General features: G+C 36.7%; 5 protein-coding genes across 8 annotated transcripts in view; 2 read left to right on the forward strand and 3 right to left on the reverse strand.

Moving 5' to 3' along the window:
• The first annotated feature begins 1,211 nt into the window (after window positions 1-1,211).
• Window positions 1,212-16,840, forward strand: LOC132095099 (target of Nesh-SH3). Of its 2 annotated transcripts, XM_059499862.1 has the most exons (21): window positions 1,212-1,476; window positions 3,982-4,161; window positions 4,233-4,301; window positions 4,493-4,625; window positions 5,495-5,676; window positions 5,843-5,889; window positions 5,974-6,019; window positions 7,247-8,398; window positions 8,632-8,700; window positions 9,169-9,324; window positions 10,283-10,351; window positions 11,681-11,722; window positions 11,816-11,941; window positions 12,145-12,234; window positions 12,341-12,550; window positions 13,412-13,517; window positions 13,775-13,854; window positions 15,138-15,167; window positions 15,274-15,432; window positions 15,506-15,628; window positions 15,717-16,840. In XM_059499862.1, exons 1-21 carry the CDS (start codon window positions 1,365-1,367, stop codon window positions 15,830-15,832), a joined length of 3,297 nt encoding a protein of 1,098 aa, XP_059355845.1. In that variant the 5' UTR covers window positions 1,212-1,364; the 3' UTR covers window positions 15,833-16,840. The 2 variants fall into 2 exon arrangements, with proteins under 2 accessions (XP_059355845.1, XP_059355846.1); XM_059499863.1 differs by lacking the exon at window positions 8,632-8,700 and having other exon boundaries at window positions 1,213-1,476; window positions 7,247-7,787; window positions 9,173-9,324.
• A 323-nt stretch (window positions 16,841-17,163) lies between these two features.
• On the reverse strand, window positions 17,164-27,095 carry tfg (trafficking from ER to golgi regulator). 3 transcript variants are annotated; one of them, XM_059499866.1, is made up of 8 exons: window positions 26,936-27,095; window positions 25,236-25,423; window positions 24,860-24,943; window positions 21,698-21,844; window positions 20,706-20,855; window positions 20,311-20,436; window positions 18,799-18,885; window positions 17,164-17,986 (listed from the first exon to the last, which is right to left on the reverse strand). In XM_059499866.1, the coding sequence occupies exons 2-8, from the start codon at window positions 25,417-25,419 to the stop codon at window positions 17,607-17,609; spliced, it is 1,158 nt and encodes a 385-aa protein (XP_059355849.1). In that variant the 5' UTR covers window positions 25,420-25,423; window positions 26,936-27,095; the 3' UTR covers window positions 17,164-17,606. The 3 variants fall into 3 exon arrangements, with proteins under 3 accessions (XP_059355849.1, XP_059355847.1, XP_059355848.1); XM_059499864.1 differs by having other exon boundaries at window positions 20,311-20,448; XM_059499865.1 differs by having other exon boundaries at window positions 20,311-20,448; window positions 25,236-25,420; window positions 26,936-27,089.
• Window positions 27,096-27,934: 839 nt separating this feature from the next.
• On the reverse strand, window positions 27,935-29,285 carry jagn1a (jagunal homolog 1a). The gene is made up of 3 exons (XM_059499354.1): window positions 29,174-29,285; window positions 28,639-28,744; window positions 27,935-28,536 (listed from the first exon to the last, which is right to left on the reverse strand). Exons 2-3 carry the CDS (start codon window positions 28,725-28,727, stop codon window positions 28,074-28,076), a joined length of 552 nt encoding a protein of 183 aa, XP_059355337.1. The 5' UTR covers window positions 28,728-28,744; window positions 29,174-29,285; the 3' UTR covers window positions 27,935-28,073.
• Window positions 29,286-29,843: 558 nt separating this feature from the next.
• Window positions 29,844-38,262, reverse strand: col8a1a (collagen, type VIII, alpha 1a). The gene is made up of 3 exons (XM_059499867.1): window positions 38,125-38,262; window positions 32,873-33,092; window positions 29,844-32,782 (listed from the first exon to the last, which is right to left on the reverse strand). The coding sequence occupies exons 2-3, from the start codon at window positions 33,087-33,089 to the stop codon at window positions 30,858-30,860; spliced, it is 2,142 nt and encodes a 713-aa protein (XP_059355850.1). The 5' UTR covers window positions 33,090-33,092; window positions 38,125-38,262; the 3' UTR covers window positions 29,844-30,857.
• Window positions 38,263-59,775: 21,513 nt separating this feature from the next.
• The window catches only part of LOC132095107 (discoidin, CUB and LCCL domain-containing protein 2-like), a 20,094-nt gene continuing 7,780 nt past the window's right edge, over window positions 59,776-72,089 (forward strand). Inside the window, exons 1-6 of the mRNA XM_059499873.1 lie at window positions 59,776-60,109; window positions 62,618-62,842; window positions 63,748-63,885; window positions 66,208-66,259; window positions 66,351-66,423; window positions 71,450-71,583. Coding sequence (XP_059355856.1) covers window positions 60,004-60,109; window positions 62,618-62,842; window positions 63,748-63,885; window positions 66,208-66,259; window positions 66,351-66,423; window positions 71,450-71,583 — 728 coding nt within the window. The 5' untranslated portion in view covers window positions 59,776-60,003. The remainder of the gene's footprint in view (window positions 60,110-62,617; window positions 62,843-63,747; window positions 63,886-66,207; window positions 66,260-66,350; window positions 66,424-71,449; window positions 71,584-72,089) is intronic.

Here is a 72,089-nt window from a genome sequence, read left to right on the forward strand (position 1 = left end):
CAGTTTCAAACTTAACAAACTCCAGCAGTTCATTTGTTTAGTCACAATGATTTGTCAACTGTAAAGATGATTTAAAGTTTGTCTGACCTATAATTTATTATTACAGGGCTAATAGGAGACAGGAGACTCCTGAGACACAATGGCATGTCTTAGGTCTTCTCTAGACAATTGACCGTTAAGTACAAACAAATATTAAATCAATTTCTGGTAATCAACTGGAAACAATTATGTTTAGTCAGAAACCTGGAACACAGATATAGATGCTATAAATATCATGCTTTTTTAGATTTTGAACATGTTCATTATTAATGAATGGATTCCAATCAGTCTTCAAACATTTCTTCATGTTTTTCTCCTTTAGCTGTGGTTAAATAGATTTAGTCTGAGAAATGGGTAACATGTGCTATTACATTATATTTTGAACAGCCACACTGTGCTGGGAAAGGATAAAAAAGGCAAGGCAATATGATGCATTCATTTTCTCTCAACAACAATTATCTTCAGTAACTAAACAGTACTTTGTTTAACCTGTCAAATCTGAAGATTGATTTTTTCAGTAAATTTTCATTGTATTCTTACATAGGGTTTCATATTTCTAATATGAATTGTACCATGTGCATATTTAGTCAAAGTAGTTCACATTTCTTAGGATTTGTGACTAATGAGACCAGTTGAGAAAACTGTTTTAAAAAGTATTGAAGTATATATTATATATGTGTGTAATTATGTATCGTTTGTTGATCTTGGTTAAATTCTTACATCCTGTATTCATTTATTATTTGGATTCATTAACAAAAACAACTGCATTTTATGTAGTTTTTTTGGAAACCTTGTTGTCCTATGATGTGAAATTCAAAATGATTTATTGAATTAAGTTGTAATACATTTGTTTATCATGGAGTTGCTTTGTGCTATGTTGTAATATAAACATAATACAAAAATATTTTGTAACACCACAAATGTATTTTTCCTTTATAGTGAGGGTCCCAAATACTGCTGTCCCAAAATTGATCCCAAACTCTGAAGTGAGGCAGAAGAAAAGATTCATCTTAAGAAGAAATAAAGTGTGCTGAAATGTTGTAGTGAGAGAGAGAGAGAGAGAGAGAGAGAGAGAGAGAGAGACAGAGAGAACGAGATAAACTAAAGGCTTAACAACTACAGTGTGACATCATAGGGTCCCTCCTTCTTGTTAATAATCCAGCGTAGATGGTCATACAATCACACACCCATTTCCAAACAGTTTCTCTCACACACAGTGCGCACTGACACCTGATCTGAGGTCACTTTAAAGGACAAGGAGAAAACATATGAATCAAGAAAGAACAACTGTAGACATTTAGATAGAAGAGGTTTGAGTGGAATATATGAGCTCTGTATTGTTTTCTCTGAGAAAAACGGACAACATGCGAGCCTTCCTCCTCCTCTTCCTCAGCGAGATCTTGCTGCTGAGACTGACCTCCGCAACCAACATGAAAGGTACCAACACAAAGCAATTCAATCTTAGATTCTAGACATGTTCTAGGATCATAAATATTCAATCGTGAATATTTATGTGCAAATCTGACTGCCGATATATATCACTTGACAGTTTTAGCTCTTTCTAGTTGTAGTTCCAACCCATATGCAAGTTATGAATATAATTCTATGCAAAAGCAAAATCCTGCATGCAGTATGCCTATTGTAATGCAATACTATTGAAGTCATTAGTCTGGTATGCTGTGGATGGTGCCGGTTAAAGGATGCTGTATATACAGATAAACATTTGGGGAAGGGCTAGTGAAAATATTTGCTGGAATTGTGACCATTTTGAAGAGTGCATTAAAGAATTAATTAATGATGTTTATGATTACGCAGTAAATAATTGGTATTATATCAACAACTATATTTCGAAAGCCTCATGGTCATTAAAATGGATTTTTATTGGATGTCAGTAATAGGTTCTGTTGAAATTGTAAAACAAATATTGTGTGTGTGTTGATGACTTCATTGGCAGCAAATACAAGGTCACATCAGGAGGCAGGTCTGTTTGTGTGGGTTTATTATCTGTTTCCTGTTAAAACTCGAATCTCTGAAGTGAGTATGTTGCACGGACGTTGGTTCAATGTGGATTAATTTAGTTTATTTTTATGTTGCGTTAGTGTGCAATATCAAAAATGACTTCACACACTGAGTCTGTATTTAATGTGCCTGTGCCTGGATTTGTTTTGGCCACACTTCTCCTGTGTCACGTGTAAGGTGCATGTAAGAGTAGACCAGTTGTGCAAACTGACATAAATCCTATACTGAAAGAAGTAAGCATCAACTGCACAACTGCCATTAAGAAATCTCCCAGAGGAAATTTGTTTTTCTCAGAGGTTGCTGCTTCATAGCTCAGGAGATTTAAGTCGTAAATTCAAATTTCACGCATTTTAATACACATTCCTGGTTACACAGTGCATGTTTCATTAAAGGAAAATGAGTTTGTATTTTGTAACTTTCAACAAAATGTAAAATATTTTGCCACTTAAAATATTTGCAAGTAGGCTTTTGTGTTATTTAGGCATTGTTTTAAGTTACTATTCCCTTTCTCAAACCAACTTGAACTTCAACTTTGTCTCAGTCTCAGTTAAAAAAAAATGTTCTTCTCAGATATGGGTGCAGGCAATGAATGCGGGATTGGCTGATGAGTCCTTGAGATGATAAGATCTTGCATTAAAATTTTTTCTCCATTCTAGTATGGAACACCTACTTTCCACGATCCGTTTATTTAGAAATACATCATATTATGGAAGTAAAATGAGTAGCAAATGCCATTCTATTTTGCTAACTTTGTCTCAGATGTTTCTTATGAAATTCCTTTAATGAACATTTTTAGTTTAAGAACTGAATCATTTTGTTTAGAAAGGATGCATTAAACTTCTCAAAAGTGACAGTAAAGACTTTCAATTTCTATTAGATCATTAAAAAATAAAAATAAAAACATCTTTTGAAATCCTGTTGATAACAATATCCTGAGAAATATTTCATGATTTCCACAAAAAATATTAAGCAGAACAACTGTCAAGAAATGTATCTTGAGCACCAAATCATCATATTAAAATGATTTCTGAAGGATCATGTGACAATGAAGATTGGAGCAATAGCAGTTTTAGCAGTAAAATATATTAAAACAGAAAACAGGTTATTTAAAATGACTTGTAATGTTTCACAGCATCAAATAAATGCAGTCTTAATGAACATATAGTCTTTTATGAGAGTCTTAACTGCATCTCCGATAATTTTAATTTAAGGTTTTAAAATGATTTAAGCTCATACTGAAATCTCAGACTTTTGACTGCAGATCTCTTCTGAAAATCTAAAGGAGAAAAATGCATGAAATGTCATTTTTTCTCAAAGTGTCAGATTCACTGGGTGACTATGTTTAACCGTAAACAAACACGCATGCAACAAGTGTTTTCTCACGTTACATCCACACATGATTTCTGACATATCTCTGTAACACAGCAGTTTATCTTCTGATTCCTCTGGGAGTCATACAGAAACCAGCTCTGATGTAATAAATGGGCTGTTTGTGTGATCTGGAGCTCAGTGCTCAATGCCAGGGGTTTCCCTCAAGCAGAAACAGCTTTCTCTGGCATAGGACACTGTTTCATCATTCACTCTTCAGAAATGGCAACTGCACACATTTATGAGAAACAAACCACAGGGGTCTCACAAAGGGATTCTTTTACGTGTTTGTGTTTTGTTGTCATAGTTTGCAAAACTAGGTAATTATAACGGCAGAACGTGATGTTTGTGAGGGAAGAATTGCTGCTGGCAAGTGCATGGGTGCATGACCAAATTACTTTCATTTAGACTGTAGAAGTGTAGCTTTCAGAAAGGAAAATATGACTCTGGACTGATTGTTATTCCAAATCTCTTGTAGATCAGTCACATGACTTCTAATATCCATAGCTGCAGTCATGATTCTGAGATCACGTTTCCTGTGTATTTGAATTCCAGTGCAAAGACAAAACATGCGAGTGCGTATCAGCGCTGTTGGAGACACCATTGTATTGAAGTTCATCCGGCCCCATGTGGACACCAGACTGGAGGGATATATCCTGGGCTATGGCAGCACCATGTTCTCCAAACAATTTATCGAGCTACCCGAGGATGGACAGCCCTATGAGACTGAGATAGGTACTGTCTTTATTTCTAGCCGTCTTTCATAGAGTTGTTGTTTATTTAACAGTTTCTTCTCTGTTTTCTAGATGCTGAGCCAAAATATCTGATTGCGGTACAGTTGAAGAATCCTGAGGAACCTAAGAAAAAGTGTGCAGGTAAGCAAATTAAATTAGATCTGTGTATATACACTGATCCTGAAAAGTATCTGCACACTTGAACCACATTAAAAAAAATTCACATTGAATTCAGTGTGTTACTTGCCATTTCTTTGTAATTAATTGTGAAATGTAATAGCAGTTAAAACTGTGTAATGAATTTTAGCTGATTTCTGACTTGTGACCTCCAGGAAAAGTGGATCTAGACAAACCGTTGAACATTGTGATTGGCTCGGTATCAGAGACCTCAGTGCTGCTGTCCTGGGGGACACTACTGACCAGCCCCTTCATGGATACCGTTCTGGAAGACTGTTTTGATGAAGGGTATGTGTCCTAGAACGTCTATGTGTCCAAATCCATGTACTGTGTGGGTGTTAATCTGGACTGAATCAGCGTGTTGTTGACATTCTCTCAAGATGTGCAATTATTACACTGACAGAAGACACAGAGCAGGTACAGGATCATGTGTGCAGATGCCCATGTGTTCCAGAAACTACCAGAAACTCTGATCACACACATTTATAGACAGAAAAACTGATTTTAATAAACTGAACAGTATTAGAAAAAGTGAAAAAGAAAAGAAAAAGGAAACAGTAAAACAGTAATAAAATGAACAGATGTTTGGGTGGAAAAAATAATTTGGGTGTGTATGTATGCACAGACGAATACACATCTATTTTTATATCGTTGTTGGGGTTTTCCATATATTGTTTCTTTTTTTCTGAACTAATGATATCCTGCATGTTTATATTTTTGTTTACCTTATGAAGTCATTTTTGCTCAGAGACTGTTGGATGATTGCTGCTATGCAGCTAATTTTAGTTTTTACTGTCCTTGTGGGGACATGTGGTCCCTGCAGTGTAGGCACAATGTGACCCACACACACTGTCCTTGGACACGTTAGTGGAAAGCTTGACCTCAGCCCTCTACAAAACAACTAATTTGATCCCTCTGACCCATAAAAACCTTATAAATGCCAGAAGGAGAGAGAGATGCTGGAAAAATGAAAAAAAGGGTAAGCGGGGGCATCTGTACACATAAATAATATCTGAGTTTAGCCAATTAGTGCCATATCATGCTTATATAATACCTACAGGTGTGAGTTATTCAAACCAGATATCTATTTTTCGTGATTTGACTGCCATTCTAAATCTAGTTTATAGATTCTGGTTTGCCGTTTTGTCTCCTCTCAGACAGTTCACAGTGCGCTACAGAGAGAAGGAACCCAGAAATACTTGGAACTACCAGACCTGTCCATCCACCAGCACAGTCATCGACAACCTCAAACCAGATGCTCGGTATGAGTTTGAGGTCCGGGCAGACACCGACACAAAGAGTGGGGTCTGGAGTCTGCCCGTCCACCATCACACAGCTGGTGTGTCCCACTACAAATCATTCATTTAGCAACGAGTCATAGTTAACAATTGTCTTGTTTGTTTTCTCCTATGGATGTTTAGAATGAATATCTGACACAAAACTGATATTCAAATAAAATATACTGTAACTAAGTTTACAAAACTTTATTTATATTTCCCTCACAGATCAAATAATAGAGCAATTTCCGGAACCAACCCAGGCAAAGCCTAAGGTGAGTAAATAACTGAGTAAAAGTTAAACACTTTTGTATTCCCGCTTGATCTTTTATTTAATTTCGATATTGCTTTCTAAACAGAAGCCAGTCTTAGCAAGCCAGCAAACATTCTTGCCAACAGTGCCAGGTAAAAGACATATTTTTCCTTCCTAAACACAGTCACTGGTAGTAATAATTAATATAAAATATTTAATGACTTTTCCAGCCACTTTCTAGTCTTAAACAACATTAACCCGACCAGAGAAGCCCCTCTATTCAAATCCCCTAGCCTTCCAAAGCCAAGCAAAACATCAGGTTAATGACATTCTCTCACCTTTGAAGCCAAGCAAAATATTACATTAGCAGAATGGAATGCAAGCATAATGCACACCACATACTGAACAGAGTTCACTGCATACTGCTTACTATTTTTTAAGTTACATGTAAAACAGTATGCAACATTTGAAAAACTTGTGCTGCTTTTATTGCAACATTAGCAACATACACACTTTAGTATATAGACCTCCAGTCATCTCTAAATTAAATGTGGTTATATTGCATTCTTATTGATTTGTTGTAAAAATGTCTACTTAATAATATTAATTAAAATGTAAACTTCAAAAATAGTATACGTTCGCTAGTAGTTTGCCATTCTGAACATACCCATTGTCTCTTACTAAACTTTGAACTATTTTCTCCCATATACTTTCAGAACACTTTTTTTTTTTTTACGACCACACACATCAAACACATCCGGTTTTCTTCATAAAATAGAGAGCCTGAATCGACATTATAACTAAAATGACAATTTTTTTTTGCTAAGTTTCCAGCTTTAAATGTTTAGACATCTTTAAACACTAAACAAAAACAAGGACACCTGCTTTTAATCAAATTAATTATCCATCTATGTAAAACAGACTAAACGATTCTTCTGTTTTATGTCTGTGACCTAAACTGTTTTAAATTGAACCGCTCATACTGCACATGTAGTAAGTCCCCTGTCACAGTCATTTTCAAAAGAAATTCCATATAAATGTCCTTCATGAGTATCATAATAATATTTGCCATATGTGAATTTTCTGAAAGGTGCACAAGCTGGAGGAACTGTTGGAGGGAAAAACATATGCTTATGAAACATTTGAAATTCATCTAATGATTATAATCACTTTTCTTCAATACAAATTAATTCCTGCTATGGGATTTTATTCAAACCTAAAAATGTCCCATTAACTTCTGTGAGACCAGAGCTACAGTACATGTCTCATTATCAACAAACTGAAATCAATGCCTTTTTATTTCTGTTCTTTTCCAGTGTGTGCCATTTTCATTGAATGTCTGTGATAGAAAATGTCTTTTTCTACAATTTCATCAACAGGGGAAGAAAATCCCACCACAGTTCCTGACAATCCACCTACCTCGACCGAGGCCCTTCCTTCCTCTCACACATCTATCATTCTGCCCACGCCAACGACCACAAGCACAGTTCGACCTCGAAACCCCACCAGTCATCCCAGTACAACCCAAGCAGATCTTCTTACAGAGCAACATACTAGCATAACCCCACAACAACCTACAACATCTCAGCCACAACCTTCCAGAACCCAACAACAAACCAGCACAACCCAACAACCAACCACTACAATCCAACAATATACCAGCGAAATGCAAATCTCAGTCAAAGCTCAATCAAATACAGCCAAACTGCTGCTGAATACATCCCCACAACATTTAGGTGAAACATCTTCCCCTAATCCACCTACAACCAAACCACCAATTCAACAAACCCAACAAAGCACCACAAGCACTGTCCAGGAACATCCTCACTCATCTAAGAAACAAGACAGTATCCATACAAGAAAATTTCAGCCCAGCACCAGGCTGCATCGACTGAGCACAACCAAGAATTCACGAGGCACGTCCAAACACCCAACCACTCACACTTATTTTCCAGAAACCATTTCTCACTCCAGCACAATCGCACATTCTGAACAGCCAAACACCAAACCACCACCAACAACACAGGATTGGTCCACAAATAGCCATTCACTGACAAACACAGCTTTGACTTCACCCACTACTTTAGCAAATAGTGTCTTAGTAACAGAACAACAAACAGATGTATTAGTATCGCAGCTGAAAACCGAAGTTAGCAAACATCCAGTATTTAGCACTAATGCATCCATCCTTGAGGAATATTCTACATCCCATGTCCCCACAACTAAAAATCCACCTCTTACTGAGAACATACACGTACTGACACCACATACTACATATCTACCCATAACCTTTTGGTACCAGCCCAGACCCAGCACCACTAAACAGCAAGCAAGCACTGATAAATACAACCCAAAAACAGACTCCCAAGTTGTAAATCGAAAATCTACCCCTGAAGAATGGTTGCCAGGTACCCCAAAAAACCTACTAAAGCTCACAACTGAAACAGCTTTCACCAAATCCGATGCCATTCAAAACTCACCGGTGGCGGAGAGGGTAACAGTGGGGACACGTCATCCAAGTCGACTAGCGGGTAACTTCTCCCCTAGACATACAGTATGATTTAGAAACAGGCTAGTTTCTAAACTAAAAAACCCTGGTTTAAGAAGTTCTTTCATGTTTTTCATTCATTGTTATGCCATTTTTTAAATAACTGGTGCCAGATATTCCTTTACAGTCATGGATAATCTAGACAGACTAAAAGGTATTGGGCAGGGATCTTCTGAGAACATTATCATTACAAAATCTTCTGCCTCTGTATGTCAGCTATTTCCCAGCCAAAGGAGCTACTGTCACAGCCAACACTTACAAATGAGGTGGCCAGTAGGAATGAGGGTAATGATATCAGCTCCATTTTATTTTTTCTCCTAAATGTGCTGTTTGTCCCCTGTCCGCATATTAACCACATAAATCTTCATTGCACACAGTAGCGTCGTGATTATTACCACCAAACATCACCACCACTTCCAAACGTCATCCTGCTGGGCAATGCCATAATCACTTGACTAGCACTGAAACAGCCCCCAATTGTCTTTAAACCATCACCAACAGCACCAGCTTCATTCACCTCAAGTGTCTGACTTCTTCATCCACTCTTAATGTTCAACACTTGCACTGTCATAATGCTACGCACACCATTTCCACCATCTTCTCTTCTAGATCTGTTGGCTCCTGTTTCTGGATAGCTGGTGCTCTTTTGAAAGCTTCCCAGACTCATCCCCATCCAGTCAGCCAACAGATCTGTTGCCATAATCTTTAATCATTGTCTCCTTCCCATTGCTGACTGTGTTTGTGTTTATCTAGGCAGGGGTATGTTCCGCAACTCTTCTTCTGTGTCCAACCTCTCAGCACGAAATGCTACACATAGATCAAGGTCTCACAGTCGTGTCCCTCCAGTTCACCATACAAAGTTTTCCAGGACACAATCTGTGTATCATAACTCAACTGGCAACAATAAGGGTAACATTTTTGAGGTCTTCACACTGACACAGACATCATTTTTCAGCTTTTTTCAGCCTACCTTTCATGCTTCCAGTAATGTATCCGACCACCCTTACTTTCATTTATTCATTCAATCTGTCTGTCTAACTGTTTTATTACACTTTTTAAATGTTATGTAGTGTGCAAATTCATAAATGTGTAGCACTGGGGCTGTTTCACACCACATGAATGAAGCTTGTAAGTTAGGCTGTAGTGTACACTGTAATGTTGCTAAAAAAAAAGATCTAATATATTTTTAGGTTACTGCACTGTGTATATATTTTAATTATGGGCATTTAAGTAATTTAAGCCATATTTATCCATTCAGTTGTTTCTATATTATTTTGAATCTGTTATTTTTGCTTTTTGTCCCTTCTTTCATTATGCTTATTTAACATTCTCATTATTTATCATTCCTGGCATTGTTAGACATGGCAAAAATGTAATTATGCTCCCTGTGTATAAACTTTACTGAGTATGTTTGGTTGAGTGCATAGGCTTATGTACAGTATATACTGTATATGGACATTCTTCTTTGCACATGGTTTCTCGGGTGGGTTTTAAATTCATTTATTTAAGGGACTCTTGGGACCTGTTGACAAGATTCATGTGTTATCTGCAGGGAAAAGGCAAGCACACAATCTACCTCTTTCTGCCAAAAGTCTGTTTCTCATCTTATCCTCTTCACGCTTTCATTTAATTCTGCACAACAGCTGATGACTCCTGTGACACCTGATATTAATGCTCAAACTATACAGTTCAACTTTTTTTTTGTCATATAAGTCCTCTTTTTCACATCTAATCTCTTACTCTAATATCTATCAAATATGGTCCAATACAAACATTCTTGTATTTATATTGTTGTTTATGATGTGCTTTTTTGTCATGTCCCTTCAGTGTTCACATTTAATGACAGAATTTTTTTCTATCATCACAGCGAGCGGTGGTAAGCAACATCACAGACTTTTGGGGTCCAAATTTCCAAAAGGAACCAGAGAGCAAATTGGTAAACCCCTTTATGGATTTTGAATGCATATACTCTATTACAGGTTATCTTAATTTTATCTCATATGGGAGTTGCAATATCATATTTCCATGTGATGTTACTGTACTTGTAAAGCCTGGTGTTGTGCTCTTTAGTTTATTGAGTGATTTTGTGGTCCCTGTCCCAGAAATCTGTGAATCCAATTGTGCATACTGTTAGTTTGGATTCAGTTTTAACATGAGGTCTGAGATAGAAATCTCTGTTTGGTAGCAAACATCTCCTGTCTAAAGAACGATTCCCTTGCAGCTGGATTTCATGATCATTCTGGGCCAAAGAAAAATATTTATGTGCTGTTCATGTCATAATGGATTTTCAGAGCTTAGGATTCTTTGGAAAAGCATGACAGATCAGCCATTGATGAGAACCCAGGACCCTCTCTCACTTTCTCCATCAGCTTCTCCCAACCAAAGTCAACATTGAAACTGAATAATAGAGAATCAAGCCACTCTGTCCTTACCCAATTTCTCATCCCATCCATCTAATCCGACTCATATTAGAAAGTCTGGTTGAACACATTTGGCAGACATATGATTGCTTGAGGGAAATGTGAAACTGTTCTTCATATAACTTTTCTTAAAAACCTTCAATTCATACTAACTTAGGTTCCTGAAAATGATCTGGAATTTTTTACGAATCGCATATTGGAATAATAGACCATTAGAAAGATGGCTGTTGGAAATAATTACGTTTGGAAATTGATTCATTGACAGGCTTTGGTCAATATTATCCCACACTTCTATTTTGAGTGAATATCCAGAATTATAGATGTTTAGTTCTGAACTCCATCATAGCATCGGTCCCTCAGAGCTGTTCTTGGAGAAGCCGCAGTCCTAAGAGTCTGGACAGCATTAAAAGATCCCATTTGGCTCCCACAATACTCTGACTGTGCGGAAATTAACCTGATGTCATGCATTATTTTTTTTTTAATTCCAACCATGTGAATGTTATGCAGAACAAACTTTACCTTCACTTCTAAATTATAGTCAGTGTGCAGTGTTTTTTTTTTTTATAATAATGTGAAATAGCTGTTTCTTTATGCTGATCAGATTTCTTAAAGTGAAAACAAAATTAAAAGAAAAAAAGTCTTACTTTGAACTTTTTAGCAGGCCATAGTAACTCCAGCTGTGTTTCTATTCAGATTAATCTTAGCTACAGCATAATTTAATTTGTTTTAATGTTTTTTATTATTATTTTTTTTTTAATTATTATTATGGTCAAACTTTTCAGTGACTTGATTAACCACAAACAATTAGCCTGTATCTCCTACTAATCTGCCGCCATCTTTTATAGAGAACAGAAAGACGAACCAGGCCTCAGAGACTCTAAAAAATGGTGAGGACACTGACAGTCCATGTGGCGACAGTCTTGTTGGACATGCATGAGTTTCTTGCCAATTAATAAAACATTTTCCATGTTAACTTTTAGGAAACATTATTGATCTTAAGCAAAAGGACCCAGTACCAGATTTAAAACCTCTAGCTCCACCCACTACTGAAAGACCAGCCAAACAACGGCCATTGTCGACAACAACACCACATTCTGTTTTTGAGGGTATGCTCTAATGCGAGTTATTTCATTTGCACAAGAACTATGATGAATACAACACAGTGTTTCTGTGCATATTTCTTCTAAAGTACTGGAAACATGCAAGGCAATCTGTTGAGAATGAGATAATTAGTGTCTCTAGCAATTGGAGTAGTTGAAGTCTTTAATTTCTGGTCTTGTGGCATTTCATCTTTGCCTTTGAATCATAGGGAGTCGTTTTGACACCGGTGACAACTCCTCTGTATTCAGATCGCATCCCCTCTCTGAGGTGGATGCCACGGGGAAGAAACGATTCATTGGTAAGAATATGTGCTAAAAGCATTCATATTTTGGACGTACAGCACTGTCAGACAGAACTGTGTCTGATTTGTGGTGGATCTCTGATTGGCTGTCCTCTATTTGCAGCGCCTCACGTGATCTACAGAACCGACAAACGTCCGGAGGAGCCATGCTCTGTCACTCGCTCTCTCAGCGCCTTTCCTGATGAGGAGATTGGATACTTGAATGTCACTGGCCCACCCAAGACCCCTCCAACCAACCTTACTGTGGTCACAGTGGAAGGATGCCCCTCCTTTATCATCCTTGACTGGGACAAATCAGACAATGAGACCACAGGTAGACAGAGCATTTGTTTACTGTCTTTGCTGCCTAAAACTAGTCACAGTATTGAAGGAGGTGATGGACAGCTTGAGAAATGAATGGGAAAATTAGCCATGCCCAATATGGCAGCTGTTGGAAAAAAAGAGCCAACTGCCTTTTTGATGGATGTGAAGTCTGTTTTTTACCTCTGGAATGTGCATTAGCTGGGCAAGCCTGAAAAATATTGGGCTTTAGCATTGGTTTGAGCTTAAGAAGCTAAATTTATGATATCATTGTTGTCAGACTTTATTGCTAATTTGAAATATGGATTTGAAAAGTTCTTCTGACAAATCTTAACAGATTTTTAGTCCTTCTCCATTCCAGCTGATAGAAGTTATGCTTTATGTCCATTACCTGCATAGAACATAGCTGCCAAGATGGCTGCCAAGTGATCTGGCTTGCCTTGAGAGGACTTTTGTTAAACTTACTTTAGTTGGGTTTAACAAGATATACAATATAAATGAATGAAAATGGCCATTATTTGCTCATTCCAAAATGAGGTCATTCCAAACCTGTATTACTTTCTTCCATGCAATAAAGGAGATAGACTACTGTTGAAAAGTTTGATATTTTAATTTTTTTGAAAGAAGCCTCTTAATTTTAAATAATTAGAAAAGTAAAAAATAAAAGTACCCAAAACTTTTGAACAGTAGTGTTTTTATTCATTTACTTACTTGCTGACAGTATTTACTTAATTATCCCCAAAATCGTATTGAACACACCAGTATTAGTCAATTGAATAGAATAAAGCAGCTCAGACATTCTGGGAATCTCCTTTGAGATTCTAAACAACAAGAAATTTTAAACAACAAATTCATGTTTCTGTTGTATCAATAGAATATGAGGTAGTTTCCTCCACCAAGGGTCCGGATGGAAAGGAAGTGTCTGTCCAGACAACAAATCAAACACATACAGCTGTGGAGAACCTGAAACCAGAGAGCAGGTACGAAGACACACCATGTCATTGACTTCAATAGTTATTAAATTAAGCTAATAGCTACACACTAACTCATGTCCCTGCCCTTGAAGGCAACTTATTAAATAGCATATTGTTTAGTGCTGTTATGAAGCTGTTTTCACTGTGAGGCTGTAAAGTTCCACTCTATGTTTGTTACAAGAAAATACATCTGATTAGTAATGTTTGGTTTTCTGATCAACATAACATTGTTTTAGAATTACCATCTCTATTTTGTCTTGTAGTTATGAGTTCAAAGTTACACCCAAGAATGAATTGGGTTCTGGCCCAGCCAGTGAACCGGTCATCTTCAGTACTGAGTCAGGTAAGCGGAGAAGAAATGCTAAATGAATTCATTATGAATACATTGTGATGTTCAGAATATGTGTAAGATTCACAGCTAAAAGTCCCAGATCTGAAACCACAATCTGGTATGAGCGAGGTCATTGTGAAATCATTTGGCTCATCCAGTGAATCTGAGCTCTGTTTGTTCCAGAAGTGTCTCTGGGCCAATTGTATCAACAAGAGAAGCTTTAATGGTTTTTACTTTTGGTTTTGCACTATGTCTAAATTTCCTCTTAAGCCATACAAGAGCCTTGTGTGAAAAACAAACCTAAACATAAATCAGTATCCACTTAAATCTCATTCATGCTTCAAAACATTCAAAAGCATTGTGATTAGTCACAAGCTGCGTGAAAACCAATTATGTTTGACATCTGGCACTCATATGATAGCAGAGTCCTGCAGGCCAAGGTAACTTAAGAATGAGACATCAAGCTCACAGGTGTGTGTAACTGGCAATGAACGTTTGCTGTAATGTATATGTATAATTAGCATATAAACATTACTGTCAGCAATGAGAGTAATGTGGCTAATGTTCAACTAATAGTTCCAATGTGTTCACTCTTCTGGGTCCATTGCACTTATTTACTGTAGGTAAAGGGGACCTGATAGACTGCCAGAAAATAATAATAACCATGAGGATATCTGACACAAGCTCTGGAAAATTGTACATCATGATAGTGAGGACAACTCAAGGGAATTTCTTGGGGCTTTGGATTTTTAATGACTTAAATCGAAAACCATGCTGTTTTATTATATTCAGGCATTGAGTGTTATAATAATTACCTGAATGGCACATTGTCTGGCTTGTGTTTACCTTTGACAGCTATGTTTGGATCAGCCTAATTTATGTATGTATAGTTTCATAGTAGGTTTCCATAGTAGCTATGATAAAATGGTTTATTTCATTAACGTTTAAACATTTGCATATACAGTATTTTCAAAAGTTTGGGGTGAGTAAGATTTTTGTTTTTGAAAGAGATCAATACTTTCATGTATCATTGATGCATTAAAGTTTTTTTTCCTATTTATCAAGGAATCCTGAAAAAATGCTTCACAGTTTCCACAAATATATTAAGGAGTAAACTATTTTCTTTTTCTTTTATTTTACTGTTGTTTTTACTGTTTTTGATGGAAGAATAATAATCCAGCCTTGGTGAGCGTAAGACACTTCTTTTAAAAACAGAAACAAAATCTTACTGGCCCCAAAATGTCACATCAACAGTGCATTAAGTTGCAGTGACATCATGTTCTTCTGCATTTCAGCTGATCCTCGTGTGAGTGAGATCCAAACCGGTAAGAGCGCCAGTCACCTCAAGCATACAATATATTAAACAGAAAGACACAATATGCCTATACCAACTGTACATGTGGGTATAATAATTTATATTGGCTCTCATAGGTAAAACTGCCATCTGGTCATCGTTTCCATTTAAGTCTGACTTGTACTCCGAGTGCAATGGGCAGCAGTTCATAAAGCGGACCTGGTACCGCAAGTTTGTGGGTATCCAGTTGTGCAACTCTCTTAGATACAAGATCTACCTGAGCGACTCTCTCAAAGGTCCGTATTAACCATTTACCAACTCAACTGACATTTAATATCTGAGTTACTTCTTAGACTTTTCTATCTCCAGGGAAGTTCTACAGCATAGGAGATCAGACTGGGTATGGAGAGGATCACTGCCAGTTTGTTGACTCATTCCTGGATGGACGAACTGGTGGTCCTCTTCCAGCAAATCAGTTACCACCCAGACAAGGTTTCTAATAAAAACAGGTTTTATTGAACAAAAACAAGTCTAACACTAGTATGCAAGATATGACAATTTCTTCTCTTGTCTGATCAAGGCTATTACCGGGCCATGCGTCAAGAGCCTGTCAAGTTTGGAGACATCGGAGGAAATTCCATGATCAACTACGTGGCCTGGTATGAGTGTGGGATACCCATTCCTGGGAAGTGGTAGGACCCTGAGGAGCAGATGGAAGACGTGACGGATAAGCGACATCCGCTGTCTTTTTATGGGATGTTTGTGTAGAGAGAATGATTTCTTGGAAGTATGTATCTGTATTTTCAGGTATCAGGCACATATAGAATTATTTATATATAAAGTAGTGCAGCAAACGTACAGAGAGCTGAATGAATGTTCTTGTTGCAATTAAGAAGATTAACTTTAGAGAATATTTAGGGAAGCAGGCTCCCTTAAAAGCAAATGAATGTGTATATTATTTATCAAAGTGTTAAATATGCCACTGAAACTAAAGTGTACACGGCCAACTTAAAGGAATGTTCCTGGTTCAAAACGAGGCAAGCCAGCATCTATAACATTGTCCTCACAGAAAAAAATATTTTTACTAACACAAATTATATTTGTATTATATAAATATAATTTATGTAATGTATATTTATAATTATAAAAATATAATTACATTTTTTATTGTTCTATACATTTTTTAACACACTTTTGGTGGGATGATGAACTTTTGATTATGCACTACCAATGTAATTCCTAAAGGTGGATTTTTCTGCCAACAGTCCTTTTTTGGACCTTGCAAGTATTGTGCAAAAGTTACCACGTTTACTGGCTTTATATGGTCATTGTGGTTGAGAAATTGGACAGTCTACAGTTAGTACACTAGTCTCATGTGAATATCCTAATTAAATCTTTTGGCTTCATGGAATACTATGTATTTTAACGTTTATTCAGGTGCACTGCTTTGCCCCATAGACTTTCATTGGAGGTGCTTTATTTTTTTCAAATAGAGTTGAAATTGTTTCTGTTATCGTCACTATGTCACAGATGCTGTTAACAACATGCTGAGTGCATCAAGCCTGAAACATTCCTTTAACAGCTCAAGAGCAATGCGAAACAAGGAATTTAAAGTCTAGGTCATATAAACTATTGTTCAAGACATGCAGCTTTTCAAATTAATTATTACATGTATGAATGTCAGAAATGTAACATCTCTTTAACTTAGAAAGTCTATTGTTTTGTACATAAGTTCAGTGACTCGTGATTTCCAATGAAAGCTTTTAAATGCCAGAATTTATGTAACATGTTTTTACATCGAAACTTTGTTATATTTTATAAGGTTTATAATGATTCTGCTTTACCAGTAAAAGCACAAGCAGTTTTTATGATCTCTTTTTTAGTTGGTGGCTACAGTTTAAAATTGTTTCTGAATCTGACACAAAGTTTTTGTGTTGTTTTTTTTTATGCAATCCTGATCCGTTAAAGAAAGATCTAAATCAGAGATAAATGTTAATTCCATGAACAAATGAAAAACGATCCCATCATTCAGTCGCAAAGTCTTTATTCACCTCCTGAAAACAATGTTACAGTTTATGCAGAAATGACAGGCTTCACTGCAGAAGGCCAGTCAGGGGTTAGTAAAAACCAGGACACTGGAAAAAGTAAAGAAAACTAAACAAATATCACTTACTTTGATTATAATTTTCTAGTGTTTAAACAGACTCGTGGTTTATGACAAAATAACACCAATGAGGAGACCGTGATAAAATAAAATGCGCACACACCACACACATAAACAGAGCTATCCACTCCCACACCATTTGGTCTCCCATGTGTGCAAACACACACATACAAGCTCACAGACTCATTCTCAGATGCATTCATTCAATCACACAAAGCACAACAAACACAAACACAGATTTTGGGGGCTTATGTGTTGGGAGACAGAAAACTTGTAGCGAGGTGCTATGGGGACACTAAAGGCCTTTTACCGATAGCCAGGGCCCGGCTGGGTGTAGCCCTGGCCAAAAGGGGGGCGGTTTCGGGCATAGGGGTTGGCACCCCCAGGGGGAGGGGTGGCGCCAGGTGGCGGGGTGTATCCAGGACGGGGCTGATAACCCCCTGTGGCCTGGGAGGTTGGAGGCAGGCTGTAGTTAGCTGGCTGCTGAGAGGCCTGGGATGTGTAGTTTTGAGGCGGAAATGCTCCAGGCGGGTACTGGGTGGGTCCTTGGGGAGCAGGAGGCTGTGATTGGCCGGAAAACCCTGGGGCGGAGCCAGGAGCACCAGCAGCTTGAGAAGTAGGGGCAGGGTAATTCTGGAACTGCTGCTGAGGCTGAGCCTGAGGAACACCGGACTGAGTATAACCAGCTGAAAAAGAGGATTAAATTAATACATTATATATATATATATATATATATTTTTTTTTTTTTTTTTTGGGAAACATACTTTTTTTTTTAAGAGGATTTTTTTGATGAATAAAAATGTAAAAAAAAATTCTGAATGGTTTCTTAAGGATCATGTGATGCTGAAGACTTGGGTAATGGATGAAAATTCTATAGCTATATTTTACAGTACATTAAAACAGAATATAGTTATTTTAAATTGATAAATAATATTTTCCAGAGCTTGTGTCAGATATCCTCATGGTTATTATTATTTTCTGGCAGTCTATCAGGTCCCCTTTACCTACAGTAAATAAGTGCAATGGACCCAGAAGAGTGAACACATTGGAACTATTAGTTGAACATTAGCCACATTACTCTCACTGCTGACAGTAATGTTTATATGCTAATTATACATATACATTACAGCAAACGTTCATTGCCAGTTACACACACCTGTGAGCTTGATGTCTCATTCTTAAGTTACCTTGGCCTGCAGGACTCTGCTATCATATGAGTGCCAGTTTCTTTCAGTTGTTCAGTGATGTCAAACATAATTGGTTTTCACGCAGCTTGTGACTAATCACAATGCTTTTGAATGTTTTGAAATATATATGAAATATTTTAACAAATAAATGCATCCTTGATGTTATTTATTTATTATATATATATATATATATATATATATATATATATATATATTTTACTGAGCCCAAACTTTTGAGTACTAGTAGTATATTTTTATTTAATGCCTTGCCAGCATCTTAGGCTATTTTCATAGCAAAAGTAAAGTATTACCAGGGTACTGCATCCCATACTGCTGCTGGGCCGGTCCAGCTGATGGAGGGTATCCACCTGGAGCCTGATACTGCTGATACATCTGACCTGTGATTAAGACAACATCAATTCATGCTTTAGTCCAGGATTGAGATTCACACTGTTAAGGGAGGGAACTCCCATAAAAATCCAGGACATCAGCAAGCAGCTTGTGGATCCTAGCAAGGATATCCCACTGTTACTGGGTTTCATCATCAAACATTGGAGAAATATCTGGGACCCCAGAGGGCCATAAATATTAAGAACTGATCTCTCTCACTCTGTGTCAGAATATAATTTAATGTGGGATATCTGGCATGTTACTCTGGAATATCAACAAATAAAGAGCCAATACACAGAGGCTGATTGAAAACATACAAATAGGATAGCCACATGAAATTGAGCAGATGATAGATCGTTCAAACGCTGGCAGCCAGTGACAGCCTGACCATCTGCTTAGAGCACAGCTCCTGACTGAAGATGAGGAGAGACGTCTGACCAACAATTTAAATGCTTTATTTGGAATAGTAGATTTAAAAGATCATTTAAGACCACAAAGCCCTAGTTGTGCAAATCACAATGGGTAAAGATAACCGACTTTGCTGAGACAAAACACACAAACGGATTATCCAAAGTTCATGAATGTTTGTGTGCATCGCACCAAGAAACTAATGAGAAAAGGCTGCGTGTGTGTGTGTGTCCCTGTGCAGCTTATGATGGGAACAATAAAGCAGAGAAAAGCATCACAGCTCCATAACTCTATGTAACCATGGAGACCATCCACACAATCTGCCAAATCTAGAAAACTCTGCACAATTTCTCATGTGTGCCGTGTCTATGTGGAAGAACTTCTTTGGAAAGAGTGAGGGGGAAAACAAATCCAATGGACGTGTGGAGAATAACATTATGCTCTTGACTTGAAGGCCATTCTGGTTCATTTTTCTTCCGCTGTACACCTTCCCAAGAGACAACATCTGCAAGGTGATTTTTTTTTTTTTTTCTGCAAACAAATACGTTTTGTGTGGGTTTGTGTTTGTGTACGAGTGTGAGAGAACATGTGAGTTTAGGTGTGTAACCTTCCTGCCAAAGCAGCATGACCTGCCAAATCGAGACTCGTCCTGCATTTCTCAAGTCCACTGGACTGACGTGGGCGTTTTTTGGAAAGAAAACGAGGGGAGATATTTTAATGGCCAAGTGGAGAACAACATGCTCTGAATTCACTACAAAGACTTCGGAGCCACATGATTCCTTGTTCATTTTTCATGCACTGGACTCTTTCCCATAAACATCAGAAGGAGACATCTGCAGTAAGGATGTGCAAAACTGCCATTCGACTGGCCAGTATCTATAGACTGTTTTCAAGGTGTAGGATTAGACGGGGTCACACGACGTGTTTGTTAGGGGGCTTTACACAAGACACACTGCTTACAAGCCTCGTCATTCTAGATCACACTCTACATCAAGTTCCATTTGAGACTTTTGTGGTAGATTTACCATCCATAGCAGAGGGAGTCTGTTGGACCCCTGAGTAAGCTGGAGGAGCCTGGGGAGCCACAGCAGAGGATGAAGAGGCAATACTGTCTGGAGTTGCAGAGCGCTCCTCTGCAGCAGCAGCGGCAGCTACAGCTGGAACTGGAACACAGGGAAGAGTAAAGGTGATTAAAGATCTTAAATATGAATGGATGAGTTACACTAGATGCCATAAAATAGCATCTGTGGCAGCACATAAAATTAAATCTATATTAATGCAGCAGAAGGCTATGAACCATTAAATAGCATGATCTATATCTTGAATCAAATAATTTATCACAATGATTAATGCTAGGACTGAAAAAAAAAAAAAAGATTGAAAAGCTAAGCACTTTGAAGGCTGTACATGTATATGGTACCTTGGGCATGTTCCTCAGACAGGCCAAATGCAGAAATGACATTCTTGTTGACCACTTCCTGGTTCTTCAGGGGGTCAAATGCAGACATGCTAGCAGCACTGACTGGAGGGGCATGCTTCAGTGTTGAATCTACTGCCTCGTTCACACAATCTGTCACGCAGACACAGCAGAACAAGACAGCTTTAGTATCGCCTGTCTTCACCTCAAGGAACATTTACAAGGTAAAGAGATAAAAAGAACGAACACGGTCATCATCCTCATTCTGTTCCAAACCCATGCAATAAAGTTAAAGTGAACCAACATTAAAGTGAAGTGACATTCAGCCAAGTATGGTGACCCATACTCAGAATTCATGCTCTGCATTTAACCCATCCGAAATGCACACACACAGAGCAGTGAACACACACACACACACTGTGAGCACACACCCGGAGCAGTGGGCAGCCATTTATGCTGCGGCGCCCGGGGAGCAGTTGGGGGTTCGATGCCTTGCTCAAGGGCACCTAAGTCGTGGTATTGAAGGTGGAGAGAGCACTGTACATGCACTCCCCCCCACCCACAATTCTGCCGGCCCGGGACTCGAACTCACAACCTTTCGATTGGGAGTCCGACTCTCTAACCATTAGGCCACGACTTCCCATGTGGATGTGGATGCATTCATTCAAATGTGTAAATTTTGATGCCATTCATTAAATAAAATGGTCTTATTGACACATTGTCTATTTTTGAGTTGCTTTTTGTAATTTGCCAGCCCCTGGTCACTGCATGAAGAGCATGAAGATTTACCAAAAGATCTCCTTTGGTGTTCCACAGTAGGAATAAAGTCGTTGTGGGTTTGGACTGACACAAGGATGTGTAAATGACAACAATTTTACTGTTCCACCTTTTTATATCTAAATAAGCTTTAACGAGAGACTTCATGTGCTTCAAATGCTTTGGCTACAGTACTGGATATGAAGATCATGAGAATCGCTCTGGGAGAGTTCATGTACCGGTTTCTGGGTTGGTGCTCCCTGGGACAGAATCTGAGGGGGGCTCCAGGCTGTCCAGGAGGCTGTTGACTTTATTCCTCAAATGGATCAGCTCTCTACGCAGGTGCTTCACCTGAGACGACTCCAGTGGCCGAGGCTGACCATTCACTGCGAAAACACAAACATTATTTTGACAGCACTGTCTAAAACTTTGTTCAAACTAGTCAAAATTCATCCGTCCATGTTAGTTTTTATCCTAACCAGCTGCTTGCTTTCTATTTTTGTCATGTTTTCTTTTATCCAAACCCCATCATAGCATATTAAACATTAAAAATGTTCTAATCTGTTGTGATTTTGTCATTTCATGCAGCTTTTCGCGTACAATGAGGACAAAAAAAAATATAAAAGCTCAATGCTAGAAGCTTGTCCCAATTCGCCTGTTCAGGATGTCAACAAGTGAACAACAAAATTAGATCATTTAGATAGCCAGACTATGTCTATATGATGAAGTAATCCAGAGGTTTGGCACTGTGTACGAGTCAGGAATGTTCATTCCTGAGTCCATATGTGTGAGATCGGCAGCCGCTTGAACCAGTCCAGACTCTTCAGAGATCACAGGAGCTCTAGCAGGCGTCCAACCCAGTCTCTGGGCGCCAGTCACACGTTTGGGATGCATACACGCACGTGATATTATACAACCATTAACAACACATTTGAACTCTTAAAATCTTCTTCCCAAAATTCTCTTTGACTAGTTAAAGGATCCAACAAAGGGCAGGGCTACATTTGCTACAAGCCATGACATCATCTGGCTGGAGCAGGGAGGCTTTGGACAGTGCAGAGTGCAGACTTGACCAAAAGGTATTCATTTATTTTTATTAGGAAAAGAAACACATGTATTTTGAGTTGGTACTTAAATCAGCTCTTTCATTGTCATAAATAGTGGATTTAGTTAAATCCGCACAGACTGCAACCTTTGATTTTGGCTAGATTTGATAAATAAATCACGGTGTAAAATAGTGTATGAATCAAGCAGCCCAAATATACAGCCTCTGCAGCATTTATGATGACACATTTGAAGAGTAGTCGGCAAATGCTGAGAACTGGCACTGACACTGCAGTGCAGATGTACCGCCCTGAGCCAAACTTTGCTAGAACAGAGCATGACGTTACTGGCAAGTAACCGGGTCCGATTTTCCTCTCTTGAGAATATTTGTTTGTGCCATGTACCAGTCAAAGAGTGGCTTTTCAGCACAGCTCACGTGATTGAGAGCAGACTTAAAGTCTGTAAGATGACCTAATCTATCTTAAAGGAATAGTTCATCCAAAATGAAAATTGCTATCACTCATATTTACTCACCCGTATGACTTTATTTTGTGCAGAACACAAAAGATTGAAAAATTGGAATCACTGGATCCCACTGACCTTAACTGTAAAGTTTTGGGTGAACTTTCTCTTCAGTCAGTGGTTCTCAAACGTTTTGACTCCAAGTCCCTCAGTTGTCCACAACAATATTAATTCAAAGGCCCTAGTTTGCTTTCAAAACTTATTTTTAATTTATGGGCATTCAGTTTCTGTAAATTAAAAAAAGTTTCAGGAACTGAATGTTCTTCAGTGTTCCCACTTATTTTAACCAAACATTCTCCAAACATAAAGTAATTCGTGATTTATTTGATAGTGATTTTTACTCATTTAATATTTACAATTTCTACCCAATAAAATATTTCAGAGCTTATGAATAGTTAAATGTATTTCTTCTTCCTTTATTTATTTAAATGACTTTTTTTTATATATTTAAAATACTTCCTCATTAATCCAGGGTTTATTTAAATAAAACAAATGAAACAGATTAATTAATATACAAAATATCTATATTTGTAGTCATTTTATTTTAATGCTTGTTTCATTTTAATTGAAATGATTTTAAATTATCATGAGGCCTCTTGCCTAGTGGTTGAGAACCACTGCTTTATGTAAACCTTCCTTGTTCAAATATTTGAGGCGAATGGTCAATTTATGTTTTTAGAGAACAGATATCCGTTCTGTTTGGAGTAGCGCATTACAGCTGTTAAACTGAGATATGTTTAATGTCCATGTTATGTTAAATCACATTAGTGGCCCAACAAATATTTGGACACTTGAGTCACACTTAAAGGGGTCACCACCAGATTTTAATATTCCATTGGCTCCAAATTCCAAATTCAAACCCCTGCTGATTACCTTACAAAGCCACATGGACTCATACCGGTTCAAATCTTGTTCTATTGTGCCCTCTACTGGACTTTAAGAGCTGAAGCTGTGTTTATCCTGCAAGAGAAAAACGACATCTCCTGGTTGGATGAAATATTACCAAGTTCAGCATTTTTAAGATTAAAAGAGCTTAACTCCGCAATATTACACCACCCATGCGATGTGGGATTATGTTCTTAACAGAGAGTCCTTTTTAACCCAAAGGTTATAGAACAACACTGTTTTCTGGGTCACAAAGACACATTGAGATATCAAGAAGCTTTAACTTGATATGCCTCTTATTTTAGTATGTAAAACACCATATAAAAGAGCTAAAACAACTACAGGCTTTGACTACATTCTGTCCAATAAAATATTTCAGAGCTGTCAACTATAAAAAGGTATGTAGCTCAAATGAGCTGCTTGGTTCTTATAGTCCTGTGAACCTTGTTATTCTGTAAAGGGACACTATGAGCACTGAAGCATTTTTGGAATATGATCTCCCTGCAGGTAACACAAACCTACACATGCTCACTGACCTTAACTCTAGGCATGATTAGCACTGACGAGAACGGTGTTGTTGTGCCTGTATCTGTGGCCTCTTGTCATTTATAACAGAAAATAACTTGTGTATTTTACAAACTGAGGGTAAGAAATAAAATTTACAACTGAAACCTAACAGGCAAGTGGGCTGTGCTTCACATTTCACCTTTTAAAGGACATTATTTAAACTATGTTGTTCTACATTGCACTTTTAAGGTGGGACTACTTTTAACACAGATTAACCTCTGGTTATGCATTACATAATTTAATATTTGAATATTGCTACATGTAAACTGTGCTTTACAAAGAGATACAACACATTAATTTCATGCTCCTTTCTGGTATCTTGTGCAGATATATTCCTTAACATCAGGATGAGCGAAAACCCTTAACCAGTGCTGATTTCTTACCAAAAAGAGTGAGCTTCAATATTCTACTGCACTGGATTGCAAAGGACAAATCAGAACTGTCAAAGATGGTGATAAGGTCATCATCTGGAAGAGAGCAAAAAATATGATTAAAAGAATACCAGAGAATGAATGCAGTACTTGAACAGCTGCAGTCGAACCCAAAATAAAACTATCACATGTAAAATCACAAGAGAGTTATGGGATCTATACCAAAACCCCCTATTAGAGTCTATTCAGAACATCTACAGATCTTATAGTTTTATACTACATGACTGATAAAAAATGGTTAAATATACATATGCATGGTGTCCAGTTACTATAACCTTTTAAATTGGTAAATTTATGAAACATGCATGCTTTGAAGTCCAAAACTGACCTTCATCCTTATATTTGATGGCAACTTCATCGCTGCTCTGTAGCTGCCCACGGAAGACTCGCTGCATCATCAGCAGGAGCTCGTCGTAGGTGATGTCTTCATTGTGGATGGGGATACGGCGGATATCATCGCCCAGCTGAGCTTTAATGATCAGCTTCCCACTCAAGTCCAGCTGGCCATTCATACTGCTGGAAATAAATGACAATTTTATTGAAAATATTGTCTAATATATTTATAGAGAAACTAAAAATATGCCATTGGCTAAGGAGTTTATAACCCAATTTAGTACAATGGCAAATGAAACAAAATTTAGATTAAAATTAAATCAACAATACTCAAAATCCACTGAATAAAAAAAATGTTTCTACACTTTTAAAGTAGCAGAATATTTATCACTATTTAATACATCACATGCCCATCAGACGTCATTTGGTAGTACAGGAACAAACTGAAACCAAACACACTATCAGAGCTGCAGCAGTGATAACTAGGCCAACATTAAATGTAGGCATATGCAGAGCGAACAGACCAGAGCAAAACCAATGACATGATCTGTGAAGGCTCAATTATTAAGTTCTTCTATCAGAAGTACCGAGAATTCAACTCGCAACACAACAGTTAACCATGAAATCTAATATTTGTAACTTAATGAGTGTCTACACTCAGCGCTTGCTACCATGCTTTTATGAAGAATATAAATATGTGAGTGAATGACTTATGTCTTACTTGCAAACCCATAGTCTAACGTCTCATCTATGAGGTCGTATCTGAACAAGTGCTACTGTATATTATTGGGACATACGATAAAAGTCTAAGGGTCATGAGATATAAGATGATTTGGCACATGCAGATGGCCTACAATCATTCTTAACTCAGACTCTGGCATCAAGCATGATTATAGGGAGAAACATTTGGGGATTTTAGATCACAATACAAACCGTCTGAGAGTGTGTGTGATCAATCAGGCACAATCTTATCAGGAGAATCTTGACTCTTACTATGATTAGTTTACCCATCATTCACCCTGGTACTCTAATGACAGCCATCATGACCGAAACTCTTGACTTGTTGCCCGCTAGATCAAGAACGAAATTTTCGAACGAAAACTGGCAATGCATGGCAAATTTACCCGTGTCTTATTTGTCAAGCGTCTGCTTAATGACTCAGAAATTATTATTAAATATCGTTTAGAAGAGCAAAATATGTGGTTTCTGGATCACAACACACATCTGGCCACTTTCCATCATCGCACCAGCATGACGTTTAAATGTCTTGCCAAAGAATGATCCTTTCAAATCATCTCATCAGGCCTCGTTCACCTGATGATGCAGCAACTTCCTGCAAAATAAAGCTCTGAACGTGTCAATTCTCCCGGAGAAAAAACAATATTAAATACTGTGATCAAATCTCAGTTGAATTACACCAACAATTATTTCTGTGTTTTAAATGCGATTATTACATTACGCAACGTAGTGGCTTAAAAACACTGACTTTTGTACAAAACGTCTCTCTTGATTTTTTTTTTAGCTTGCCCTAGTTTCTCACAGGCTAAGCTAAGCTAAGCTAATGCTAGTTTGCTTGGCAACCGGCTAACCAACCACTAACGTTAATGATTTATTTTTAGATGTGCCTTTAAAAAAACTCTAAAGTGACTATATAAAAGTATGTGCATGTTTGTAGGAGAAGCCCCGAGTCTCTACCTGGTGGTTTGGACGTGTCAATCCCAGCAGCAGCCTGTGTGTCCTGGACTTTAGCTGAACGACGCCTGACTGACTGATGATCGGAAACGCCTCACTGCGACCTGTACGTGGCAAAACCACAACCGCGCATGCGCGCTATCCGGACACCGCTTATACTGTCATGTAAATTTAATTACTGCTCATCATGAGGCGGCCTATATGGCGTCTGACTGCATTTTGTTAACCAAAATAATATAAATCTATTTAAAATTAAATTAATATGTTCATTTAAACGCATGAAATTGAAGTTTCAATGAATTTATCTGAGCCTGATTCTTGTAAAGTCCATATGACAATGTGTCCGATATGAATTTAACCATACTGTTTGCCAAAGATATAATGGGGTCTAATCAGGTCTCTCTCTCTCTCTCTCTCTCTCTCTCTCTCTCTCTGTAGTCTGTTGTGTAAATATAAATTTTGTTTTATAAATTGTGTTTGGGTAAGAATATATAATTTTTTCTTTATCCAACCCACTAGAGGAATCTTAACCACAAATAATCTACAGTTTTTAAAAGAGTTAAAAAAATGTTAAAGAAATATGAACAATTAGACATAAAGCTTTATAGGTTTTTTGAAGTCTCCATTCACATAAGGGAAAATATTTTTGATTTCTCTCCCCTCTCACCAGATACTGATGTAGCACCTCTTGGGTCTATAAAAATAATGTGTGAAAGTGTTGTGTCAGAAGTAGATTTCTATTGAATAGCCAAACCAAAACAATTTACAAAATAAAATAATAAATGAAAGTATTGATAATATAAGCTAAAAATAATTAAAAAGTTATAGATCATGCTAGATTATTATTTTTTTTAATTGAAGCTTAAAATTAAATAATTAGTTTGAAATAAATTACAAGAAAATATTTTATTTATTTTGATTTCATTGTAAAGTAAAACAAATTATGTGAATGGCTCTGTATTCTTGACATGGACTAAGCATTTTGTAAACAAACAGAATTCCAGGTTTAAAATAACATTAAAATAATAATAATAAACAATTAAACAATTTAAAAAGGTAAACATAATTTTAACATGTGAATAAATGCATGCATTGTAACAACTATGACAGAAAAAGAGGGTGGATAAATTCAATAGCATCTTTATTTCTTCTTCTTCTCTTGTGTTGAGTTGAAACAGGCATCTAGAAGCTTCTTGCTGTAGTAGAATTGCCATGCGTGCACCTGAACAGCGATCACCATGAGTAGATACATCACAGAAACGGCAGGGAAACCAAAGATAAACCGGTAAGCTTTTCCATGTCGATACAGCTGCTGGGCCAGTGGAAACATTTCCATTGCACCAAAAATCAAGGGTGCCACTGAGAACAAACCAGCACTGATCATGGAGATCACCAGATAGCTAATGTTGTTTTTTGGCATGGCCAGGGCTCCAATAAACAAGGGCAGGAGACTCAAAAGGTATGGATACTCCCACTGACAGGGCATGGCCACCAGATCATGTGACACCAGATTGAGATGACTAACAGCCACCTGAGCCGCCACCAGTATCCATATGAAGAAATGCACTACGGTGAGCTTCTTTATCTCTGATTTCAATGAAGCACTGAAAGACATATTCAAAGTTCAGATACATATTCTGATATAGGCTACATATAAGCAGTTATTGGATATGTTATATTGCTGTGAGAGTATAAGTTTTAGTTACCTCATCTGATAGTGAGAAGCCACTTTCTCTCTATGTTTAAAATCACTCCCATCAGTCCCTGCAGCTCTTGGTCCTGCACGCGATGCCATTGCTGATTTCCAAATGACTGTAACAGCATGTAAATATATGCTATTCACAGACCCCAATACATGACATATTTAGAAATATCTCAAAAATGCTAAAATGAAGTATTCAAAATGTAATGCATCAAGGCACACAATAACTACTGCAACATCTAATATAGGGTCCTAGTAGATACATGACATAGTCCTGTAATATCTGAACATCTGCGCAACCTTACATTAAAAATTAAACCCGACATATAGCCCAAGCAAAGCGTATGTATTTCACGTTTATAAACATAAAAGGGAAACATAAAGATATATGTCTATTTACAATAATGAAATAAAGGCATGCACATCTAGCGACTGGTTTCCGTATGAAGCATAATTTGACTGTTTGAACTGACAGACGGATCACTGTAAATTCAAAGTATAGTTATTTCATGCGATACAACTTTTAATAAATGACTTACCTTATGAAGTGATGAAATGCGCCGAAAGCTACAGTGAGATTAGATGTGGAAACGTTAACACAAAGGATTTTTATCAATGAAGGCAATAATATGTTGCTCATGCGCACTAACAGGACAGTAAAGAATCTCTCCGCCCCTCCGCGCAATGTGATGTGACCGCGCAGCATCCCGGTCTGCGCATCCTCAGCATCACCGAGCACAGAGTCGGATGCGATGGCTCGGCTCATCATGAATATTGAAGAGGTTCCTGACCATTCTGATTTCCCGAAAGAAGAGGATGTAACAGCTCACGAATCCATAATACTATGGTGAAGGATAGGCTTATGAATATTAATTAGGAGACAATCTAATATCATAGAACGTGAGCATAATAAAATGAAATTTCATAGAATATTTTACAATCTTCTTTTCTCTCTCCCTCTGTTTTTGATGACTAAGAAACAAAGTTACCACACTAATTACTAGTATTGAATAGTGGGACTATTATTCACAAAAGAAACTGTGTCACATTTTGAAATTACTAATAAATGAGCATAGAATTTAGGTGCAGATGTGAACTGCAAGAGATCACTAGAACTAAAATGTTTAGAGTACCTATTTTCATACATGGTAATAAGTTTTTATTAGAATCTTAACAAAATTAGAGTACAAGAATTTGAAGGACAAACAGTTATGGATGTAAATCATTTTTATTACAAAAAATCAAAGAAAAAGCCACAATCAAATTAAAATAAAAGGGGATGGGAGGTACTCAAACGGATATTTTTTTGCACTGTCATTGAAAGTGACCAACATAAAAAAACAAAGGTTATTATACAATCAGTAGTCAAAAATGGGTAAAATTTCATCCAACAGTTGAAAAATCAGAAGGTGAATTCAGAATAGGGTGGAAACAAAGGAAGTGATATGATATATATAATTGATGATCATGAGATTTAAAGTATTGTGAACTTTCATCATTTTGATGAAAGTTCATTATAGAAACAGAAGTGGTTTTCAGACAAATTAACATTTAAAGTTTAAAACTTATGTTTTTTGGGGGGTGGAGAGTTTGGCTAAAATAAAGTCTAGCACACACACACATGCTCTTTCATGCTCATGTACACACACACACACACACACACACATACAAACAAATTCATACTTTGGTTACAGTTTACACAGAGGTTGTGTTATAATATTACAAGTGTGCAAAACCTTTAACAATGTTTTAAATCATTGGTAAAGAAAGAGAAACATGATATGTGATATTTTTTTAAAAACTTAATGGCTTTTCTCATCTCATTTAAAGCGAATACCTTAGTTATCATGCAAATGTCATTAAAATAGTTTTCTAAACATTTTAAAGCATGTATACTCATGTTGGATACCACCAATTAAACAAATACATAAATACAATACAAAAATCTGTTTAAATGTGGTGTGGAATTGAATATTCTTACTACAATCTGTGAGACTCTTTGTGCAGGTTGTATCTTTACAGACACAGTATTCTGTAATTTAGCATTGCATACTCATACAGTCTGTAGACTGATATTGTTTGGTGTTTGTTTATAGGAGCTGTTTCTATGAGCCTTCTTTCTTCCCAGTGAAAATACTGACATTTTTTAAAAAGTCATACATTTTGATGTCAGTTCTTTCTTCACCTCTTTATCCTTAAAGTTTTCTCCCTTATTCTTGCGGTCTACATTGGGTACAGTAAAAAGCCAGAGAAGGAGGAGTGGACATACTGTCCTGCATAAAATCCAGCTGCCTGGTCAGATGGTAACTGTAAATAAACTGTGTCTCCTGGTTGTAATGGAATCACAGCACTCCCAGATGCTTGATCCAGGTATCCCTTCTTGTACTCATCATATGTATACATAAGTGGCTCCCCATTCCTGTAGAGCCCAACCCATACATTGGCACCTTTGCAGTGCACATGATAGGCAAAATAGTAGATGCCTGGGAGGTCACAGGTGAACACACCGGTCTGAGGGTTGTAATTCTGACGCCCATTATACAGTAATTTGTCAAGCACTATTGGTGTGCCAACTGGAGGGAATGGTGTTGTTAATTGGGCGGTGAAAGCAGGCATCTCCAGACCATTGGCACCCATCATATCACCCCCACCAGCATACTTCCCTTTCATGTACCCACCAGATTTTATACCATCTATAGCAGGGCCCATCTCAGGAAGAACACCCATCAGGTCAGGAGAGGGAGGGGGGCATGGGGGTCCAGGAGGCCCCCGTGGGCCTGGGAGTCCTGGCTGACCTGGGGATCCATTTGGGCCAGGTGGGCCGGCTGGACCAACAGGACCAGGGATTCCAGCAATGCCTTCACCAGGTGTACCAGCTTGACCAGGTGGACCAGCTTCTCCTTTTGGCCCGTAAGGTCCAGGAGGCCCAATTGGTCCTCCTGGCCCTGCAAGTCCTGGAATACCTTTAGGACCCTGTGGTCCTTCAGGGCCAATCTGACCGGGTTCTCCTTTAAAACCAGGTAAGCCCGATGGACCTGGGGGACCAGGCAGACCTCTGCTTCCTCCTTCTCCTTTGGGACCTATGGGTCCTGGTGGCCCTCTTGGCCCAGGTTCTCCATCTTCACCTTGGAGGCCTGGTTGACCAGGAAATCCTGTAGGACCAGGCTGCCCCATAGGTCCAGTATCTCCCTTGGCTCCTTCTGGCCCTCCCTCTCCTTTTAGTCCTGGGGAACCAATTCCTCCTGGTGTGCCCATTGTTCCTGGAGGGCCCGGAGGACCAGTTTGACCAGGGGGACCTGTCATGCCTGGTTGACCAGTGTAACCTTTGTCTCCTTTTGGTCCTTGAGGACCAGGAAGCCCTCCCATCCCTTTGTCACCTTTTGGGCCAGGGTATCCAGGTTTGCCAAATCCAGGTAATCCAGGTTTCCCTGGCAACCCTGGTGGTCCTTGTAATCCTTTGTGACCAGGTGCACCTGGCTGTCCAGGTAATCCCTTTTCTCCTGGAACTCCAATACCAGGGGCTCCATGTGGTCCTTGTAGGCCTTGTCCACCAGGTGGACCCTCTGGACCTGGCTCCCCAGACTCTCCGGGTTTTCCTGGCATACCAGGTGGACCTGCTACACCAGGAAGGCCAGGCTTGCCGACCCCCGGTATTCCTGCCTGCCCTGGGGGGCCAGGTGGCCCAATCGGCCCTTTTGGCCCTTGTGGACCTGGTTGTCCAATTCCTCTGTCTCCTTTAGGCCCAGGTAACCCTGGGAGACCAGGAAAACCTTTATGTCCTGGCTCTCCCTTTGCCCCTGGCTGTCCTGGTAATCCTTGTCCACCAGGCTTTCCTATTCCTGACAGGCCGGGGGGTCCAGGATGGCCGGGGGGCCCAGTCATGCCTGGTTGTCCCTCTTCACCTCTGGGTCCCTGTTCACCTTGCTGTCCAGGCTGCCCAATACCTCCTGGCTTCCCAGGCATACCTGGCATTCCTGGCTTACCAACTCCAGGAAATCCTGGAGGACCAGGAGGTCCTGGCTTTCCAAGAGGGCCTTGTATTCCAATACCTTGAGGCCCAGGAGGTCCTTGGGGCCCAGGTGGACCAGGGGGCCCTTGTGGTCCAGTCTCTCCTTGAACAACCTGCTCACCTCTGGGAATTGTCTCACCTTTGTAAGGGAAAGCAGGGTCAGTACTACAGTGCTATTTATACCATATATAGTGTGACAATAAGTGCTAAGATACCCAAACTTTCATACCTTTGATATCTTTGCCTTTGTTTAGGTGCATTGGTAGGTCTTTTCTGTAGTGTGGATATGGCATATGTGACATATCCTTTCCCATGCCCATGTGAGGCATCTGTGGTAAGAGTTGATGTTGTTGAGGATGTGGTTTGTGTCCATAATATGCACCACCAAACACTGATGGCAATAAAGCCAAATGCACCAAAGCTACTATGAAAGAAGCCATGGCCATGGCCTGTGGAAAAAAAAAAAAATAAAAAAAAAAAATAAAACAATTAATAATTAATTCAATGGTTAGTTAGGTTAACAATTAATTATCCTATAAAGTGATACATCAATAAGTTTTAATCATCAAAATTAACTGTTAATTAAATTAAACATAAATTATTTAAATGTATCTCAATCCATCAACAATTAATTTTAAACATAACTAAATAAAAACTAAATGACCATTAACAAGTTACTAAAAGGACCTGATAAGTAATGTATAATATATATTGCTAGCAATATCAATTAAATCTCTGCAGCACACCCTGTTATCTGTTATGTAATAAAAACTATTTATTAAACTATTATTTTAATAATAGCTAAAAACAAAACATAAAAAATACATCAACAACAGTTTTACCTTGAAATTTAGTCATATATATTTTATGATCATTTTCAAATCCACAGATCCAGGCCATTCAGTTAAAAATGTTAAGTGTAAATGTCTAAGAACAAAAGCTCTTTCAGAAAACATACATAAAATCCCATATACCGACCTCAGACTTAGTGTGTAATTAATAATACTACATTTCAATGTTAACATCACCTCCTATAATTATGCAATCATCTCATACCTTCTTCAAATATTTGATTTGAGATTAGACATGACTTTCTCAGTTATCTAAATTTAGCCTATACTCACCTATAATCATGACCTTGCTTTTAAACTGTAAAAGCAAGTCAAAGGCCAGGAAGCCGCCTGTTTATTGGAATTTCTCACTTCTAAGGATCTCTATTGAAGTTCTAAGGAACTTGAAAGGAACTTTCAGTAATTTACCTTTCACACTGCAGAAATCCCAGACAGTAAACAGTGGGTGTTCATATATGCTTACATTGTTATATTTCCATTTAATGTTTTGCTTGTCTCTAGTTAAATGACAAAATAAGCTTTCATAACACACTAATACTTCAATTTTTATAAAAAATAAATAAATAAAAAAAGATGTGAATGAAACAAAGATTGCCTCAAAATGACGGAAGTGATGGAGCTGACCTTTGGCTTTTTCTCAGGCTCCTGAGAATCACACAGATATGCTATGGGTCATCTAGTTTTTCTGCTCTTTGAAACTTTGAGATGTAATGATATAGTTTCTGGTCAAAGACCGATCAGGCTGATCATAAATAATCATAAATAATTTTAAAATCAGATTTAGCATCATGTAACGCCAATAATGTCTGCTATACATCAAAAGCTTGTTAAAAAAAAAACCTTAACATGTATATGTGCCACTAACCAATTCATTAATTGTAATGTATTTCCGATACACATTAATAAAGTGTTATGACAACATTTATCAGATTATTTGGTATAAGGCATACAGTTTTATCCAAGTACACACATTTGTTGGCTACAATTATAAGAGCATATAATCAAATCACACACATTCTCAAATGCAAACACTAATGTAACCAACACAGTTTTCCTATGTCCAAGAGAAAAAAATAAATGCAGAAGAGAAGAAAAAGAACAAAAAGATGAATGTAAGCCAAAGTCCTTTTCAAGAAAGTTTGTTCACTCAGTGGCCATATCTGCAATTTATCCAGGTAGTTATTTTGGGCATCTTTATTCTATCTACCTGAATGGGCAAGTCCCAAATCTCAAACTATGTTTGTCCCTTTTAAGTAACATGAAAAACATTGAGTGAAACACTGATGTAGACCTTTTCACTCTATCTGCTTGCTTCTTTTCTGTACTACACTCTCTCACATTCTCTCCCAGACCTTTTTTTTGGATTCCAATTTTTCAAAAGGTTGGACACAGAGTCTCATTCACTCAAAAAAAAAAAGCAAAATCAAATCTGTGAACAAGTACAATATGATGAGCAGTAAAGGTACTCAGTAACATAAGCGCTAACATTAGCATTTTGATTAGCTAGACATTACTGCAATGACCAGAACAACATACACATACTAGTAATGATTATATTGTCATAATTAAAATATAAAACATAATCAGAAAGAAATAAACAGACTTATTTATTTATTTCTTGATGGTCTAAACATATACTGTAAAAGCTAATGTCCAGAAACCTTAACATATAATAATACTTTAGATATATACAGTATATATATATATATTATATATGCATGTTTGGTGTGTGTGTGTGTGTGAATGTCCATATTTAAATTAAATCAACAAAGTTTAATGTTAGATATTTCTGTTATTCCCTTAATTATTTTATGGCATATCATGAGTTAAATATGGCACATACTTATCATATTTTTTGTCAATTTGATTTATTTTATTTTATTCAGCAATTGCTGAAAAATTACTGTAAAGACATTCATCGATATTCATGTTATTTCTTTTTCAAGATTTAAAAAATGCTGTTTCGTGAAAATATTAAGCAGCACAACCATTATAAATAGTTATTTTAAAACGTTATAATATTTTAGGTTTAACAGTACTTTTGATAAAACAAAAGCAGGAGATTAGAAACTTTGTTCAATAAATAAATAACTAAATAAAATCGTACCAATCAGAATTTTTGAACAGTAATGTATAATAAATTAATAGTATAATATCAGCTTCATTGTTAACATCACCTTGCATAATCACACAGTCTTCAATCTTTTTCATTTGATTTTATACAACTGAAAAAATGAGACGCCAACTCTGTGGCATCTAAATTTAGCCTTTACTTTTCAACGTGGCCTCTGAACCCAGTAAAAATGAAAGTCCTCCATGCTATTTGTGAAATGTTCTTCTGGAATCCCATCGCTTCGGTAACTGAATGAATGAACACCTCAGCAAATAAATCTATTTAAACACTCACATTCAGCCTCTCACTGAGACCCAGATGGCCAGCAGTGTTTACAGAAACTCTTCCCTGCTCTTGTCCACCTAGTCCCTCATTCTTCCCTTCTGTCTTTCATTTCATTCAGTCTCTCACACCCATTTCTCCCATCTTTACAGAGCGCTGCGTTCACAAAGAAACACATAAATCATCAATGACAAGGCACCTTTATTCTGGCTCTCTATGGGAAGAAAGGAGGGGGGTGATTTTTGGTGCAAACCAAGGGAGGATTTCAAGAGGCCATGATGCAGCCAATATATTCCAAACTATCTGTTGAACTACTTGGCTAATATCTTTTTTATTTTTTACAGAAATCTTCACACATGAAAGGTTGATTTATGTTCAATTATTTTCATATGTGAGAAGATTAGTGTGGGATTATAGGTTTATACAAGAGACAAGAAACTAGCACATCTAGGAAAGTCGATGTCAATGATCAAATACAAGTGAACTGTAACTGTGTCAAAATTGTATATTGGAGTTATATTAGCATTCAATTTCCAAACTGAGTTAACTGATATGTGACACTGTGATCCAGGAACAACTGAATTCTGGGAATCCAGATAGATGAGACAGAGACTGTACTAACATGCTTGTGTTGTTGCAGATGAATCAAAAAGTGCTTAAAAATGTAATTCTCCAGTCATCCTACAGAATATGGCCTTGTGATGTAAGCAGTTAATGGCTCATTTTATCTACTGTTTGATGCAGCAGCCAGGCGCACTATGTTGTGCCATGGGATTCACAACTCCCAGCCGAGCTGTGAAACAAACAGGCCTTTTTGAGGTAAAACAGGGTCCTTCTCTCAAAGCATCTGTTGGGTCACTTAGAAGCATTTTAACAGCTGAGCGTTAATAAGAGTGAGAAACACAGCAAGAGTCTGCTAGCCTCAAAGTGCATGTGTGGAGAGAGAAGAATGTCTGTAGAAGAGAAAGAATTTAGCACTTCTAGATTAGATTTGTAAAAGGATTTAAATATTTAATGATAATTATGCTATTTTTTGTATAGAAATTCTGATATATTACAATATTTAATAACACACTCTGATCTCTCCAATCACCAATGCAACATTTGTCAAAATAGCAAATAAATTGGAAAAAATCATGCTGCTCCATACTATACACATACTATGACCATTAATAATAGGATTGAACTGAGAGGCCCTTTTTGTCTATCATCCACTCAACTTAAGTGAAGGTTAATTCATGGAAAATTAATTTATCCACCTGTCTTTCAGTTTCACTGGTTATGCAATGCTTTATTCATTTGGATCGACATTTGGATAAATTTGAACATTTCTCTTCACCTGTTGTCTAACATGAAGGTTTGATGACACACTAAAGTTATAGTGAAAGCTGATTGGCTTCAATGGTTCCTTCCGACAATGATTGGTTATATTTGCAGAGAGAGGCAACTTCATTTTTTTTTTTCTTTTTAGTATTATTCACAAGTGTTAATCTCCAGTGCTAACACGTAACAGGTGTGTATGAATGGTTACTGGCCCAATATTAGCAGATATATCTGCCATCAACCTATTACTAACTTCAACAGAACTTAATAAAGGTGCCAGAAATCTCTCATAGCATTACTATTACAAGCTAAAACTGTTAGATTGTCATCACACAGTCTATTTCTGAAACAATAAAAGGCTGCCCTCCAGAAGTCAGATCTTATTGTGCATCTAATGGACATCTGCTTTGTGTCCTTCTCACAACTGAGGGTTAAACTAAGAGTCCACTATCAGGTACACACTATCACAATCACACTTGTATGCAAAGAAGACTCCAAATGGCTACCACCAGGAGAGGGAGCTCACACATTAGCTTAGAAACTGCCCACCAAACTTGCTAAAGCTGCTCAGTATTTCTGTAATACATTTGATAAATAAAATATGGATATAAACTGTCACGTATAACCACCCATGATTAAACAAGCTACAAGATTATATACATCACATTTCATGCAGTAAAATTCATCAGCGTCATGTCACACAGAGATAAATAGTGTATTTCCCTAATATATATATATATATATATATATATACTCATTAAACAACAGTTTCCCTTATTCGTCATTACTTGTCTGCTCAATCATCATTTTGCAACAGTTTTGCAAATTATAGTGTGCATCAAAAAGCATCAAGACAAGCAGTTGCAGACAAATTATTAATTAAATTATGAATATATAAGTGTATTTCCTTACCTTTCCTTTGAACGGCCGTAGGAGGAGATATTCTCAAAGATTCTCAAGCTCACACTCAGAAAGACCCTGAAAAACACTCCTTGACCAACTGACCAATGCAAACTGGACTTAAACAAGAAACAGTCTGCAGACGATGACCTTTTATCCACAGCAGGGTGGAGTCAGAGAGCAGGGGAGGGAGAAGAGAGGTCGACAGAGAGAGATTGCTACAGTATGGATGAACATATGTGACAGTATAAAGGTGCAGTGTTTTCAGGGTAGACACTGAGATTTGTTTGATTTTCCAAAATCGCTGTCTAGTGATGGGCAGCTTCACCTGTACTGTGGTGCAAGATGTCTATAGACTTTCCTGCTCACTGATTAGTCACCACATTCTCAAATGAGGTAGGGCTGCACTGTTAGGGTTACAACTGGAAAGTGACTTGAAATGTGGAAAAAACATTTCCACTTGAGATAAGTTGAGTTTAATAACAGTGCATCAACAGTAGTAATCCACAAAAATAAATCTGAAGTTGTATTTAAACTTATTGAAATATGATATGATATGATATGATATGATATGATATGATATGATATGATATGATATGATATGATATGATATGATATGATGAGTTTTTGGAGTCGGCAAAACTTTTAATATATTTTTGAAAGCCTCTTATGCGCACCATGGTTGCATTTATTTGGTCAAAAATACAGTAAAAATAGCAATATTGTGAAATATTATTGGTTTAAGATATCTGCTTTCTATTTTATCATATTTTAAAATGTAATTTATTCTTGTGATGACAAAGCTGAATTTTCAGCCGCCTTTTCTCCAGTCTTCAATTTCACATAATTCTTCAGAAATCATTGTAATATGCTGATTTAGTGCTCAAGAAATGATCAGTTTTTGTATTTTATGTTCTCCAGCTTATAAATTTTGCAGAAACTGTGATACATTTTTTTTTCAGGATGCTTTCGTGAATAGAAAGTTCAAAAGAACAGCATTTATTACAAGTATAAAACATATGTAACTTTTAAGCTACCTTCATATATGTATTTTCATCAATTTAATGCATCCTCGCTGATTAAAAGTATTAATTACAAAAACTATACTGAAAACTAACACTGTACATAGTGTTATACAGTCTTCCATTTATTTATTAATTTTTTTTTTCATTCTGATTTTATGTATTGTGCTTTAATAGAATAAAAAGGAAAAAAGTTTCATATTATCGTGATTTGTCATTAAAATTGATACTGGACTTATGCTATACAAAAATCTCAAGTGAACAGAGCTCATTAGAGCAAATATGAGATCTGAAAGTTTGGGACCATTACGGCACAAGCACATTAGTTTGAGAGGAGTATTGGGTCCCTATGGGGACAGGTATAATCAGTTTGCCCAGCCTTTGGTAATCAGTGTGGGAAATAGGCTGATATTGCCCTCAACCCTGTGTTAATGAACAGTCAATTACAGGGTTTTGCGGACTGAAGTGGGGGTAAAGTGTGTCCACAGTGACGCCAACATGTGAAACGGAAATGTTTTCCAAACCTTCTTCAGTCTGTTATAATAAAATCAACTGTAATTACCTTATGAGCATTTCATTCATGGCTGCATTTCCATTCGTTCAGTACCAAGAATGTGTTCGACTAACACGTCATTAACCTTTGCAGCAACAGCTGTATAAAGCAAACCCACAGGGAAATGTGTTATGAAGTGCTGACATTGTGCACATGCAGAAGATCAGATATACAGATCATTTACAACCCTTTCAGAAATGGATGTTCAAGTCTATTCAAATGAATGACTTCAAAATCAAAACTGATTACAAATCTTAATGATCTTAAAGTTTTATCACAACCACTTAGCTAAAATAGCACCCTAAAGATAGGACTCTTCCTAATACTGTGTGCATTCACACACTTTTTCACAAAGGCACAAAACTCAATTAGCCATGAGCATGTTTGCTAATTCAACACACTGTCCTGGCATCTGTTGCAGGGTTCCCCCCCAAGAAAGAAAAAAGTTTTGGAAAGGGAACTTATACTGACATGAATAAGATTAAAAGTTCTTCTGTTGTGGCCTTTCATTATTAAATACATATTTTGCTGACAAGCATCTGTCTGAACTCTTATGTGACTAAAATTACAGACTGGAAATATATAAAAACTAAAACTGAAATAAAATCAAACAATAAGTTTCTATTTGTTAACATTAATTCACTTTATTAGTTCAAATGAATTAACAACGAAACATACTTTTAAACCTTATATTAGTATTGGTTAGCTCATTTCAAAATTGACTCTGTTAATATATTTTATTGGACTAGAGATAACACAAAATAACAATAAACAGTAGCATTTGTGTTAACTTAACATTAACAAATATGAATTAATAATAATAATTATTATTATTAACTATAGTTCATTAATGCATTAAAGTTCACTAATAGAATCTTGTTGTAAAGTGTTATCAAATACATTAAACCCTAACCAGTAACAAAGGCATATAACAAAATTACTAAAAACTAAAAACTCTACTAGTATATAAATAATATAACACAGCAATGCACTGACAAATATTTATATTATGTAATAAATAAAAATATTATTTAATTCAATACTTTAATGAATAAATGAAGATTCCTTGTTATGCTAAAAGAATGTTATTAAGCATAATGTTCAACTATGCAAACAAACAAATAAAAAAACTTTAACATTCTTAAAAGGTGTAAGTTGCCACTGCAGCTGGTTAGCGTCATACATATCTGTAAATATTTGTACAGTTTACGATTAGCGATGTTAAATGTGTTGGTAAGCCAGGTTGTCTAGGTGACAAGGTCTTCGTAGATTGTGTAGTCAACAATGGCAGTAAAATTGCTACATTCCCACAGCTGCTGTTGTTCGGTATGAAGGCCTCGGAATGCAGGAAGCATGCAATCACTACCACGGAAACCTATCACAGGACGCCAACCCACAAAGGGCAAATCAAAAGAATCTCAAATCATTCTTGTAAATGTACCAACCCTGCACACATCATCAAAATCACTCCAGCCCAGGTGGCTCCGGCAGTTTTTTTTTTTACAGGGAAAAAAATGTAATGAACTACTACTCAAGCATCGGCACATTTTCAGTGTGTGTGTGGAAGTGTGTGTCTGAACGAGTGTGTGTGAGGTCTGAACCCCCACCCACCACCCCCCGGTTCTAAGATGCTGACCTGACCGGAATCTGTTCTCGCTGTGGAGACCTGCGGCTGATTGGCTGTTCCTTCAGGGACTTGTAAATTCATCGCCATGGAGACCTAAACCTGTCACCCGTAAGATTTAGGGGTCCCAGAGGTTGTTTTAAAAGTTTCAGTCTGACAGCAGGCAGCAAAATTCTGTTTCTCTGAAATAACTTGTTATTGAATTGTACACATGTTGTCATCAGATTAGATACTAAGATATTATTAGGTACTAGGCTTGTGAGCTGTACGGCTTAAAAATAATCAATTTTAATGCTTTTTGGATCCACTTGCAGTCTTTGAATATTGTCAAAATGACTTCAGTTTATTGATCATCCTAAATCTGCAATCACAGTGACTTCCAGATCCAAACTTCAAAATTGAAAAGTGCAAAATTGAAAAAGTTAAAATTGCATTAGCATACAAATAACAAAAAAAATTTAATACAGGAAGAGTGCATTAAATTGACCAAAAGTAACAGTAAAAAAAAAATTTTCTTTTTTTTTTTACATTGTTATAATAAATTACTGTTTCTGTTCTTTTGAACTTACTGTTCAACAAAGAATTTTTATCATATCAAGAAAAATTATCATAGCTTCCACAAAAGTATTAGCAACTGTTTTCAACATTGAAACACTCTTAAAAAGAAACATTCTTTATTGGTATCTTTCTACAGTTCCATGAAGTACCTTTAACATCCATGGAACATTTCAATTGTACAAAAGGTTCTTTATCATGGAAAAGGCTTCTTCACACTAAGGAAAATTGGTTCTTTTAAGAACTTTTCACTGAAAGGTTCTTTGGAAAACCAAAAATGGTTGTTCTATGGCATCACTGGAAACCCCTTTTTGGAACCTTAACTTTTAAATAATTTTCTTCAAAAATATTTATTGAGCATCAAATCAGCATATAAGACTGATTTCTGAAGGAACACGTGACACTGAAAACTGGATGAATAATTAATAAAAAATAAAATAGAAAAAGTTATTTTAAATTGCAACAATATTCTACAATATCATTGTTTTACTGTGTTTTTGATTCATTTCGGAGAGAATAAGAGACTTCTTTCAAAAATATTGAAAAAAATACTTACTGAGCTGAAACTTTTGAATGGTATATAATATAAGAGATAGAAGGAGAAGATGATGAATACGAAGAAAAAAAAAGAAAGGCAAAAAATCTGCATATGTTATACGGAAGCCCATATTAAATAAAAAAAAAGACAAAATGTCTCTGGTTGTCTCTGTACATTCACTGTAAATGATCACATTATAACGGATAAGATTTTTGGATTTAAATAAACTGTTTAAATTTTCCCAACACCAATATATCCATAATTAGTTCATTTGATTTATATGTTTATTATTAGTTAATCTAACTGGAAGTTTCATTTAAATTAACCCAACCCAATACCAAACACTAAAGCGCTAACACACACAAATGATGTTTTGTGTGTGTTGTGTCTGAAAGAGCTACAAAAAAAAGGTCACTGTGGAGGATTAATGTTGTAATAATGTGTCTGCGTGACTGTGTGTATTTGTGCATGTGTGCATTGTACTTCACATTACTGTGTTACTGTCTCCCATCATGCACACATACTCACTGTCCGTCTATCTCGAGACTCGCAGTGGACATACAGTCAGTTTAGAACCAGCATACCTTCTTGTCAGTAAGTTATCGCAAAACTATCTGACTCTGTGTGTGTGAACTTGTCTAAATGTCCTGCATACAGTATCGCCAGTGCCATCGTGTTTGACCTGCTGTGCGTGAGTGTGTGTGCAGTGGGTGGGTGGCTTGTGTGTTTAGCTGTATGAGTTTACTGTGAGTGTGTGAGGCAGATGGCTCACCCCTTACACCTCCATGTTCCTCCATACACAATACCCACAATCCTTTGCCTCAGTCACCAGCCTGTAACATTCCAGCACCATGAACAGTCGTGGGGTAAGTGACATCATCGTTCTGCAAAAGTCAGATGGCATTATGATTATTGGCATTTCTGCATTTATAAAAAAAAAGCTTTAATACAGTGGCTCTAAAATGGAGCAAAAATAAACCACCTGGTAGGATTTTTTTCGGCTGATGGATGACAGTCTGTCACCTTTGCCTCTGAGACATTACTGTCTATGTGTCTGTGCTCACACATGTGTGAAAACCTATTACTAATAGTGCTGGAGCCATTTCGCTCGACACAAGATAAATGACAAAGTCATCAGAATATATTTTGACAAAGAAATTCAGAAAGGCAAATACCATGTTCATGTTAAAAGCAGCACACACCTCCTAAGCTTGTGACCTTGTGTTTGCATGCATGTGTGTGTGTGGCCTGACGGACCTCAGGGAACCGTGGAAATGGCTGCAAGCTTCATTTAAGGTGGACAGGCAAACCCCTCTCTATAAGGGCCCCGACCCCACATGCCTCCCCAAATACAGAAAAAAACTGCAATATGTGAAGTTGCAAAACTGCCAGACGTTGTATTCAATCTCAACAAGTGAATACAGAAAGTCGAAAGATAACAAATGACAGCTACCTAAAGACAAAACACCATTCTCTCAAATATTGTTAATTTATTATGCTTTTTCATTAATGTAATATATTTAATTTACATTATATGTGATCTAAAAGTCACAAAGACTTATATTCAAAATAAAAACTATTCTTTTGAACTTTCTATTCATCAAAGAATCCTGAACATATAATGTTTCATAGTTTCACTGATTAAGAAGCAATATTTCTTGAGAACCAAATCAGCATTGTCTTCGGATCGTGACACTGAAGACAATTCAACATTGCCATCACAGGAATAAATTATTTTTTATAAGAATTTAATAAAATAGTTATTTTAAATTGTAATATTTCACAATATTACTGTTTTCACTGAACCCAAACTTTTGAACAGTGGTGTATATAATTTTAGTATGAAAACGGATATGTTCATTATAATCTACAGTATATTTATTTATATTATACAATCTAACATTAAAATAATACATTTCGACATTTTTTAACAGCTTAAAACGTCCCTTTTCTGCTAAAATACAGAGCAAAACAAATGATATATGTCATTATTTTAAAGCGTAGATCCAGGAATATGATATTTAACTTTGTCAGTGATGCATTTTCATGTATGTTAAAATAATTTTTTAAGAGTTTAAAACTATATGGTGTTACCTTTTGATTGTGGATGTTAAATATGGCTCAAAACACTGCTGTACTTTCACACCCTATAGCCATTTGTGACAACATGAATGACCTCTCCCACACTGAACTGTACCTGCACCTTGGGCTCCTTGTCGTCTGTCTACATGTGTATATTACTGTATGTCTGTACTGTGGGGTGTTATGGTCTCTGAGAACATGGTTGATGTCAGATTTAAAATGCGAAATGTTTGCTCAACTCTTCTGATTCACTGTTTTGGTAAGCGTGTGACAGATCTGGCATTTTGACATGACGGGGGAGTTTTACCTTCATGAACTCTTAGTCTTAACTAACGTAGTTGACTTTTAAATGTGCTCAGAATGTTTTTTCTTTTTCTCAGGCCTAGTTCACACATAAAAGTTACAATCTAAAGAAAGCCTTTTAAAGTTTATGGTTTAAATCAGGGGTTCCCAAACTTAAAAAAAAAAATGAGCCGCTCGATATTCACCTGTTCTCTCTCGGAAAGCAACTGTGCAGCTATGTTGGGTTGAACTCGTTCATTATTCTGCCATCAGGAACCAGTCGAGTAGGTCTGAGTAGGTCTGAGATATATATATATATCTATATATATATATATATCAGACTTTTCTGCAAACACCATTTAACAAGTATTGTTAATTAATTAATTAATTGCAACAAAATATATAGGGCCTATATATTTTTTCCACTTTTTTTTAGAAATCATCTTGTGACCCTTGCCACTGCTTTAAATAACACACAACCAAATCACTGATCTGAAGAACTCAATTTAATATCAAGAATCTCAAAAGAACCAACTGAAGAACTCAAAAACAGTTCTTAAGGTTTTTCAACGAACCTTTGTTTTTATGATGAACAATTCTGTCTGTAATGCAAGTTTGTGATACACAGCTTTGTTGATGACAATGAGAGCATTCTAGGTTGGCTTCCTTGTGTACAGTAACTTTCTCTCAGTATAGACAGAGATTAATTTTGAATATGCAAAAACACCCAGATTAAGACTTCAGAAAGTCTCATAAAGCAAATTCCCGGAGAGGACTGGTTACTGTCTTTTATAGGTCTAATATTTATGAACAGGTTTGCAAACTGATTTTAAATACTGCAAAAGTAAAAAATTTATTTTCATTATATATTTTTTTTATATTCTTGCAAGATAACTTCATTTTTGATTATTTTATTTATTTACAAGTTTAGTTTATTCAGTATTTATTTTTCAAGAAAAAAAAGGAAATAAACCGAACAAAGAATTGCTTATACAGTCAGGTCCGGAAGTGTTCCAAGTTTTTGTGCTTTTGCCTTTATACACCACTATAATGGATTTGAAATAAAGCAATCAAGATGCGATTGAAGTGCAGACTTTAAGCTTTAGTTCAAGGGGTTGAACAAACATGTAACATAAAAAGCTTAGGAATTACAACGATTTTTATACACAACCCCCATTTTCAGGGCCTCAAGTGTAATTGTACAAATAAATGTATTCATAAATAAAAATTATTTTTTTTAAATATTTTGTTGAGAATCCTTTGCTGGCAATAACTGCCTTAAGTCTGGAACTCACGGACATCACCAGAGACTGGGTTTCCTCCTTTGTGATGCTATGCATCACATTATTATTTGCACCTCTTGCCACATGTACAGTTTATCTATCTCTGTCGCTGATGAGGGATTAACATGTGATAAATGCAGGGAAATAGTTAGGCTGACAGAAAAGATTTCAGAATTAGAGACACGCATCCAAACTTTAATTGAGGACAGTAAGAATGTTAGGGCTCTAGATACGGCTTTGGATGCCTCTAGCTCAGGGATTCATGTACATTGTTCGGTTCCGGAAACAGAGCCCCTCTAGCAGGGCAACTGGGTGACGGTGAGGCAGCGTAGTCGTGGGTCAAAATACCGCTCTTCTGTTCCGATCAAAACATTAAAGAGGTTCTCCCCACTCAGTGATGCACCCACTGAGAAACCTGATGAAAGTGCTCTAGTTATTGGTGATTCTATTGTACGGAACGTGAATATAGAGACACCAGCCACCATAGTTAAATGTTTACTGGGAGCCAGAGCGCCTGACATCTTGGCAAATTTAAAAGTGCTGGCTAATGCTAAACGTAAATACAGTGAGATTGTTATTCATGCCGGCGCTAATGATGTTCGACTTTGCCAGTCGGAGATCACTAAAAATAACATTAAAGAGGTGTGTGAACTTGCAAGCACGATGTCAGACACTGTAATATGCTCTGGTCCCCTCCCTGCTTACCGTGGTGACGAGATGCATAGCAGATTGTCATCACTCAATGGCTGGATGTCTAAGTGGTGCCCACAGAATAACATAGGTTTCATAGACAATTGGACGAGCTTTTGGGGCAGACCTGACCTGTTGAAAAGAGATGGTCTTCATCCCTCCTGGGGTGGCGCCACTCTTCTCTCTAGAAATATGGCAAATAGTCTTAGAGTTTATACTTGACTAACTGGGGCCCAGGTCAGGAAGCAGACAGACTGGCTAAACTGACCGTCTGCTAGCTGCCTCCCGTCACAGAGGTCAGTTAATTCTCAGCACATAGAGACTCTTTCACCTAGATATCACACTATAGAGACTGTGTCTGTTCCCCGAACTAGAAAATACAAAAAACGTCCAAACCAAGATAAAATTAACAATTTAATTGAGGTTCAACAAATAAAAACAGAAGCAATATGGATAAACAAATGATAAAGCTTGGCTTATTGAATATCAGATCCCTTTCTACGAAAACACTTTTTGTAAATAATATGATCACTGATCATAATATAGATGTACTCTGTTTGACAGAAACCTGGCTAAAACCTGATGATTACATTATTTTAAATGAGTCCACCCCCCAAGATTACTGTTATAAACATTAGCCGCGTCTAAAAGGCAAGGGGGGAGGTGTTGCTTCAATTTATAACAACGTTTTCAGGATTTCTCAGAGGGCAGGCTTCAAGTATAACTCGTTTGAAGTAATGGTGCTTCATATAACATTATCCAGAGAAGCAAATGTTAATGATAAATCCCCTGTTATGTTTGTACTGGCTACTGTATACAGTACACCAGGGCACCATACAGACTTTATTAAAGAGTTTGGTGATTTTACATTTCCCAACACCACAGTAGTAATGACTTTATGAACTACTTTACTTCTAAAATCGATACTATTAGAGATAAAATTGCAACCATTCAGCCGTCAGCTACAGTATCACATCAGACAGTGCACTATAGACCCCCTGAGGAACAGTTCCACTCATTCTCTACTATAGGAGAGGAAGAATTGTATAAACTTGTTAAATCATCTAAACCCACAACATGTATGTTAGACCCTATACCATCTAAGCTCCTAAAAGAGGTGCTTCCAGAAGTCATAGATCCTCTTCTGAGTATTATTAATTCCTCATTGTCATTAGGATATGTCCCCAAAACCTTCAAACTGGCTGTTATTAAGCCTCTCATCAAAAAAACACAACTTGACCCCAAAGAACTAGTTAATTATAGACCAATCTCGAATCTCCCTTTTCTGTCCAAGATACTAGAAAAGGTGGTTTCCTCACAATTATATTCCTTCTTAGAGAAAAATGGTATATGTGAGGATTTCCAGTCAGGATTTAGACCGTATCATAGTACTGAGACTGCTCTTCTTATAGTTACAAATGATCTGCTATTATCATCTGATCGTGGGTGTATCTCTCTATTAGTTTTATTGGATCTTAGTGCTGCGTTTGACATAATTGACCACAACATTCTTTTGCATAGACTTGAACACTTTGTTGGCATCAGTGGAAGTGCATTAGCATGGTTTAAATCGTACTTATATGACCGCCATCAGTTTGAAGCAGTGAATGAAGATGTATCATATCGATCACAAGTGCAGTATGGAGTACCTCAAGGCTCAGTACTAGGGCCGCTACTCTTCACGCTTTATATGTTACCCTTGGGAGATATCATCAGGAAACATGGTGTTAGCTTTCACTGTTATGCTGATGATACTCAGCTCTATATTTGTTCGCGGCCCGGTGAAAAACACCAATTTGAAAACTAATGGAATGCATAGTTGATATAAAAAACTGGATGACGAGTAATTTCTTACTGCTAAATTCTGAAAAAACAGAGGTGTTAATTATAGGACCTAAAAATTCCGCTTGTAATAACCTAGAACCCTGTCTTAGACTTGATGGTTGCTCTGTCAATTCTTCGTCATCAGTTAGGAACCTAGGTGTGCTATTTGATCGCAAACTTTCCTTAGAAAGCCACGTTTCTAGCATTTGTAAAACTGCATTTTTCCATCTCAAAAATGTATCTAAATTACGGCCTATGCTCTCAATGTCAAATGCAGAAATGTTAATCCATGCATTTATGACCTCAAGGTTAGATTATTGTAATGCTTTATTGGGTGGTTGTTCTGCATGCTAAGTAAACAAACTACAACTAGTCCAAAATGCAGCAGCAAGAGTTCTTACTAGAACCAGGAAGTATGACCATATTAGCCCGGTCCTGTCAACACTGCACTGGCTCCCTATCAAACATCGTATAGATTTTAAAACATTGCTTATTACTTATAAAGCCCTGAATGGTTTAGCACCTCAGTATTTCAATGAGCTCCTTTTACATTATAATCCTCTACGTCCGCTATGTTCTCAAAACTCAGGCAATTTGATAATACCTAGAATATCAAAATCAACTGCGGGCGGCAGATCCTTTTCCTATTTGGTGCCAAAACTCTGGAATAACCTACCTAACATTGTTCGGGAGGCAGACACACTCTTGCAGTTTAAATCTAGATTAAAGACCCATCTCTTTAACCTGGCTTACACATAACATACTAATATGCTTTTAATATCCAAATCCGTTAGGCTGCATTAATTAGGTAAACCGGAACCGGAAACACTTCCCATAACACCCTATGTACTTGCTACATCATTAGAAGAATGGCATCTACACTAATATTTGTCTGTTTCTCTCTTATTCCGAGGTCACCGTAGCCACCAGATCCAGTCTGTATCCAGATCAGAGGGTCACTGCAGTCACCCGGATCCAGTACGTATCCAGACCAGATGGTGGATCAGCACCTAGAAAGGACCTCTATTGCCCTGAAAGACAGCGGAGACCAGGACAACTAGAGCCCCAGATACAGATCCCCTGTAAAGACCTTGTCTCAGAGGAGCACCAGGACAAGACCACAGGAAACAGATGATTCTTCTGCACAATCTGACTTTGCTGCAGCCTGGAATTGAACTACTGGTTTCGTCTGGTCAGAGGAGAACTGGACCCCCAACTGAGCCTGGTTTCTCCCAAGGGTTTTTTCTCCATTCTGTCACCAATGGAGTTTCGGTTCCTTGCCGCTGTCGCCTCTGGCTTGCTTAGTTGGGGTCACTTCATCTACAGCGATATCGTTGACTTGATTGCAAATAAATGCACAGACACTATTTAACTGAACAGAGATGACATCACTGAATTCAATGATGAACTGCCTTTAACTATCATTTTGCATTATTGACACACTGTTTTCCTAATGAATGTTGTTCAGTTGCTTTGACGCAATGTATTTTGTTTAAAGCGCTATATAAATAAAGGTGACTTGACTTGACTTGACTATGCCAGGTCTTTACTGCAGCTGACTTCAGTTGTTGTTTGTTTGTGGGTCTTTCTAACTTTACTTTTATCTTCAGCAAGTGAAATTCATGCTCAATTGGGTTGAGATCAAGAGATTGACTTGGTCATTGCAGAATAATCCTTTACCTTTTTCTTTAACTTTAAATTCCTGGGTTGCTTTCTCTGTATATTTTGGGTCTTTGTCTATTTGTACTATGAAGCGCCATTTGATTGAATCTGGGCAGACAGTATTTCCCTATACACTTTAGAATTCTTCCTGCTGCTTCTGTCCTCTGTCATGTCATCAGTAAACACCAGTAACCCAGTGCCACTGGAAGCCATGCACGCTCATGCCATCACACCGCTCCACCATGTGTGAAACATGATGTTGATTATGTTGCTTTGGATCATGAGCTGTTCCAAGCCTTCTCCATACTTTTTTCTTCTCATCATTCTGGTAAATGTTGGATCTTAATTTCAGCCATCTAAAGAATGCTTTTCCAGAAGTGGTCTAGCTGTTTTAGATGTTTTTTTGACAAAGTCTAATCTGGCCTTGTTTGCACCTTGTGGTGAACCCTCTGTATTTGCTCTCGTGAAGTCTTCTCTTGATTGTAGACTTTGACAGTGACATGTCTACCTCCCGGAGAGTGTTCTTCACTTGGCTGGATGTTGTGAAATGGTTTATCTTTACCATGGATATGATTCTCCGATCCTCCACCACTGTTGTCCTCCGTGGACGTCCAGACCTTTTTATCTTGCTGAGCTCACCAGTGCTTTCTTTTTTTCTCAAGATGCACTAAACTGCTGATTTGGCTGCTCCTAATGTTCCTGCTATGCCTCTATTGGGTTTGTTTTGTTTCTGAATCCTAACAACTGTTTTACTTGTATGGAGAGATCATTTGACCGCATGATGTGGGTTCACAGAAACAGCATCCAAATGAAAATTTCACACTTTGAATCAACTTTTCAGTGTCACAAGATCCTTCAGAAATCATTCTAATAGGCTGATTTAGCACTGAAGAAACATTTCTTATTATTATGATTAATGCAGAAAATTAATGCTGCTCAATATTTTTGTGGAAATGGTTAGCCCTATCTTTTTTTGTAACAATGTATAAGTTATTAAAAGAATTAATGTCTTTTGGCACTTGAACTGAATAGTAGTGTATTAATATATCAATGTATTAATATGTATATATCTATATGTATGTCTTGATTAATTTAATCCAACTTTACCTTAATCTTTACTGCAGAAAGTAGAAATTAAACAGAATGGTCCAATGTGTCCAGGAACATGATGTGATCTAGCAAAAAATATAAGAAACATAAAAAAATGAAAATATTATTTAATAAATAATATTTATAAAATAAACTAAAAATAAAATATGCATGTCTACCATTTCAGGAATTTTAAAAGTACATTAATAAATATGTGACCTAATTAAACCAATATATGTAGTTTTGAAAATTGAATATATATATATATATATATATATATATATATATATATATATTCTAAGAAATGACCATAGTTTAGTAAATTATATGTTTCTGTATATTTGTATTTTCAATGACACACTTATTAAATAATTTAAATTTACACATACACATAACCACCAACCCACGTGCCACACACAACACACAATCACACACACAGTGGATAATAAACATGTTCACTTGGAAAAGAAGGAAGATTGCGAGTAACACTGAGGTGCAGAAATGTGGAGAATGTCTAGCATGTTTACCTGGAACAAACATGCACACATACACACAATCACCCTATCTGTGGGATTATTATACAGTCAAAGATTAGTGACTGACAGAATATTTCACCAAAATACTGGACTGCAATAGCAACATAACCACAATTCAAAATACAGAACCTGTTACGAACATTGTAATACTGAAATAGGTTTACAAGTTGTGTGTGTGTGCGTTTAAAGAATATAAAGCACAGTGGCATGTGTTTGGTCTTATCAGCCCTCTTTGTTAGTGTTTATATGACGGGGTTAAGAGTTATCTTTGTCTCTAGTTCTTGAGAATGTTGCCCAGAAAAAAATATTTGCTCAGATGTTGCTCTTTCAAAGACTTCTTAGTTATATTTCATTTACAGCACATATCAACTTTCTCTCATAAAATTAATAAAAAAAAAAAACAGACAAAAAAGAGACAACTGTGGACCTACTTTACATTAAAAGCGGTAAGAACTCTAAAACATAAGTTGATAAAATAGTTTTTAGATCACCGGGGAATTTTGTCAGTTATATATGAAACAATACGTACATGGTTAGAAGATTTTGTCTCGCCTTTATGTTTCTACTTCATATAACCCCACACTGGATGAAAGCATGTAGACGCAGTGTTAATGTAACATTAAAACATCATAAACTCCAGTTGGTCATTTTCCAGTCATGACCAGACTTTTGCTGATGATACACGGGGCAACTTTTTGAGCAATATTGCCGGGCAACACCGTGAGAATAGAGGATACTGTGCTGCAGAGAAACAACCTTTGACCTTTTTGTACAGTTTAGTTATTTTTTCAGCCTTTAATTTAATCACCCTGAAAACGGCTGTTGGATACACACTTTTATATATGCATATCCTTATAAACAGTCAGAAATAACCTCTGTGACCGCTATAAACCAGAGACCACCAGACAAGTGCTCTCTCGATCATAATTCATGTTACACAATCAAATACACATTTAAGCAAACCACTTTCAGCAAATTGATAAACTATAAAAGAAATCTTACATTTTAAATGATACATAGTGGACACATTGTGGCTGACAAACAAGAGTGAAAAATCAAGTTCTGAGAAAATGTGTTTGCAAACACCACTTAGTCTGATAAGTTGTTTATACATAATATAATATAATATAATATAATATAATATAATATAATATAATATAATATAATATAATATAATATAATATAATATAATATAATATAATATAATATAATATAGTATAATATAATATAATATAATATAATATAATATAATATAATATAATATAATATAATATAATATAATATAATATAATATAATATAATATAATATAATATAATATAATATAATATAATATAAAGTTCCTATCTGTGGTTTGCTTAGACTTCAGCATTCAGGAAATGTTACAGCATGGTGGTCAAACTCTTCTCTTCTGCAACCCACCAAGTCTGAATCCAACCAAATCTCCCCACAAATTAAACAAATGCTTCCACAGTGAAAGTGACTGACAGGTGGACACTCTCTGACCTTAAGGTTAAACAGGCATACTGTTTATTGGAATGAAGGGATGTGTGTGTATAGATGTGTATATGTGAGTTGGGGTTGACTGAATCAAGGAAGACATGTGTGTTCAGAGGGCTGCGTTTACAGTGGGAATCCATGCTTGCTGGAAAGGAAAATACACATGAAGTAGGAATGAAAGAGTACTGAGACATCATACAGAGAAAGAGAGAAGAGGAGAAACCAGATGGACCAAGGGGACAACTGGTCTATCTCAGAATTCTATACAGAATTCTTATTAGGAATTTCAGCATAGATGTTCAAGCAGGACAGGCGTTCAAAGTAAATGTGACCCTGGATCACAAAACACAAAAACAACAATACATTGCATGGGTCAAAATTATTGAATGTTCTTTTATCCCAAACATCATTAGGAAATTAAATAAAGATCATGTTCCATGAGTATATTTTTTTAATTTACTACCTTTAATTTAGCAATAATTAATTTTTTATTAGTGATACACATTGCTAAGAACTTCATTTGGACAACTTTAAAGGTGATTTTCTCAATATTGTGAGAATATTGTCAACAAACCATACATCAATGGAAAGCTTATTTATTCAGATGATGAATAAATCTGACTGGTTTTGTGGTCCAGGGTCACAAATGGTCTATATCTCAACTCAACCTGTAAATCCACAGATACGTGTACAGTAATTGGAGTATGTTCCCAGATTTTTCTACAATGTTTTAATACTTTAACATGGTTTTCCCATCAGCCCAGAAGCAAAACTAAATAAATAAATTACCACTTTGTTCTCTTATATAGAATATCTTAGATTTGCTCCATACTTGGTTTTTGAAAGTTTGTCCCATTTTCTGAGCAGATCTTCAGTTCAGCTATTTCATTTTGACATTTTTCCATCAATCCTGCAAGTTGACTGGTGGAAAAAAATCAACCTGTTATTCTGTCAAATCTGTCACAAACAGTCTGGATAAAATAAAATTATTTGACACTTTTAATTCATATATTAACTATGGCATCTAACTCCACACGTGGTGTCTTATCTATACCACCAGAGTTAGATTAATATCTACAGAAGGGTTTTAGACATCATCTGAACTCATGCTGTAGTTTATCCTCCAGAACAGACAGAATCAATAAATATTCTCCTCAAGTGCACAGGAAGATACTGTGACACATGAACTTATGAGATGGACCACTGGACCACACTCTGTGAGTAAGTGACAGTTGAGGAGTCATTTTTAGCTGTGAGTGACAGGGACACATACAGGTGGGACACACACACACAACTGTGCCGTGACCTTGGGAGTAAATTTGTTCCATATACCTCACACATTTAGTTTGGAAAATAAAATTACCATCATAGAAAATTCCTTGTTATTTACGAGATATGTACAGAAAAAAAACGTTTATCCCTTGCCCTCACCCAACAGGTGTGTATAGAGTGGGGGAATTGGTTGGCTGGGGGTGGCGGCTGATGCATTTCATTTGATTTTGTCCCTCATGACATGGCCTCATGACACGACCAAACTGTTTAAATGGCTTATCAGTGGAATTATCCAGCGCTCACCTAAACGCTCCTTTCTTTCATATAGAGTCGAAAAATCAGCTTATTTAAAGTGAATTGTTTGATTCCAAACGTTTCTATCTCTTTCATTCAAGTGAAATAAAACGGTTATCCTGATTCATGTTCACTGATTCGTTCTCGTTTGGCAAGTCAACTTCTTAAGTGTGACCAAGTTGATAAATAGGAGGTGACGCTTCATTTGGTCTCTTGTGTTTTTTTTTTGTTTGTATAGTTTTTACAGCCTATTATTATTAATAATAATAAAATTACTTGTAAAATCCATTGAACATTTTGTTTAAAAGTGCTGCAATTGAAAGTGAATTGGTTTATAGCCTACATATACAGTAACCAAATGAAAATCTAGATTCAATGTTCCGTTCAGCACTGGTATCATGGAAAACTTTTTACACATTCCTTATACATTAGCATACATTTCTTGCACTTTCACACACACTTTGGGTCTATAGGACAAAATATCACTATAAGACATACAAACTATTAACAAAACACACACACAAAAAAAACCATTTATATGACATTCAAATCCCTGTTGAAAAAAAAACCAGTATATGCTGGTTAGGTATGTTCTGACACTGGGATGCTGGTTTATGTTGGACCTTTGCTGGTTTATGCTGGTCATGTGCTGGCAAAGGACCAGCATAAACCAGCAAAGGACCAGCATAAACCAGCAAAGGACCAACATAAACCAGCAAAGGACCAGCATAAACCAGCAAAGGACCAACATAAACCAGCAAAGGACCAGCATAAACCAGCAAAAGGACCAGCATAAACCAGCAAAGGACCAGCATAAACCAGCGAAAGGAAAATCATAAACCAGCAAAGGACCAGCATAAACCAGCGAAAGGAAAATCATAAACCAGCAAAGGACCAGCATAAACCAGCAAAGGACCAGCAAAAACCAGCGAAAGGACCAGCATAAACCAGCAAAGGACCAGCATAAACCAGCGAAAGGAAAATCATAAACCAGCAAAGGACCAGCATAAACCAGCGAAAGGAAAATCATAAACCAGCAAAGGACCAGCATAAACCAGCAAAGGACCAGCAAAAACCAGCAAAGGACCAACATAAACCAGCAAAGGACCAGCATAAACCAGCAAAGGACCAACATAAACCAGCAAAGGACCAGCATAAACCAGCAAAAGGACCAGCATAAACCAGCAAAGGACCAGCATAAACCAGCGAAAGGAAAATCATAAACCAGCAAAGGACCAGCATAAACCAGCAAAGGACCAACATAAACCAGCAAAGGACCAGCATAAACCAGCAAAAGGACCAGCATAAACCAGCAAAGGACCAGCATAAACCAGCGAAAGGAAAATCATAAACCAGCAAAGGACCAGCATAAACCAGCGAAAGGAAAATCATAAACCAGCAAAGGACCAGCATAAACCAGCAAAGGACCAGCATAAACCAGCAAAAGGACCAGCATAAACCAGCAAAGGACCAGCATAAACCAGCGAAAGGAAAATCATAAACCAGCAAAGGACCAGCATAAACCAGCGAAAGGAAAATCATAAACCAGCAAAGGACCAGCATAAACCAGCAAAGGACCAGCAAAAACCAGCGAAAGGAAAATCATAAACCAGCAAAGGACCAGCAAAGGACCAGCATAAACCAGCGAAAGGAAAATCATAAACCAGCAAAGGACCAGCATAAACCAGCAAAGGACCAGCATAAACCAGTAAAGAACCAGCATAAACAAGCAAAGGACCGGCATAAACCAGCAAAACGACCATCATAAACCAGCAAAGGACCAGCATAAACCAGCAAGAGGACCATCATAAACCAGAAAAAGGACCATCATAAACCATTATCCCAGCGTCGAAACATACCTAACCAGCATATGCTGTTTTTTTTTTTTAGCAGGGATGACTAGCCTACATAATTTTTTTTTTAATTGTCATAAAACCATTAACTATTAAATGTTTTTAAAAATCTATTTCTAAAATAAAGGGTTATTTCCTTCCAAACTCAGCAGGCCTACGTATGCATTGAAAGCTCATAATGTTATTGTAAGTTGCAATTTAAACTTCACTGAAAATTTGCATATGATGTAAGATATGAACTGCAATTAGTGCTTCACAAATAAATATGTAGCAATTAAACAGCCAAAATGGTCCATCCACCTCCGCATACTGTTAGATGAGTTAAACCTGCAGTCTACATCCAGAAATAAATCATTATACAGCTATTAACTTGTGTCAAGCATCAGAAATGAAGAAGCAATATTGCCACAAAATTCCTTGTTGCTAGGACCTTTTTTTTTTTTTTAATAGAAACCTCACTCATTTTTTAAACAAAATTATTAATTTAGGGTTTAAAAGGAAAACTGTCATCTAGAATATGACCTAAATATTTAAAGGTGGGCAAAAAGTGAACTGTATTGAACAGACAGGAGCCCATTAAATATTCTGGGTCCCTCTGTCTACTGTTTGATGAAACGCTCAAAGCTCCGAGTATTGTGACTGATGTGCTCATGTCTCCCAGCTGCAGAGCAGTGCTGAAACACAGACAGTGTGATCTACGTCTTCTGGGCAGCTCTGCTGAGCTCTTTGTTTTGATAGACTGTCTGAATTGGCCACCGTGGTGCTGATGATCAATGTCGGCTCTCAGAGGTCAGGGAGCCAGAGGAGATTTACTCTGTCTCTTCTTTGCTAATGAGCTGGAGTGCCTTAAACAGATCCGAAAGCAGTCTTGTGCTTTAAGGCTGAAAAAAAGAAAAGAAAAAAAAAGTGTATTGTGGTAACACGGTATCTTTTAATTCCGTTTGAGTAACATGTAATAAGGTATGTATGGTATTACACAGGCATATAGATATCAGAGTTAGAGAACCAGACCAAGCACAAAAAAAAAAAAAAATAAGTAATTTGGGGCATTGCATTACCTCGTATTACCACGGTGTGGCAGCCGTGTTACTAATTTAACAAATCGACAAGCAGTACTTTACCACTAGGTGGAGACATAGCGTCAGAATGAACGATAATCTGCTATTTCTAATGTCCTTCACACAGAGAATGTGGACGTGCAGAGCAGAACTTGCTGTAAGATAAAAGATAACAGCCTTGGCTGAAGGACTCTGATTCACCACTGAGCTATCCCAAGGACAGAAAGAAAGGAAATTAGATATAGTGACAAACAATGAGAGAGACAGAGAGATGGAGAGAGATGAATCTGAGAAAAACAAACAACCTAAAACCTTCTTAGATATTTTCGACCAAAACAAGCAATCTTGGTTACTCTCAGGCATCAAAAAGAGAGAAAAAAATATATTATTTACATCAAAATAAAAGCACTACTTATTATTATTATTATTATAAAAATATTTATTGTCAGCAAATACTCAGAAGAGATTTTGCATACATTTTTAACTCGTCTTTGTAGAAACATATGTTTCTTTATGGTATCTGTGCTGTTTGACAATTTTTAAATTAAAGTTGAAAGTAACTTAGAATTTGAACTAAATGTATGCTTGTGATAACAATCTAAGTCCATGTGTACGTATTTAAACTACCCAAAGGCTCTTTGATTCATAGAAACTAAAAGCTTGAAATGTAGTGTAGCCCATGATTTTCTCTCAGTTAAACTCTATAACATCTACATGTTTTCATCTGCAATAGAATGTGACATAAAACCTCCAAACCACTGACTTCATACATAATTGATCTTATAATTATTTTAGTCAAATTTCATATTCACAGATGTGAGCTTCAGTAACACTTTTTTTGTGGTTCTTTGAGAAATCAGACATTATAAAGCTACCAGCCAAGTGAGCGAGTTCAGTGCTTCAACAGACCTGCATTAAACAGAAGTATAAACAAGTATCTTTGAAAGAAAAAATATATAATTAAATATCTAACAAATACAAACTCATTCAAAAAACAGCTCATTCAAAGGCAGCCTTCATATTGAAGGTCTACTCATTCTGTATTTTACCAACGAGTTCAACAAGGTCACACAGAGTGTTTTTTTTAAGTAAATTTGTTTATCATAGGCTATTATATCATACAAACATTATATGTCAACCAGAAAAACAAAATAGCTACTCCCACATGAAAAAAGTAATTTATAGGTAGTACTATATTGTTTTTGAACCATACTATAGTAAAGTGTATATTATAATGTATATATTATAGTGTTTACAAAACGTTGTTAATGAATTCTACAGCATAGTCTACTGTAGTATTAACTATAGTGAACTAATAAACTGTAATAAATACTCTAATATACTTTAGTTTTTACTAGTGCTGTAGTATAATAAACCGTATAGTTGTAGGAAACTTAGTACAGTACTGGGTAAAGTAATCTATTTATAGCCTATTACAATTTGTTATATTACCTAATTACCAGTAAAAACAATTATTCTAGAACTTTCCTATGGTATGGTTCAACAACACTATAGTATTTAGCTACTATAAATAACTATTGTATTTTTATTTATTTATTTTTCATTTGGGCTGTGTTATATTCACAATATGTTAAGATATATTTTCTGATATATTTATAAGATATATTTTAGGGGGATTCAATTCAGTTCGCCATTCGTTTATTTACAATGAATAGCTTATTTGCAGTTTGTCCTAAGAAGACGAAGAAGAAGAAAATTTATTAAATGTAATTATTATGCACAGCTTTTACAGTCTTAATAGCCTGTAAAACGTCAGCTAGGCTAATAATAATAATAATTAAATATTTTGACTTGAGTCGTGTTTACATTTTGTTCCCAGCATGTCTTCCCGTAAGGCAAAATCAAATAACTGATTTCTCCTTATCCCTTCCACAACAATGTATGGAATACCACAGAATTCCCATCTAGGGGCCGCTGTGTGGTGGGAGGAGCGGAAGTTGAGGAAGTCGTGTAATAGATCGGGGAATGAAGAGCCCGTGTTTGTTCCAGCGGTGTGACGCTCCAGAGTTCAGGAAGCGTCAATAAAACCGTCCTGACACTAAACACACACACACACACACACACACACACTCACTGGCGCGCTCCTATCAGGACTGTGGCTCAAGACTGGATCAGGACTCTTCTGCATTATGCACTCGGACTGCAGGCTGCTGGGATGGACGCGTCGGTAAAGGAGGGCAGAGGGACCGGGGGGGCTGCGGTCTTCATCCTGATCGTCTTCATCCTTCTCCTCGGTGCCAGAAGCTCGCGGGCGCAGAAGGGTACGTGATCTTCAGAGGGGGTTCAAGTTTTAGGAGTTGCTAAACTTCTCTTAAACTGCCTAACCACCATTGGGTTTAGGACTGATTGCGATTTCACAACAAACTCTTGGGGTGGTGTGGTGTAGCGGTTAAAGACACAGACTGGTAATTTGAACGTTTATTGGTTCAAACCCGGGCTCGGTTCATTAATATCACACATCGTTTGTTTGATCGAGACACCAGTAGCTAACCAGCACACGAGAACTGAACTAATGATTATTTCACTGTGTAAACAGCTCAGCTCAGTAACGGAGTGTGTGTTGTATGGTTACACTGTTGCTGTGCTACAGCTGGGTCAACAGAAGAACGTGATGACGCAACGCGCTGCCCCTGCTGCTCTCCCAAATATGTAGTGAGTTCACTCAAAGGTAGAGTTCTTTTGTCCAAAACTGAGGGGCTGTCTCGTTTCGTCTATCCTGCAAAGGTGTTAGATGTACCAAAATCTTGTATTAAAAAAACTGATTCAACCTTATTCAACTTTATATGGAAAAACAAGTCACTCTATTTAAATAAAAATATTTTATGTAATTCTTATAATCAAGGAGGTTTAAATGTGCTTGATTTTGATACTTATAATACAATCTTCAAATTGAACTGGATTAAACACTATATTAAGCATACTGATAAACTATGGTATATCATTCCAAATCCAATTTTTGAAAAAGTTGGTGGTATAAGTTCCTTTTAAAATGCGACTTTGAGGTTAACAAGCTCCCCATTCAGCTATCCAATTTTCATAGACAGGCTATTTTATGTTGGCTTATTATATACAAACATAACTTCTCCCCTCACAAACAGTTAATTTGGAATAATAAAATTGTTAAATATAAGAATAAATCAATCTTCTATGACAATTGGATTAAAAACGATATTCTAATGGTCTCACAACTGATGAATAATGAGGGTTACTTACTAACATATACTGAATTTTTAAACATATTAATATTTAATATGTTGAGTGGAATTAAATTTTGCATAGAGAAAAAGAATGTTTTTTTTTATTATGACAAAAAAGAGATTGATAAAATGACCATGAGGTTGATGACCAATTAGTTCAAAATCATCATGAGTACTTATTGTGAATCTTATTCTCCAAGCAAATAATACAAATTCCAGTAGTATTTTTATAGGGGCATGTTGTCACAAAATGTTTAAGTGTCATTATTATTAGGCAATAATGGTGAAAAAAAAAATTTTGTAGTCAAGTCTTTCAGGTTTTTGTTTATACAGAAACTGGATTCTAAATATATACCTACCCTGAGAAATGTAGTCAGGATTACATGTGATATGTAGCCTAATTTCAGTCCCTCTTTATGTTAGGTGACCTTAACTGCTATGTACTTACATTTAAATGAATAATTTGGTACAATGCATTTATTGTGTACATTGTGTTATTGTGTAAATTAAAAAAAAAATACATGTTTTTACATTGTATCTATATTTTTGAAAATACCAATATTACATCTGTAATAATTTTTTGTAATTACATTTATAATTACACTGTTGACCCAACCCTTAAACCTTAACCCATCCTTAAAGCTACTCATACCACCAAACCTGTCCCTAACCTCACCCGCATCCCACCTCAAAAGCAGCAAAAGAGTTTTGCAATTCAATACGAAACACAATAAGTATTTTGCACTTATTTTTAATGCGAGTACATCGTACTGTAGTTAAGGCCATCTAATATAAAATGAGACCCCAGATCATTATCTGAAATATATAGTTGACTGTGTCTGAATTAGTCTTTTCGGTGTGACTGTGACAGCTGACAGTACTCTCTGTGCATAAAACTTTGGAAATGTAAGGTTTGTGTGGGTGTAGTAAAGCTAGGGGAAACATTGTGAATAGAGGTGTGTGTGTGTGTGTGTGTGTGTGTGTGTATGGATGGGGCTGTTGTTTTTTGCTCTGAATAGTGTCCAGCAAGGATTATGTAACAACATCGCAAGCTGAGTTTCATTCGGTCTGTAAACGTGTGACAGGCAGCGCAAGCAGCTGCAATGCAATGCGATCTCATCTCTCTCTCTCTCTCTCTCCATCTCTAAAGATTCAACAAGGAGCTCAACTTTCAAGCAAAACATTTTACCAAATGAAAATTTAGTTTTAAGTGGCAAAGCATTCTGTGCATAATTAAGACAATATTCGGGCACTTTGTCTGGAGTTCTCAAGTCTGGCCCTTGAGGTCCATTTTCCTGCGGAGTTTAGATGCAACTGAACAACCCAATCAAGGTCTTCAGGATTAATAGAAAGTTACAGGCAAGTGAGTCTGATCAAGGTTGGAGATAATCTCTGCAGGAAAGTGGACATTGAGGGCCAGAGTTCAGATCCCCTGCCTTAGTGGTACATGCAAATATAATCAAATTATGGTGATTGTACCGAATCCAGATTAGACTGTAATTTCCATTAAACTAACAAAAAATTCCATGCTGTTATTTTGTTAAATGTATGATCATTTCTGATTGTTTTCAGGGGACGGCTGTGGACACACAGTGCTGGGTGTGGGCAGTGGGAGCCTGGCGTCTCTGGGGTACCCTCTGTCCTATCCCTCAAACTCTGTGTGTGAATGGGAGATCAGCGTGAACACCACACACACAATCCTTGTGCGCATCGCGGATCTTGACATAGACACAAACAACTGCCAAGTTTCTTACCTGCGACTCTATAATGGCCACGGACCGGGGAGAACGGAAATTGGTGAGAAACACTTCTGAACGCAATCTGCATTTGTTGTTTTTTTCTAGTCTTCATTCACATTTATACTTCTAATATAAATTGAGAAAACTTTAAGTTTGCAAAAAAGTATTTTCTTTTCAAAACATTTGTAATCTGTGGCCCTATTTACACCTGGTATTAATCAAATTTGTTGTCCAAAAGTTGCCAAAAACTGTGCAAAGTGAAAGTCGCCATACTGCAGTGTTTAATTGAATGAAATGTCTTTATTGTCATTGTATGAGAGCCGTTATTATCCCTTATACAATACCATAAAAACTATAAATAATTTCAAATAATTCCAAATAAATTAAAAAGAAGAGTAACAAACATTATTAACTATGGAGGCCTTTTTCCGCCACTGAATAAAAATAATCTCACAAATCGGCCTTTTTTATTTTCTGGCAATTACTAGTTTACATCTCACAATTCAGAAATAAACTCACAAATGCAAGATGTAAAGTCATAATTGTGTGATATAAACTCACAATATATATTTTCTTTCGTAATTGTTACTATATATCTCGCAATTCTGACTTTATAACTCTCAACTGGGTGTTTATATGTCACATTTCTGAGAAAAAAGGTCAGAATTGCGGGATAAAAAAAATCATATATTTATATTTTTTTTAATTCAGTGGCGGAAATGGGCTTCCATAATAAAATGTTGATGCTACCTTAATGTTAAAATAATATATAAGTAATAATAATAATAATAAAGTAAATACATGTTAATTACTGTATATGTATATATGTTACAATAAAAAGACAAGACATTGCAGTTTCTGTTTTATGCTGTTTTATGGCAGCAAAACCACCCACTAATGCACACTAGTGCTGATGAGTAAATGGAAAAGAATTGAAAATGATTTCCATTTCTCTTTCTGCAGTGAAGTACTGTGGAGGGATAGAATGGAAAGACGCTGTCATACAGTCGGAGGGGGATCAGGTCACAGTGCAGTTCATGAGTGGACCACACAACAACGGCCGTGGCCTCTTCCTCTCCTACACCAGAAGTCAGCACACAGGTAAGCAGTCAAGAAACACTTCCCACTATTATCAGTGCTGAAAACAGCTGCTTTATATTCTTTTAGTGGAATCTGTGTATAGAAAGTTCAAAAGAACAGCATTTATTTAAAATAGAAGTATTTGGGGACATTATGAATGTCTTTTACTGTCATTTTTGATCAGTTGAACACATCCTTACTGAACAAAAGTATTGATTTCATAGAAGAACTTTTAAATGGTAGTGTACTTATTGTGCTGTATGTGTGAAAGCTTGTGTTTGTATGAATTAGTGTTGAAGCAGGCTTGGATGTGTCTCAAGATCCATAAAGGAGCTGCTATGGTAAATGTGTGTTTGTTCAGATGAGACTGAGGGACGACATGTTAACCTGATTACAAAGATTATTTCGGGAGTATGTTTCTGACAGTAAGGGTGTTAGGGTTTTTTCTGGTTCCAGGGTGCGTCCGGAGAGCTTAATGCATGACAGGCAGTTAATTTAACAGATGAGTCAATAGTTTAAATGAGAGGAAATTATGTAATGGCTGTTGGTTCTTGTGCCATACAGTACAAAAATGTCACAGAGTTCGAAATACGTCATGTTGCTAGAGGGTTGTGGGCTTATGCTGGGTGATCACTGATGGCCAAATCTATATTCTTGTCCCAAGTTGTAGCTCAGGCCACTTTTCAATATCAGTTGGATTTACATAGCAAGTCAGATTGCTTAGGACGTCAAGTCATTTATATATAACGTCAAAGTTCTTTATATAGCGCTTTATTAAAAACAAATTGTTTCCAACCAACCAGCTTTACAGTAAAAATCAGTGTGACTATTTCAAAAATGACTTGAAGTTTATTCATAATAGCAATTAAGTTATAGTATACCTGTGCTAAATATGCTGCATGATTAAAAATGATCATCCATGTCCATAACATAAACGTGGTATTGTTAAATGCCTAAAGTGTACTTTAGTTTTGACACTTATGAATGCATACGTGTGTTCATGGCATGTAAAATGACCATAATTACAAGATAATTAATCCTTGTGGAACTTGTCACTATAACTTGTGAAAACTTGAATTTTCTGAAAGCTCTGACTCTCACTCACCTGACCTCTGCATCACTGTGTGGTAACACTCAAAATGACAGTATCTTCAACAGTTAAATTAAGTTAAGCACTTATTATTTGGTTATATTGCTGTTAAATAATTCATATAATTGAGTGTCCAATGTCTTAATTATGCAAAAGACATACCGTACAGTTAGTTCAATAACTATCTAATGTCCCTCTAAATTAAATACAAGTTTATTGTTAATACATTTGCATTGCTTGTTTAGTTGTAGTTATGTCTGGTTACTCAAATGAAATTTTAATTATATAGATGTTCCATATCTTTTTCTACTGTGAAACAACAAACCAGGATGGTTTCGGTGCTAATTAGTACAAAAGACTTTTAGAAAAAATGCATCTGCATCTATATAATATAGCTGCTTGTGTCCGGTATAGACATGGTGTTAGTGGTTTGTTCAAATAACTAGTTCTAATGCCCAGTGCATATGCAAAAGTGCTAGTTATTTTTGTAATAATGTCAAATGCTACAGGAAAGTTTCAAACTGCAGTTTAAGCACATTTGTGAAGGTGCTTTGTACACCATGGCACATCCTGAGCCTCCAAATCTGTGGAATCACAGCTGTGCACTTCTGTGTTTGATGTGTCTTAACAATGACATTTGGCCTTTGACCTCCGGGGCTGTCTGAGGTCAGGAGTACACTCTGCCATGTGGGAGCTGCACCTGTTTACCCCAGTACTGCGAGACTGTGCGTGTGTGTGTGTGTGTGTGTGTGTGTGTGTGTGTGTGTGTGTGTGTGTGTGTGAGAGAGAGATCATATTTCCCATGAGTCAGGAAAGAGACAGATGAATCCATGCTGTGGGTGTGAGTAATGGGTACAATAACACCACAAAATACCTTGAACCAGAAAAGCGCACATACACTCATACACATTCCAGCATTGTGGCAGGAAGTTTTGCACGGGCGAGCACCACTCATATTTACTAAGGGAAAAAGTAACGGATGTAAATCTAGTAGGTATTGATCTGTTCATTCAGATGGAGGCTTTTATCCACAAAAATGAAACACAATACACCACTCTGTTACATCACTTACTTACTGAATGGATAGTGCGCATATAAAACACACACACACACACACATACATGCTTGTGTGGAAGGATGACATTAATCAATAGTGTCACCATGGCAACCATCAGACGTGCTGCTTTATCTGACCAAGGTAAATATGTTTCAAGAGGGTTCAAAGAAAACGTGTCTCTATTTTCATCCTTCAGATCTCATCACCTGTCTGGAAAAAGGAGAGCACTTCAGTGAAGCGGAGTTCAGGTACTCGCGGTTACAGCTGTCTGGAGTGTGTGTTTTCATGTTCTTGCATATATGTGTGTCTGTGTCTCATAGTCCCGTCCTGCATTTGCAGTAAATTCTGTCCTGCTGGATGCCTGACTGATTTTGGAGAGGTTTCGGGAACCATACCGCATGGATACAGAGATGTAAGTATGCCACTATTGAGTGGATGTTAGATTGAAGGGTTAGTTTAGTCATAAATGAAAATTCTGTTATTATTCACTCACCCTCGTGTTGATCCAAACTTGTATGACTTTATTAAAAAAAATGCAAAAGGAGACGTTGTTCCTAATGTGTTATGCTCAAGGTATACTTAGATTTTTTTTTTTATGTGAATGTTAGTGCAAGCATTAAGCCAAACACATATGCTGCATCTCCATTTACATATTTACATACATGTTAGAATGATTGTGTCCTAAATAGTAGAAATTTATGTTAAAATCTTGTCTTGGTTTACTTTTACTGTTGGAAAGACGAAGTGCAGATCCATAGACACTCTAAAGGCTAATATTCCACACAACCGATTGTGTGTTAGAACTACAAACATGATGAATAAAAAGTGTTAAAAACGACAAACATGACACATATCCTAGACATATGGTTAAGGAGAGATGTTTAGATAAAGTGATTTGAGTGATTAATACTTATTATCTAATCTAATGAAAATAATATTTATTTAATGTTATCAACAGCAATGTAAACATCTCTAAATATATATTTGTTAATGAACTTTAAAAAGCATGATTATGCAAACATCTTTTCTTTTTTTTTCATCTGTGAAACAATGGCAAGGTCCAAGGCGTGAGTATGTGCAACTATAAAAAATCAGACTGCGCATATCATGCTGGTAATAACATTTACATCACTTGCACTGTAAACATACCCTAATGTCCACATAAAACTGAAGCATTTCAGTTGTTCTGTTCCATGCAGTTAAATTGAACGGGGACTTAAGTTTTCAAGCTTAAAAAACGAAGCAAAAACATCTTAAAAGTGGTCAGTATGACTCATATATTTCAAGTCTTTTTATCCTGTATGAAGAACATGAGCAACATTTAAGTCATTATTCACTGATTATCTTCTTCTCCAGTGAGCTCTCAGCTTGAGAACCACTGTGACCACATTGAATGCTTGAGATCACTGAAAAGATCTGACTCCAAACAAACCAGACATGCTCAGGGACACAAGAAGTGCGCATGCTGTTGCTTCTGCATTGTATGATTTGTTTATCCTCTTTAACTGCAGTGATTCAGCTCTTCAAAGTAAGATATTCTCTTATGGCTTCATGTTTGAAATGTTCAGTCATTACATTCCTAAGAACTGTTTATAAAAACTGTCCTTCATTCCATACATAATATATATATATTGATGTAATGAGTGATGAGGCATTCACTCAGAAATAATTTTTTCAATGAATTGCATCTTTTTTGAAAGTTGGTTATTAAGAAACAAAGAAAACTATCTTACAGGCTCTTAAAATTGCATAGGTTCACAAATAAATGATTATATCACAAAGCTATAATATTTTTTAACACGTGTTTTTTAACTGTTTGGTTGGTTTTCAAAGCAATAGCGTATTTAAAACACTATATAAGTGCATCGACTAATGTTTTACAGATAGAGGTACAAGTCAAAATGATGAAAAGCATGTCACAGATGCTGTCAGCTGTATTTTTCTTTTAGCACGACCGCACACTGTCTTAGCTGTACATTAGGTCATTGCTGATGACCTCATCACCCCTTTAATGCTTCCTGCTTGCTTTTGGATGATTTCATTTAGTCTGTTTGAGCACAATAGGCAGTTTTCTACTTAAGAGCGCGTTTCAAACTTTAGACAAAAGACAAAGTGTGAAGCAGACGTTCTTCTGAAGTTGAGTCATTGTAAATGATTCTGTGTGTCAGTTTTAGAGCTCTTGGTCTCCTAGGGGTGTGTTGGTATGCGTGTCTGTGTGTTTGGATGTATGTGTGCCTGTTTTTATGTGTGTATGACAGCGTGTTTCATGGGGAGATGTTAGATCAGGTTTGGCTGAATGGTTTTCTAATGCAGACCAGCTGACAACAGTCTTGTTTCTCAGTTCAGATACACCCTCAGAATTAGTGAGGGGCCCATATGACTTGTGTGTGATGTGTGTGTGTGTGAGTGCATGGGTTGTTTGTGGCAAGAGTGCTGTTTTATTTTGCCCGGAGGAAGTGGTGTATGTTTGCGGTGTTGGTGTGTGTGGGTGTTGAGAGTTTGTCTAGTGCTTGTGGTCTCTTTTTGGTTTGGAGTCCCAACTAGTGTTGTCAAAAGACCCGGTACTTCGGTACCAAGTCGGTACTAAAAAAATGAAAATGTGACGGTACCAGGTTTCTGTAAGTAGCCTACCGGTGGTACCGAGGACCCGTTCAAACCCGGTTCTGGATGCATACAGCGCTATGATTACCGCGAAGCAGAAAACGCGGACAGAATCTCAAAATCCAGTCATGAAAATGAAACTTACATTTTAATACGGACAGTCATGGAATTTGTCAAAGTTAGCATAAATTAATCAGATCAAATCTCCATATGGACCAGTATCTGTAAATGTTAAGCCGCAAAAGTTGTTTGAAATATTAATCTGTGTTCTGCGCGTCTCTGTGTGAATTAATGAATGGCAGAGACGTGCGGGTTTGTTTACTACATAGACTCAAGCGCATGACGCTTGCATTAATTTCAGCATCTGAGCTTCTCCATCAAGCGATCTTAACTTTTCAGTTCATCTCAATGGACGCACAGCCCACCTGTATTTGATGCTCTGTAAACTATTTGTGAAGGCGCACGACTCACCGTCGCTTTACTGATAGCACTGTTTCTCACACATGCAAAGAGAGAGAGAGCGAGAGTCTTACCACGCTGAATCGACACGCTATATGTAAACTATTCTTTGTTGTCTTCTCCTGTCAAAATAATAGAGTTCATTTAGAATTATTCATATTCATTTTCGAACAAACAGAAGACACCGGTTTCCCCGGTAGTGGGCGGAGCTAATGCGCAAATGGCAATGTCATTGGCTGGCGCTGATTTAGTACCGCCCCTGTTTTGATTTCAGCAAATCATTTTGACCGAACGCAGACAACGTGATTAATATTCATAAACCCAGCAGCTCATCAATTCATAGTACATTGTATATACATTAGTATGATAGTAGATTTAGTAGTAGTATTTTCTTTTAATAATAATTAATATGATCTATTACTATTTTTTTTACAGAAACCCTCAATGACCAAAAATATCTTAAGCATCACCACCAGTCTTAAGTTCAGTTAAAATGACAAATATGCATTCATTAGGCCTAAAAGTTCATTTTTACATAAAGGCATTGTGCTAGAAATATTACTATTATTTAGTAAAATGTATGTGATAGTGCTACTACTGTTGAAAAAAATAATAAAACTTTATTTTTTAAAGAAATAAATCACAATGTTTCTTCCATGTTTTAATTTTAATAGCAAATCCCCTTTATTTACCAAAAATAAAATGTGTTTAAATTTCAAAAATTAAAAAACAAATTAAATTTGGGTGAAACTTGTTTACTGTTTTTCATAATTATATAACTTGTTGAAAAACTTTTAAACACAGTTGTAAATAAGTATAAAGAATGGCATCGGTTTTATTTTTAGTGCTAAAAAGTATTTTTTTTTTAATTAGCATATTTTTGTGTTTTGCTTTGGTACCGAAATTGGTACCGAGAACCGTGGATTTTCACTGGTATCGGTACCGAATACTGAAATTTTGGTACCGTGACAACACTAGTCCCAACTGTGTGTGTATGTTTAATCAGAACTGTAATTTATTCTTTTTAAACGAGCAATTTTACTATTATTCCAGTGTTGGGCAGCTAGTGGCTCTGGCCATGTACACACTGTAGTTAGATGTGGTTGTTATTTTCTCCTGAGTGCTTGAAGTCCTTCTGGGAAGTTTGGATGTCGTCATTTCAGCATAATGTGCATTCGAGTGCCACTGCAAATATAAGTGCACTGTAAAACACGCATCTGTGGATCAGATTGTTTAAAACTTCTTTATTAGGACTGTTTTTCTTGCTGACAGACTTATGAGACTGATTTAAATGCTAAATCTGATTTTGTTGCGTTCACATGCACTGCAGACATATTTGTTGTAAACATAATCTTGATTTGTTTATTTGATTAATTGTGCAGCTCTTGAACACATTAGGGAATGTATTAAGAAAGACAAGGAGCTTTTAAAGGCCCTAATTCAACAAAATAGAGGCTAGGATGCACATTATGTGTGTAAATGGTACTTGCGTTTCGTCCTTTATGTGCTGCCATAGCAGATGGCAGATGTGGTACATTTCCTGTCACCCCATAAGCTGCTAAATGAGTTGTATTTTCTGGCAAGCTTAATTCTACATCAGTAGTCCACAGAATGCATGCGGAATAACGTTGTATAGTCAACATTCACAAATGAAAACGAATCAAAACCAAGTTGCATCTGACCTGATTCTTATAATGGACACAAACAGATTTGGTTATTTATTTGAATGACAACTGCAACTGACAGCTGAATTCATGGAGAATTCATGCTGACTGGCTGTCAATCTTTCAGTTGGTTTCAAATATTCAAAAGTACAGCATGAAAAAAGCAGTGTATACAGTATATATATATATATATATATGTATGTATATATATATAAAAATGTAAGAGATTCATTACCACAAATAAATTACTCTTCATTTAGATTTTTCAAAGTGTTTTTGAAACAAGTCTCTTATGCTTATTGTAAAAAATATATATATATATATATATATATTTTTTTTTTAGGAAAAAGCAGCACTTATTTAAAATAGAAATCATTTGTAACATTACAGATATCTAATGGGTCCTTGCTGAATATTTTTTTATCTTACTGAGGCCAAACTTTTGAATAGTGTTGTAGACTCATTTGTGTTTCCTGAAAATGTGCAATATGTACGTGGCCTGTGAGAACTAAATGTGTGTGTGTGTGTCTAAGTCTAAACCCTGGAAGAAGTTAGCCAAATGAATCATCCATCATTCTTTATCACAGTGGCATAAATGATACCACTGCAATCCTTCTTCAAGGATGTGACCTCAGCATGCCAAGACACAGCTTGTGGGTTTTAGGTGAGTGAGTCAGTGTCAGCTGTCTTAATGTCTCACGTCTCTTTCTGCAGTCTTCTCTTCTCTGTCTGGCCGGTGTTCATGCGGGTGTGGTCTCCAACAACCTTGGGGGTCAAATCAGTGTGGTCAGCAGCAAAGGCATCCCACACTACGAAAGCTCGCTGGCCAACAATGTGACATCTGTGCCGTGAGTAACCCATTTACATTCTTGCTTGCTTTCTTCATGGGAAAATCAATTTCATTTGATTACAGGGCTTGCAAGGCAGTGAAGTACTGAAATTCCTCTTAATAACATTTTAAACTTAGTCTTTTCAGCAAATGAATTCCCTTTAACTGTGCAATGCAGTGATTTTCCAAAACATTTTTGCCGAAGACCCTCCAAATATTGTAAGGATCCTTTCTACAATGTTTATATATATATATATATATATATATACAGGGAACTACACTGTGACAAATGGTCGCATATGCGACCTTTTGAAATGACATTGCGACCCTAATTTTTTTGAGGTCGCAAATGTATCACTGATTATTTTTGTACCTACCTTATGTTGTAGGCAATATGCTATGATTTAATACTATGAGCATTTATTAAAACAGAAATGTGTATTTTAAAAATGCATTTTAAAACGTGCTCTGAGCATTCAACACATCAAGTTGGCTTCAGCCCCGTGATGCGGTAAAGCGGTGTTC

The sequence above is a fragment of the Carassius carassius genome, chromosome 19 (genome assembly GCF_963082965.1).
Source record: "Carassius carassius chromosome 19, fCarCar2.1, whole genome shotgun sequence".
NCBI lineage: Eukaryota > Metazoa > Chordata > Actinopteri > Cypriniformes > Cyprinidae > Carassius > Carassius carassius.

Bases quoted from the DNA above. Each gene is read 5' to 3' on its own strand.
- LOC132095099 (XM_059499862.1), top strand. From the start codon at position 1,365: ATGAGCTCTGTATTGTTTTCTCTGAGAAAAACGGACAACATGCGAGCC. The intron at 5,890-5,973 runs GTGAGTAAATAA...CTTTCTAAACAG, and splicing joins CAACCCAGGCAAAGCCTAAG to AAGCCAGTCTTAGCAAGCCA. The intron at 6,020-7,246 runs GTAAAAGACATA...TTTCATCAACAG, and splicing joins ATTCTTGCCAACAGTGCCAG to GGGAAGAAAATCCCACCACA.
- tfg (XM_059499864.1), bottom strand. From the start codon at position 25,419: ATGAATGGCCAGCTGGACTTGAGTGGGAAGCTGATCATTAAAGCTCAG. The intron at 24,944-25,235 runs GTCAGTTTTGGA...GCTCTCTTCCAG, and splicing joins CATCAAATATAAGGATGAAG to ATGATGACCTTATCACCATC. The intron at 20,856-21,697 runs GTACATGAACTC...TCTGCGTGACAG, and splicing joins GAGCACCAACCCAGAAACCG to ATTGTGTGAACGAGGCAGTA.
- jagn1a (XM_059499354.1), bottom strand. From the start codon at position 28,727: ATGGCATCGCGTGCAGGACCAAGAGCTGCAGGGACTGATGGGAGTGAT. The intron at 28,537-28,638 runs GTAACTAAAACT...TATGTCTTTCAG, and splicing joins GCTTCTCACTATCAGATGAG to TGCTTCATTGAAATCAGAGA.
- col8a1a (XM_059499867.1), bottom strand. From the start codon at position 33,089: ATGGCCATGGCTTCTTTCATAGTAGCTTTGGTGCATTTGGCTTTATTG. The intron at 32,783-32,872 runs GTATGAAAGTTT...TCCCTTACAAAG, and splicing joins CAAAGGCAAAGATATCAAAG to GTGAGACAATTCCCAGAGGT.